Source organism: Pteropus medius, unplaced genomic scaffold (assembly GCF_902729225.1).
Source record: "Pteropus medius unplaced genomic scaffold, Ma_sr-lr_union100, whole genome shotgun sequence".
Classification (NCBI taxonomy): Eukaryota; Metazoa; Chordata; class Mammalia; order Chiroptera; family Pteropodidae; genus Pteropus; species Pteropus medius.
The window spans coordinates 2,061,163-2,133,251 of NW_024349222.1; the positions used below are offsets into that span (position 1 = coordinate 2,061,163).

General features: G+C 32.4%; 1 pseudogene; it reads right to left on the reverse strand.

Moving 5' to 3' along the window:
- Positions 1-16,876: 16,876 nt before the first annotated feature.
- LOC120617131 (AP-3 complex subunit sigma-1-like) lies at positions 16,877-32,549 on the reverse strand (annotated as a pseudogene).
- Between the last annotated feature and the right edge of the window lie 39,540 nt (positions 32,550-72,089).

Sequence of the window (72,089 nt, forward strand, 5' to 3'; positions counted from 1 at the left end):
CTTTAATTTATTTTCTGTTTAAACTAGCCACAGTGGTTTCTATTAGCAACTAAGATCAATGACTGACAGTGTCCCTCAGTCTAACCATGATCTGTACTTTTTCTTCCATATTCCAGCTCTCAGTAAAACCTTTTCACAACTTCAGCTAAAATCTAGAAGTTAATAATCACCCAATATTTATTTCTGTTTTTGACCTCAGACATTTGAGCTTCACACTATATTACCACTTGTTTATTGGAAATTTCCACATAGATGTGTACCCAAAAGTACTTAAACTAATTACATTCAAAACTATCCTCACTATATCACACCCAAAGACATAGGTATTTTATTAGTCAAGTGAAACTAGTTTTTATTCTATTGATTCTTTCTTGCTATTTGTAGATGTGATTGAGCTTGGTCTGAATCTCGGTTTATCTTCTGTAACTATCTGTCCAGTAGATATTTTTGCAATAATGGAAATATCCTCAGTCTGCATTGTTCCAAATTGTGGCCAGTAGCCACCTGTGGCTCTTGAGCATTTGAAATGTGGTGATGCACCTGAGGAACTGAATTTTTAATTTTGTTATAATTGTGTTACATTCAAGTGTAAATAGCTGCATGTAGCTCATCTCTGCCATACTAAATGAACAATGTGGTTCTCACCTTTGGTTTAATTTGCAGATGTAGCAAATTATATTTTTATCCAGATTCCACTTATATAAACTTTTACAATAGACTTGGTGCTTTTCCTTGATGCTTATTACATTCTCCTAGCCAATATTTTACATTGATAATTCTTTAGACAGTAACCATTAACCAGTAATACAGGCACCTTAGTGTAGTGTCTAGAATGGTTATCTTGACCTATCGATGTCTACCAAGTATAACAGAGTCAATAAGCTCTCTGAAAACAAGATCTATGAAATCTGTTTAACAGAGTTGATCACCTGGTCCTGCCAAGTACATAGGCTTTGTATCAAACGAGAGATCTAGTGTTTATCTTGCTTCTGGAGGAATTTGTGTAATCAGTCCCTGACTAAAATAAAGTCACTGGTACATCCCAAATTTGGTACAGATCTACTTGATATAACAGTTTAAGTAATAAAATTCCTTAGTGCAGACTTAAGTGCTTACTTAGAACACTTGGATCATATTTCTGTAATTATTTATACTGTTGGAAACAATTGGATATTTAGCTGAACAAGAGATTTGATGATTTTTTTCCTCTAAATTGACCCATTGCACACGCTTTATTATTCTATAGACCAGGGTGGAAAACTTTTACTCGAGCCAGAAACTATTTTAGATTTTGTGAGCTGAGAAGCAAAATCAAGGATATTATATAGGCACCTATATAGTCATTTACAAATGTAAAAATCTGATATGCAGCTAAGCAACATATGGTCACTGTTGATCTAAGTATCATAAACCTATGTCTGTGTATTTCTTATTCATAGATATTTGATTTTGATGTCTTATTTTGTTCTTAAAACCATTACTCCCTCAATTTCTTAGTTTGCAGAGTTTAATTAATTTTAAAGTTATTTAGAATTTCTTCTGTAAGTCTCATATATCACAATTGCTCTTAATAATGCCTTTCTTAGTTTTCCTCAGGCAATTTCGGAATTTAATTGATTGGATCTAATTCTGTGATATTCTTGTGAAAGATTTTCTTGTGAAATATTCCTCTCAATCTTTGCAGTTAATCTTGTCACCTTTATAGGTTTTGAGGACACTGCCAGTGAACTCCCAGTCCAGACTCAGATATTCTATCAGTGGCTAAAAGCTTCTGTCTCACAGTAATAATGTTGATATTCCAGTTCTAGATATTTAACCAGGGGAGGACTTGACCCAAGCTTCATCTGCAATGATATTTCCTGCAACCACAAGTACACGAATTTGTATCCTCCATAGCCTCAGGCAGCATTCTCAACTTATTTTCAGCCTCCTTGGTTCAAGTAGTCAGTCTTGATGCAGACCTCTGCCACTCATAGGTTTTTCAAAACCTGCTACCCAAGTGCTGTGTCATCCCATTACCAACTTACTTCTGTGCATTTATAGTCCATTGGAAACTTTATTATTATTGAGGCTGTGTTGTTTTTCTTATAGTATTATAATTTATTTGAATATTTTTATTGAGATTATCATTATTTAGTGAGCTTAACACTGGGAGAATTCTTCCAGTGATAAGCTCACATCCTTACTAAAACCTTTAGTGAGTTTTCAGAACTGATCATAAATACCCATAAATATAGCAATGTTTCTCTTTGAACTGATGAACAGAAATTCTTCTGACTAACTTTCCTGTAAATCTTTTCACCAGTTAGAGGCTTCTTCTCTACATGGTAGATATAGTGGCTTGATCTGCTCTTGTGTAAATATCTATCATAAATACTGCGAACTTGGCATAAAATGTCAGTGAGTTCTCTCCCCTTCAAGTCATATAGTGTTTGAAGAAAATGTTGATTTATCCTACCTTCTCCATTCCAAAACTACTTTTCATTTTAAAATAACGATAGAGGTACAAAGAGTTGTATAGATATGTACAGAGCGGTTTGCCTTTTTTGTAAATGCAATGCAGTGCTAGATTTTCTTGCAATTTTTGTTTGTTTGTTTGTTTCTATCTTCCTCATTCTCTTTTAAATATTTAATATGCATTTGTACATAAAGCTATCTGGGTTCCCAACATATTTGCTTTTAAATTCCAACTTATTTATTTAACATTTTCTTTAAATGACCAAAGTTGTTTTTTCAGTGATATAAACTAAAATTAGCAAAAGTTCTGAAATATTTACTATAATAGGATGTTATTTTTATACTTTCATATGCAAAGTTAAACTTTATTTTCACACACACACGCACACATATATACACAAGATGTCTTTTGAATTTACGTGGGTCAAAACTCTATTATAGCATAGTGCTTTTTACAAATGGGAATTATTACCTTATAGAAGATCTGTAAACCACCACCTTCCTATAGACTTTTGAGCAGAAACAGCAAGGTCTTCTGCCTTTTTTTTTTTTATCCTGACCATGACTCATTTTCTTAATATTGTTTGTCCTTAATCTTAACATATTTTATCTTTTTTCTCTACCATTGCTTCCTCTAACTTCTTTCCCAGTATTCACTAAATTAATTACTCTTCTCTCTTCGTAGTTTAATTCTCTTCTTTCATCTCTATCCAAATTAGCAGGCCACATACCTAAAACATTATTCATTTATTTATTCATTAGAGAACACTGCATCAGTTCTGTCAATTAATAGGTATTGTGAGTGTCACTAAGTCCCATATTGAACTAAAAACAAATAATTGGCAACCTGTCCTGAATATCATCATCTCTAGTGGAAACATTAACATAGGGTCAAAAAAGGAACAAAAGATTAAAAAAGAAAAGCTTCCTATTAAAGAATTTCAGTTAAGAATTTCAGTTTCAGAAATAATGAAATCTATCTCCTCTCTAAATGTATATGACTTCAAAATTCCTTTTGAGTTTTTGAGAGCTTTTGCTTAATTATCAGCTTTAGCCAATTATAAAAAGTGTGTTTCTTTTAGTAGTTGTTATTACTAATTTTGTTTCTAAATGGTCTATCTCTTTCTTCACTGAATTTTCTGCCAATAATACATAAGAAAAAAAATGGAAAAGAAGCAAAAAAGAGAAGATATACTGGAGAGAAAGGTAGAATGATATTTGATTATTTTTAAAATGAACAAAACAGAATAATTTATGTTGTTCACATTTCTACTCCTAGGTATAAAAATCTAATTGTATGCTTTGTTTCTGAAATGTAGCTAATAATAGACACTGTTATACATTGTTGTTAGACTTACAAATATTTAGAGTGTTTTAGAATTGTGGCAAATAAAACTTGAAAGTGACATACAATAACCCAAAAGCATATTTGATAATGTGCTTTAAAAGTTGTTTTTATTAAATTCTCTTAAGGATAAATGTAAAGCCTCTTTTAAATTTTAAGGTTAAATGAAATATTTTTCTTTTCTCTGTCTTTATTTTTTCTTTTTGGTTCCTGCAGTTTTTATCACATTAACAAAGAAAGTGCAAAAAGACATTACTCATCAAAGAAAGAAATTGGAAATATTTATTAGAAATAATAAATGCTACTTTTCTTGTATGTGCTATTTAAATTATTAGATGATTTGTTAATGCATAGATAAAATTCCATTGTGGTTGTATTTATTTTTTAAATTGTTTACTTACCGATTTATTTTGTGACCAACTTTTGTTTCTTCTGAACTTATCTGAAATTTCTGGTCTCAAAACTTTTACAAAGAAAATATTTCTGCCATTAATTTAGTTTTTTTTTTTTTTAAGGCATTATTTTTGTTTTAAAAATAATACTGCCTTGAAAAACTACATAGGTATATTTATAGATTTTTGCGATGGCCTTGGAATTTATATAACACATACACACATGAAAAAAAAAAGCCACATAAGATCGACCCAGTTCCTTGGGAAAATAAAAAGATTTGTAAGACAGGCTGAATGTGTTTACGTAGGACATAGCTGTTACAATCTTGCCTGTGTCAGCAACAGCCTCTTTGTTGAGGTAGAAAATACCAGAGGCCAGTGTACTTCATATCAATACCTACTGATAATATTTTGCACTTTAAAGAAACCAGAAAGAACACAATGGGGAAGAAAACAGACCCTCAAGTCAATGTTCTTATAATTTTACTTTTATCTACATAACAAACTAATACTCTGCAGTGCTTGAACATTCCATCCAATTTCTATTACCTATTCATCTAGGTTGATATACTATATAAAAATGGGTAACTGAATAATGAAGTATCCATTTTTTCTGTGTATATAGACTATTCTAATCTTTCCTATCTAAAGCCACTACCTCTAAGCTACCTTCTTCCCATCAATCATGGTGGGTGACCCCTAGTAAAAGAGTATATCTGATGACCGCAGGAAACAAATGCAAAGGGGTGGGAAATTCAGCTGAGAAAAGATAAGAGAAATATCTTTCCTATCCCAGTCCCATAATTTACCCTGCTATGAGCTAATGAATTATTTCTTTTTAATTCCTTGACAACGATATTCCTTATACCCACCCTGCTATGAGCTAATAAATTATAATTTTTTAATTCCTTGACTACAATATTCCTTATACCCTCCACAATTGTAGTAACTCAGAGTGTCACAGGTTTTTAAATGTTCTTTTTTTTTTTTTTAATTACTAGTCATTGTTCTGGGAAAGCAGTTTAGAATTCCAAGTTTGATAAACTTTAATGGAATTTGAATTACTTTATACAATACCCACGTCATGGAAAAAAATAACAACAACAATCACCTTAGATATGCATATTCAAATTTGTCTACAAAGATATGCATGAATCTTTCTACAGGCATATAAGAATATGCGTCTCACTTCATACTTTCAAAATGGGATAAAAGGAATCAATAGAAGAAAAATATCAAAACATAGAAGAGAGACTAGTTCATATAATTTTGGGAAATATCAATAAAGCATGATTTCTACTTATGGTAAATTAATCCAGCAGTAGGGAAAGCTTGAGATCTGGTATTATCCAGGTATGCATTTGAGTCTCACTGAGCAGTGACTCAACTGGACACAAGTGACCATCTTCTCCCATGACGGGTTAAACGATGGTCATTTGGAGATCTCCAAAGTTCCATTAAGAAACAGTCAAACTTTAGAGCCATTCATGGATTGACGAACCACATCTAATAGAGATTCAGGGCCAATGTCCAATGTTCTGTCTGCAGGAGGAAAAAACTGTCAGGTAAGAAGGAGGAGTAGCAGTAGATAGGTCACTCAAACAGTAGCTTGGACAGGGATCATCAATGAAGCTTAGTCCTGACTACAGTTGGGACACAGCATGGGACTTGGATTGCAAGAGTTCACAGAACGTTAGCTCCCAACCTTTTCAGAGAATCTGCATTACTAAGGGCTAGTTAGTAAAAGAGAAATTAGATTGCTAAATATTACACATGTGGATGCAGCCAAGTTTAAGGAATGAAAAAGGGAAATTTGCATAAGAACCAGCAGCTACCCTGCACCAATGTGCCACACCTGTGCCATGTTGGAATAATTTAACATTACTCCCGATATGGCGGGGAAAGCAGAAATTATCTTTGTTTCTGTTTCCATGGGTCCTATGTGGCCTGGGAAACAGAATGATGTCGAGTCTACAGGAAAGGAGTTTGGTAGCACTGAGTGTGAAGAACTGAGGATGGCAAAGTCAAGAGCTAAGAATCTGGCAAGAGCTTATTCAATGCAGAAATGATTTCAGGAATTCGAAGGCCTGTGTGATACTATTTTTTTTTATAACCCACATAAATATAGCTCATGTGTTTGTGTGTGTGTGTGTGTGTGTGTGTGTGTATACACATATATAAAAAAATATATATATAATGAGTTCAGTTAAATTGCAATGAATTCACATGACATAATATTTTATAAGTATTTTATTTGTGTGTTTTTTAAACTTTGCACATCATTTTCTTTATTTTGCATTTCATAGTTAATATTTTCTTCTGTTTTCAATTAGTTCTCAATTATTTTGTAGACTCTTTAAATCTTAAAGGATAAAACAGTATGCTGACAATGTCTAGTGAGCAAAATGGCCCAGACCGAATAATTAAGAATCTGAAGCATCTTATCCATGTGAATATTGTTTCCCTTTCCTCCTTTTAGTAAATAAATCCTGTGATATGAAGACCATGTATGCTCAGCTCCATTTTGTATAGGTGATAGAATTTCTCACAGATCATAGCAATAAATGGCCTACAAATCTAATTTTTAATTTGCTGATGTTGTCACACTTTTTTGTGCCTGCGCAGACATTTTAATAGGAAGTTGATAGAGACTTATCATGAATTGCTAGCCCAGTGCTTTTAAAAAAATGAATCTCATTTACTCATTCATCATTGCTACAAAGATAGTCAATGGGACAAGCTAGTAGCACTTAAGTCGCTCCCAGTTTTTAGGTTTCTTATTCCTTCTTACTTTGGCTGCAGAATCCTTAGGCAAGGATTTGAGAGAGCTAGAATGATAGTAGCTTATAACACCTGAAAAATTGCTGTTGCCACTAAATCGTCGTTTGTGTCCATGAGTCTCTGTTTGTCATGCTCGTTTGTTGCTTTCAGTTTTACATCTCACATATGAGTGAAATCATATGGTTCTCAACTTTTTCTGTCTGACTTATTTTGCTTAGAATGATAATCTCACAATCCATCCATGTTGTTTCAAATGGCAGTATTTTATCTTTTTCTTGTGGCCAAGTAATATTCCATTGTATATATGCATCACATATTTATACATTCATCTTTCGAAAGACACTTTGATTGTTTCCATGTCTTAGCCACCATGGATAATTCTGCTATAAACATCAGGGCACATATATCTTTACAGATAAATGTTTTCAATTTGGGGTATAAATACTCAGAAGAGGGATTGCTGGATTATATAATAATTCTATTCTTAATATTTTGAGGACCCTCCATACAGTTTTCCATAGTGTCTGCGCCAATATACATTCTCACCAGCATAAGGGTTCCTTTTTCCCTACAACCTCTCCAACACTTCTTATTAATTGTCCTGTGGATGATAGCCATTCTAACAGGTGTAGGTGGTATCTCATTGTGGTTTTGATTTGCATTTCTCCAATAGCTAATGAAGTTGAGCATCCTTTCATGTGTTTGTTGGCCACTTGTATGTCTTCTTGAGAGAAGTGTCTCTTCAGGTCCTCTGCCCATTTTTAATTGGATTTTATTATTATTATTATTATTGTTGTTGTTGATTTGTATGAGTTCTTTCTATATGTCAGATATTAAGTCCTTATCAGAGTTGTTGTTTGCAAATATCTTCTCCCATTCAGTTGGTTGCCTCTTAATTTTGTTGATGGTATCTCTTGATTGCAGAAGTTTTTTAGTTTGATATAATCTCATTCATTTATTTTTGGTTTTACTTCCCTTGCCTTTGAGGTCAGATTCAAAAAATACTCTCTAAATCCAAGGTTCATGAGTTTTGTACCTATGTTTTCTTCTATGAAATTAATTTTTTCAGGTCTGTCATCTAGGTCTTTGATCCATTTTGAATTGATTTTGGTGTATGGTGACAGATAGCAGTCTAGTTTCATTCTTTTGCGTGTGACTTTCCAATATTCCCAGCACAATTTATTGAAGAGGATTTCCTTTCCTTTCTCCATTATATGTTTGGGCTCCTTTGTCAAAAATTATTTGCCCATATATATGGGGGCTTATTTTTGGACTTTCAATTCTATTCCATTGCTACGTTTATCTATTTTTCTGCATATGCCATGCTGTTTTGATTATTGTAGCTTTGTAGTATAATTTGAGGTCAGTCAGAGTAATACCTCTGGCCTTGTTCTTTTTTTCTCAGGATTTCCTTGGTCATTCATGGTCTTTTGTGATTTCATACAAATCTTATGATTTTTGTTCTATTTCTTTAAAAAATGTAGTTGGGATTCTGATGGGGGTTGCATTAAAGCTGTACATTGGTTTGGATAATAAGGTCATTTAGTGGTTACCAAAAGGAAAAGAAGATAGGGAAGAGGTAGATTAAGGTAAAGGGGGTCAAATATATGGTGATTTAACTTTGGGTGGTGAACACACAATGCAATATACATATGATATATTATTGAATTATACATTTGAAGTCAATATGATTTTATTCACCATTATCACTGCAATACATTTAAAAAAAAATTATGTTGGAGCCACACTGCTTGGATTCAAGTCCCAGGCTTGGGTTTCTACTAGATGTGCAATGCTGGGGGTCTTGGATATATTTTTTATATTCTCTGGGCCTTGGTTTCTTCATCTGTAAAATGGCATCATTGAGAGCTATACAAAGGAAGCATTTAGAACAGCATACTATCGGGCTATTATTATTATCGTCTTTGAAGACCAAAGGTATAACCTATATAATTGCTTTTAAATGTACATTCAGCATTTTTATTACACCTTGATCATGCTTGCAGCAATAGAAGCCAATATTATGCCTCTCAGTATATTTTCAAATGATACTGATAATTATACAAGTGAATAAGTGCTAAAGACAGTGTTTTTTAAACTTCTTTATCATTGGGTGATGAAACAATTATGAGTCTAGTGACTCGATATGGTTGTTTAAATCAAAAGCATGTTCATGATCAATCAAGACATCATGTGTTTTAGTTTTAAAATGTTGATAGAAGCTAAGTGTATAATTGTAGAGCTTTCATTGTCAGTTTAACAAAGCTCAACTCCCAATAGGATCAAACTTAGATTTTCAGTTGTTACAACAAACAGTGCTAAGTAGTCTGAAGGCAAAACAAGTGGCTTTGTTTAAATAAATTTTTTCTGTGATTTTTTTTTTCTACTTTTTATTTAGTTGGCATGATTTATCTTCAAAAAAAAAAAAAAGATCATATTTAACACTTTTCTTTTGGTGCCGGAACTTTGCTGCTCTTGATGGCACTAAGCCATAAAGATAAAAAATACAGAATGAGATCTCTAAAACACTGAAACTATAAGCTTGTATGTATTGTTTTTTAGGTCTAGCAGAAGCTGGGAGAAAAGAATATAGAATCCTTGCCATCTCACTATTGATAGAAAACTGAAAACAGTGGCACAGAGAACAAAACCTCAAAGTCTATAGACTTCTACACATTCTTATTTATAACACTATATCTACATTAGTCAAAGCCTATCCGATTTTTATGACTTAATTGCTTCTTTCTTTGCATTTATAACACCAATCTACTTTCTATCTTTCAAAACACATCCCAAAGAAAGAAAATAGAAAATAAAGCACATTATTCAGTAGGATTTCATTGTGCACTGAGGGCAAAATCAGGCATGTATAAATGGAAACACATTTGAAAGCCTTCCCCACTGAAATCTGGCAGGAGGTAAAGCACTTCATTAGGATTTGTAACATTGATGGTGAACTGCTTCGCACAAAGTGCTACATTTGCGAATATGGCACAAAATTGACTGTCAGAGAGATATAAGGCCAGAGCAGATTACAATCCATTTTGCACAAAGTACACTATGAGAACACTGTACCTCAGCAACTCCAAGATTTAGATTTCATAAACTGTAAATAGAGATTCACCACTGAATCTTCATTTGGTTCTAAAATAAAGCCCCTTTGTAATGACACCATATGAAGGGCACAGCTACATCCCAGAAGTCAATGGGCATTGTATTGATATACTCAGAAAATTACTAGCAAAGAAGTAATCCATATTTCCTAAATTTTAAATGGAGACATTGGCATGGCCTAATGTTATAATGATTATAATTATATGTCACTTGGCAAAGATAAATGTCAAAGTTAACGATAATGTTAAAGTTGCCTTTTAGAATTCAGGGTCAGACACATGAAAAGTAAATCCTCTGATCTTCTGCTCATATCGACTTCCACAATTGACAAGCTTATTAGTATGTAATAAGTATGTTTGCTTGCTGAGTTACAGACACATGACTTGCAAGCATGTTTTAAAGCAGATCCCACTATTCAGTATTTAACTGTGTCTTTACCATCCCCTTCCTCTAAGCCACTATTATTCCTTCCCACTGACATTTTTTTTTCTTGGTGACAGTCAAAGCCATCAGGAATGACCCTGTTTTTCCTGTGTTTATAAATACCACTATGTCATTTAATATTCTCATATAAAAAAACCTATAAATTTAATTCCTTGCAATATCCAGGATGAAATAAATATAGGAAATTAGTTTCCCCTCTCATCTCATAAAGAGAAGTATATGATTTGTATTTCCTTTTAGCCTTGGATTTTAACAGTCCTAAATATAATACCATAATTACACATGGTTTGGATCTCACACCTTTTCTCAAGATTCTTGACACTTCTAATTCTCCTTTCCTGAAGGATTTTTTTTTTCTCTATTTTTACCTCAATTTCAACTGTGTTTTCAGAGTATGAGTTCCTCAAGGACAGGGAAGATCTCATTCTTCTGTATCCCAAAGTACCTCTAGCATAAATGTGTTGAAAGTCATTTATGTGACTTTTTAAAGAGAAGATATAGCTATACATATTTGTAACTGTGAAATTAAAGTGGTTCAAAATTTAAATGGCTTGGAATAAATTTATTGAGAGAACTATATAGTATCATTGTTATTTTAGGTAGTATTTTAGCATGAGTCTAGTTTTAAGTTGTCTTCCTGTGAATTTGAAACTTCTCTGCAGATAAGAATCACCCTGGATTCTTGTCAAACATACAGATTCTACAGAATCAGAATATGTAACTGAGAATGTTGGAAAACTTAGATTTAACACATAGAAGTGACTGTTGAACAGTGCTTACAGAGAAATATTGAAATGTGCAATGGAATAAGAAACTGATGTGAAAGCATCCAGGTATTGAGAAAGAAATAAAAGTCATCAGGAGAAGCAGCTGAGAGGTGCTGCCTTAAGCAACACCAGTGGTTGTGTTCCTGGGAGTTTTCATTAGAAGAAGTTGAAATTCTTGAAATTCTCTGCTGACCAGGGTTCCCTTAGAAGCAGAAGGAGTGTCAACCTGGGAAAACCATACTGATTGAAGGTCCCTTTTTATTTCTGTACCATTGTGAATCATTCCTGAAATCTATAATGAGAATGATTGAAAAGACAGAGAAGAAGAGAGCAGGTGATTGGGAAGGTAGAACTGTAGGACTTTGAACATCTACTTCCTTGAGTAGAGAATAGCCATAGCCTCATCAGGACACCTTCAACAGAAGAAATCAGATGCTTAGCAAGTATGTCATAACTCAAGTCTGAGAGTGCTGACAAAAGTAGTGGTCTTAAAAAAATATGTAAGAATGCTAATTATTAATGACTCATCTAATTCAACATTGAGATTCAATAAACTATATGCTCTCTTTTTCCTTTTTTTTAAACATCTCTTTACTCAATTTTTCTGTCTCTCACATGTGATAATATTCTCTTTAACTTTTTCCTCTTTCCTGTGTCTTTAAAATAGGTAACAGAATAGTCTTTCTTTCTCTTTACATATTGTCCCTTCTCTGAATCAATAAATTACTGTATTATAGCTGACACACATTAGAAGACTTCATCCTTTTTTATATTTACTTAGTAAGTCATACTGTGCAAGGCACTGAGAGGAGGATGAGAGAATAGGGCACAGTGCTGATTGTGGGAAGGGCAGTGACGAGCAAAGGGGCAGTTTCTATTCGGTTTAGTGTCTAGTAGGTTAGGCAGAGAAATATACAATTAGTTATTATAGCATCTGAAGAGGAACATTATGGGATAACTTAGGGAGTTATAGAACCATAAAAGAGACAAAAATCTCAGCTATGGAAAGCGCTTCATTGACTATCTACTATTGCTATATAACAAAATACCCCCAAACATAGTGGATTAAAACACAAAGATTCTGGTGGTTCATAGATCTACAAACTGAGTAGCTGGGTCTCCTCAGTTAGAATTTTTCCCAAGGCTTCAATTAAGTGCTTTAATCATACCAAAGCTTGACTGAGGGAAGATTCACATCCAAGTTCTTTGGGAGCTAGTGTTGGTCTGAGAGCCTCATACCCTTGCTGGCCGATGGTTAGAGGCCTGCCTCAGTCCCTTCCTTTGTGGGTCTCTTCATAGGTCAAATTAGGACATGTCAGCTGGCTTCCATGAGAGTCAACAAGCAGGAAGGCAAGAGAGGGCCACCGGGACAGAAGCCAGAGTCTTTCTGTAACCTAGTCTTAGAAGTGACTTCCATTCTCTTTGCCTTGTTCTAGTTTTAGAAGTGAATCACTGGTGCATCACACACTCAAGGGGAGGGATTATACAAGGTTGTGAATACCAGGAGGCAAAAAACTTTGGGAGTCATTTTAGAGGCAACCTACCACAGGTGCTAATAACAGATTTCTAAGAACAATAGAACAATAAAAAACTCTACAGTTTTGATGTAGAATCAGGCATAAAAATGAACTGTTGTGTATTAGTAGTGATCATAGCAGTTGTGGTGGTAATCATGGTAATAGTAACAGCAGCAATAACAATAACAACAGGTCCAATCATACTAGTGACCTAAGAGAAAGAAAAAAATATTATTTCAATAATATAATATTTACTGCTTCCGTATTCTAGAGACAGGGCCTAGATTCATTTCAGAGGGAGAAGCAGTTGGCTTTGGTGTTTTGGAAGTCAACTTGATTGGTATTTTTATTGTGATAGGTGAAGGCTTTGGGGAATGATTTGGAAAAACCTTTTTATACACCGTAAGCCAAAATTCATTATTATCTTATTATATCAGTTAAGTGAATTGAGACTAGGATGCAGAAGACAGAGACTGAAAAAGTAAATTGTTAAGCATAAAATTACATATATATATATGTAATTTATATATATATATACATATATATGTATATATATATATATACACACACATATATATATGTATATATATATATATATGTATATATAATGTGTGTGTAATTTTAGGGATATAAAGTCACCTAGAAAAGAAAAATCATACAGGAAAAACCTTGCAGGGAAAATTGCCCTAAGTCAAAGGAGGAAGCTTAGAATTTGGTTTTAATATTTTTTTCACTGTTTACAATTTCTCCCAAGTCTCCATATATTTATTCAGAATTTTTCTGTACACAGCAACTTGTGAAGTGGAACATGAAGAAAATGAAGGAAAAGTGCATGGGGTGAGTTGTACAAAGAAAAGTCAGCATCATAGCAGCCAAGAACAGGGAATGGGATCTAGGAAAGGAAGCAAGCTGCTGATGGAACGTCTCAGATTCAGACCTGAGACCCAGTCAGGTTGCCTTCAGTATCCTATGGATGAGATAAGAATCCACACCCAGTGGTATCTTAGCTCAGACCAGTGCTTCACTTGGTGTCACGCTGCCTGGGAGGGGAGAAGAAGACTAATTCCAAGTGTTGTGATTGAAAATGCGGCTTAAGACCCGAGATCAAAGTAAAAGTGAATGTAATTAGATAGAATTCTAGTACTTTTAGGTAAGAGTGAAATGGCTCCCATTTGACTGGCTTAGGAAAGCAGGGCTGCCATTACTGGTGGAGTTCACCACTCTCTTCCTTGGATGTGAGAAAAATTCTGTACTTTAATAAATAATATCTCCTTATATAGCTTTACCACATCAATCTCTCAAACGCATTTCAGAAAATGTTTTGAACTCTTTGAGTTCTATTCACTTTCCATAGCACCTTAAAAAAATCTCCAGATTTTGCCCACATGGATTATTACCATTCTGGACTCTGTCCCTTCTACTTTCATGGAGGTGTTTTCAATTTTAAATTTTTTCAATCACTTTTTTTTCTTTTACTGTAACTACTTCAATATAAATTATCAATTTTTAAGAAAATTTAAAATACACGTTCTCTTGAAAAGCATGTTCAATTTTTTAAATATCCTTTAAATACTTAAATTATTCTATGGATATTTTTGGAATAGCGTTATTTAAATTTTCAGAAAAGAAAACATAACTATAGTATAGTTTATTCCACTTTACATTTTCATTTTTTGTGATTTATTTCTTACTAAGTATTCTATTACATATTTGAATTGCAAGGTGTTTTGGTATAAAAATTAATTCCTAAAAAAATGAGAACTTGGGAATATTAGCTCTTGCCTTTTAGCTAAAGCAATAATTGGTTAAATAAACTCATGCACAGTTTATGTGATTTGAAGATACTGAAGGAAACTAATAGAGGACAAGTGTATAATGAAATCAGAATTGGCTATGTTTCTGGATCTTTTTCCTGCTGAGAGAATGTAGTTAGTTGCTCTATGAAACAGAGACATAAAATAGTCTCATATGCAAATGAAAGTTCTAATAATGGTTTTTTGGATTAGCAGTTAAGCAAGCACAAACATTTATCAAATTGTAAAGAAAAAAGACTAAAAAAACAAATGAAAAATAATACTAATTTCAGTGCAAGGACAAAAACAATGTTCAGACAAGGAATATAGAAACACTTGAGCTTTTCTATAAAGAGAATAAGAGAAACAACATACTTAATTTACTAGTAAGGTAATTATGCAAATGTGCACTAAATTCTCTTTGGAAGATTTACAATTAGATGCAGACTATAAAATACAGTGAACAATCACATCAGGCTAGCATCTTGAAACTGAGACCAAAAATCATAACACAGTTGTATTAGTTTTCTATTTTTGTGTAACAAATTATCATAAACTTAAGTGTTTAATACAACATCCATTTATTATTTCACACTTTCTGTAGGTCAGCAGTTCAAATACTAGTTAGTTGAGTCTTCTGCTCAGATATCACCAGGCTGAAATCAAGGTGGTAGCAGGAATTCCATTGCATTTTGGTGATGAGGTTTCTCTTATAAGCTCATGTGGTTATTGGTAGAATTCAGTTCTTTCTGTTATAGGTCTGATGTTCACTTTTTCTTTCTAATTGTCTTATAGCCTCAATCTAAATCTCATCATGTGTTCAATCCAAAGTCCAAAATAAAATCTAAATATCATAAGTTCAAAGTCTAAAATCTCATCATCCTTTAAATCATTCTGAATCTGATGCGGTTGTAATCCTTTACTGTAGCTTTTGAGGGCACAATTTATCTCTATTTATTTATTTTCTTACACCTGGTTCCATCCATAAGCCTTTACAAAATGGAAAATTGTTTCATCGTCTATCTTTTTTTCTTCAGCTTTGTTGAGGTAAAATTGACAAATCGAATTGTATATATTTAAGATATACACTATGTATTTAAATTTTTTCACATACGTATTGTGAAACAATTACTATGGTCAAGTTAACACATTTATCACCTCACATAGTTACTTTTTGTGTGTATCTAAGAACACAAGATCTATTCTCTTAGCAAATTTCAAGTATACAATATAGTATTATTAACTATGATAACTATGTTTTACATTATATCCCCAGAACTTATTCTTCTTATAACTTATAGTTTGTATAGTTGAGCACCATCTTTCTATTTCCCTGACCCATCCTGTGGTTCCTGGTAACCACCATTCTACTCTGTTTGCATGAGTTTGACTTTTTAAAAAATTTCACATATATGTGAGATCATACAATATTTTTCTTTCTTTGTCTGGCTTATTTTACTTAGCACAACATCCTTTAGTTTTATTCATGCTTTTGCATATGGCAGAATTTCCCTCTCTTATATAGCTGAATAATATTCCATTGTATGTGAGTATTTATTTTATCTATGTATTACTTTAAGGCTAGCAAAAGAGCATCTCTCTGAGGCCTACTCAAGATAATATCACTTATTATTAAATCAGTCACCTAATTAGGGATCTTAACTACATCTGCAAAAAAATTTTAACAGTGATAAAATATACTTTTATTTACTTTGTTGAGTCAGAAGTTTGTAAAAATAAGTATTGCTAAAGTAGATATCAGGCACACAGAGAGGTGCTTTAGAAATCCAGTTACCTTGAAGTATATTTGAACTAAGAGAAAAAGGTCATAATATTTTGATGTAATGCATACTTAATTATTTAAATAACAATTGTGACAAATAACAGAAAGAATTAAGGAATGCTGCACTTGTGATTCATACAAAACACCAACATAATTTGTTGTACATAATTTAAAGAAATGTCTCAAACACTTTTCAAAATACTTTGTAGCCAATACATAGAGGCATGCCTTAGATGGGCATAGGAATGCAGTTTAGGAAAAAAAAAAAATCACACTGGAACTACTCAATTTATTCAAATCACTGAGCAAGAAAAGCAACATTGAACTGCCATACTGATTTTACACAACTTCTACACAGTACCTTGACTGAAATCCAAGAGCAAACGTTAAGACTCTCTTCCTCTATTTTTGGTAGACAACTGCATGGCAAACTTATAAGATTTTCCCCTCAGATTTTACCTGGCAGTGACATTTTAATTTTTTTTATGTAAAAGAAGATAGGTTTGGTAGTTTTACACTGATGTCACCAAAGTTAATATTTCTTGGGATCTCAAGAAGATTCATACTCTACAGCTGATACAGCTTGGGCTGGAGCTCCCACTAAGCCAGCCTCAGATTTCCCCAGTTTATTTTATGCATCAATTTGTATAACAATCTCCTCATGTTGATCTCTAATACCATTTTCTCCATCACCATTTCTTCAAAAATATTGTGAACTTTGTCTACATGGAAAATTAAATCCAGTTCACGAACATTTTCAAACCACTTGTCTTACGTTTTCACAAATACTTAGGTCTAAAATACAAAGTTCCCTTTTTGAAAATTCCATATAGAAGATAACATATAACATGGCATAATGTCTATAAATCTATTTGTTGTCAGATCCTCCAATTAATAATCCTCCTTCTAAGAAATTACAAACATTTTCATCTCTCTTAGGTACCAGATGGAATGTCTTCCTGATGATTTGCTGTTGCGTATCTTCACTGTAAGGCTGATAGAACTTGGAGAGCCATGGCTTCCTGTGGTTGTTGAAGATGAAGATTGCCCTGATAGTGTCTGAGCTGGGCCAACCAGGTGGATACTGGGTGCAAAATAATTTTTTATGTAACATAATCATGAGGATGATAGCTCATCATATTCTCAGGTTAAGCTCATACTTAAAGGGATGGGGTAATGTAGGGACGTTTGTATCAATAGGAAATCTTGGAGGCCATTTTAGAATTAAACTTACTACAATAGGTTATAAAAAATCAGGTCATTTTAAAAGTTATTTTAAACTTGAAGATATAGGCAGCGGAAAAATGACATATTTCTTACTTTTGGGTAATTTAAATATAAATCCAAATATAAATTAAATATAAACCATTGTCAATAATGGTTTATGATATATGTAACCTAGATTAAGAGAGAAGGGAGAGGGTGCGTAGATGGCAAAATATGGGGAAAGTTAGAGCATCTTGTATTTAATCAAAATACATATGAATGTGAAAAAAAAAGGGAAACAAATAATAAAAGGGTAAACTCATAGTTCTACTTGAATATTTAAAAGAAAAGTTGGGTAGATGTGATAACTCTACAATAAGGATTAACAGTATATTTTAAAAGCACAGAGGAGGAGGCAAACAGTTAACTCTGTGTAGGTTAATGAATGCCAAACAGGAGTTCTTAGGGAAAGGAAGGAGAAAAACAATGCATTTTAAATGGAACTTGCTACGTGACAGGAAACTGTATATAGTGTGTTTAGAGAGAAGCAGAGCAGGGACATGGCATATTGGGCTGGTGGTAGAGTATTATTAGTGTATGTTGAGGACAGATTATGAAATATTTCTATGCCATTCTTCACAAGTTAGATATTTGCATGTAGGCAGAAACTTTTAAACCTCTTAAAGCATTTGAAACTTTTTCTTTAAGCTTCTGAAACTTCAAGTACGATCTCATAGAATTTGGAATGGGTCACAGAGAGGCTGCACTAATGTTTGGAGGCTGTTACTGTGCCAGCTGGGGGACTGTTCTCATCTCAAAGACAAGAAAAGATAGAGATAAAATAAAGCTTAAGAGTGGATGCACTGATTAACAAAGTTCAATCTATTAAATATGCACATTTACTTAACAGTCCGAAGACAAATAAAAAGAAATGTTATTGTAGTAGGTTTTTTGTTGAAGAGGCTGCTTAGCTCCTAACATTCTTCTGTCCTATCTTTTCTAATAATTATGCCTGATCCCAGGATAAGCTTGCAGAGAGCATATTTGCCTTGTGTGGCCCTTCTCATCTGCAGAGAACATTTTATCTAAGAGTAGAAAACCAACTCAAAATAAGACAATAGGATTATCTTTCTCAGAATTTTAAACTTTGAACATTAAGATATTGAAAGTCTTGGAGGTTTCTTGGCATCCTTCTACAGCACAAGTGCCAATTTTTGTGTGATCAGCAGGCAAAGGTGGTTTTTCCATTTTTTTTTAAATGGTTGGAGAAAAAAGTCAGAAAAATAACATTTCATGGCATATGAAATTTCTATGATATTCATATTCCTGTCTCTATAAATATGGTTTTTGTTGTTGTTGTTGTTTGTTTTGTTTTGAAATACATCCACATTCATTCATTTATGCATTCTGTATGGCTGCTTTCACACTGCAGTGGTACCTGAGTAGTGCAACAGAGACCGTATGGCCCACAAAGCCTAAAATGTTTTCTATCTGGCTCTTTGTGGGAAAAAGTTTGCTACTTTGGCTCTAGTCTAGAGGAGAGGACTATGCATATTTACAGCTATCCTGTTCAATTCCTTCTTGTATCGTTTGCTCAACTCTTCCTTTGATGACAGAAACTGTTTCAATGTCCTGCCATTACAATTCCTATTTTATTTTCACTAACAGATGAAGTCAGCCTCCTTTGCTTGCAACCAAAAGAACATTAACTAATATAATTATCTAATGACCTAGTCCAAGAAATCCATTAGCTTTGCATAATTATAGAGCTGGATTGACCATTTCAAGTAAATTCACCAGTGAATTAGTAAAAACAAACAAGCGAAATATTCATTTAAAAAAATATCCAACACAGTGAAAACATTGCTTTAATATTTCTTAAATGAACAGCTAAAATTGTAAATGGAATTTATATTGTGTGAACAGGATACTGTGAGGTCTGAAATTATTATTGCCATTTTCAGAAAATCAATATTTCTGGGGATTTTGGTTTAAATGAAAAGCCTATGTGATGCCTGTGTGAATTCTGTCAGGACCACATGGGGAAATAGGTGACTAAGATATGTGATGCTACTTTTTAAGCTGTGCTAGAGGGGAAAGCTTTTTAAGCTTTCCTGATTTGAGCATGAACCTAAGTGACTCTTCAGATCATCCTATTTCAATACTTTTTTGTTGTTTTTTTCTCTGATTTCATTTTTGTACAACTAATTGATGGCTAAAGGACTATACTTGGCCTGTACATACCTACTCTCATGGGCATACAGGTGCCAGATCCCAGCCCTTTTCTCTTCTTTCCTGTTTTACATTCTCATAGGGAAACTACTATGTTTCTTGCTTTATTTATACAAGTGCGATTCAGGGTACAAATTATGACTTAATCTTTTCATTCATTACTCTTTCTCAATTCGAACATCCTGAACCATGTAAAAAGTCACACCAGTGGTACATTTGCTAGCACAGAAATTGCCTCCCTCATTCTAACACAACTGCTTTTCCATTTCCCAGCCTGGGTCAGACATGTCTTCTACTTCTTAGCTTTTGTTTCCTCTAAAGGCAAAGTGAGGGACACACAAAACATTCAGTTCCCAAAGGTACCAGATGATAATGTGTGCAAAAGTATCACTTGACACTTCATGGGATCCTAAAATGTTTTTAGATTAAAAAAAGAAGAGGAAGAATTACTGTAAATCTCAGCGATAGTCATATATGTATTTGGATGGACTTCTGTCATAATCTTTTTATTATAGGCCCAATACCCAAAAATATAAACTACACTGTTTCCATGGAGAGTGCAATTGTTTAATGTAAGGTGTTATTTTCATTTCTTCCCATTATAAGTGGACCCAGACTTCTCAGGCTATGATAAAACAATGAAAATGATTTCAAAATAAACTGTCAGGACTGTTTTTATCTAAGAATCTTTCATCCAAGACCAGGTATGTCAGTGTGAGACTTTTTCTTGTTTATGAGGCTGAGTTTCCTACTAAGCAGTGATGCTAAACAAATTAATATAGCAATGTTGCCATGTGAACACAAAACTACATAACTTGTTACCAGGAAAAGTAATAGATTATAACATACAAGAATTCTAAGACATAATGATTTGGATTTACAGATACAGAGGTAATTTTAAATACTTTTAAAATGTTTTTTTTTTTTTCCTTATCCATTCTAAGTTCACACCTAGAATCTTTCTTGGGGTGGTCTGAGTTAATTTAACTTGGAATTATATTGGATCCATTCTTCCTTTTTTATTTTTCTTAAATCTTATTAATTTAAAAACTAGATCTTTTTTCCCCATTGTATCTTTCTAGTGGCAGTTGGAATTAAGATTTTTGGGGGGTGGGGGGGTGGGGGATGGATAGAAGCATAATTTGATTAGATTAATTTTATACATGTTCGTTCAGGGCCCTTCTTTAACTGAATAGGATGTGAAACATTGGACCAGAGGGAATTGTCTGGGTCATGAATGGAGAGCCTGAGGAGCTTTGTTCTCAACTTCTTCCTACACGGGACTGAACCTCTCTTCTAGGTAATTCTCACAAAATACTGTTTTAGAATTCTCAGCATTTACTCACTAGGAGAACCAAATTACCAACCAGCCCTTCCAAGCTTTGTGTCTAGAGCTGGCCTAGTCCTCAGTTTATGACCTTGACTCTCGCTTCACTAACATGATAAATGACAAAGATTTATGGGTTTTATTTCTTAACCATCCTTGCCCCTCCCCTCCAGCGTCAGCTTCCTCGTTTCCCCAACCTCCATTCCATATATGAGGAAGATGTGCTCCTACTTTTACCTAAAGGTAAAATTTCTACTTTGTCATTGACTCTATCTAATCTCATTTTGTGGAAGTGTATCCCACCTGTTAAAACAATCCACTATTGACCTCAAACCCAGTCTCCCAACACCATAGCATTAGTCCATTTAGTGCAGTATATCTCTACGCCTGATCCTAGAACTTATTTTTATTCAAACCTTCTACTATATATTTAATTTTTGAATCAAAAGCATCATTGATACATATACCAATATGTATGTTCCACTAAGAAGTAAAAAAAAAAAAAGGAACTATGACATGCCATTGATTATAAAACACATTTCAATTTTAGAGATGTTAAATTATTTAAAATGTGCATTTTAAAATTAATAAAATATGCATATGCTCAGCACTGAGGTGTTCTGGGGACACAGAAATGAATGAGATGATGTCATAGCCTTTGAAAAGCTTTCAGAACTACACTCTTATAGGCACTGAGTGCTTTCTCACCAAATGAAAAAAAAAATTGAAAATTGAGAAATAATATTTTATTACACAAAGAATTCCTGACCACGTGTGCACTATATATGAGTTTTACTGAGGAGTTTTTGTGCAATTGCTTCAAACTATTCAGAAAAATTTTGATCTGTGTTTGTTAATTACAACAATCATAAGGCATATCGTATACCACTTACTCTTTACAAAGAATGATCTGACTTCATATGTAAGCAAATCGTGATAGTCACTTAACCAAATATAATTAGGAAAATAAATTACATTTTAAAAGCATTCTAGTTGATGCATAAATATCAGTCAGGACTTTGGCTCATTTTTATTCCTCAAGGATAATAGAGGGGCAAACGTGTTAGAGTTAGCTGATTATAAGTTCCATGGCTATAGAACTAGTGATGTTGATTTTGGTTTAGAGAAGATGGAAATTATTACACACACTGGAAGAAATCTTCAGTGTAGATTGTGCCCTTTGCTGACAATAACTGTAGCTTTGGTTGGAAAGAAAATGTTAATGTAGATGTAATGATTAATCTCACTTCAATTCATGAGTGAAAAACAAATTAGAAATTCTTATTTCTTCTACCTTTCTTTCCACCATCACAGACACATATACAGATAATAAACCATGTCTTTATATTGTGCAATTCAGTTGAAATTGGATTGGTCACAGACTGTTTGTGCTTATATTAATCCTTTTCCTGATACTGATAAGTACATGAATCCTTTTTGATTACTGCTATTTGTGACAGTACTGGGCTAAAGTAGAAAATTTACTGAGCAGTGAGAAATGGATACCCATGAGTAGAATCATGAAATCAAAGGCAGAGATTAAGCAGTTGCTGAGATATCCTCTGTAGAGGTTTCTTTATTTCTTTGGGCAAACGATAAACGTAAGAGATCTGAAACTGGTTTAGAGTAGGAAATTATTATGGAATAAGCTAAATATTATATGTTTTTTGTTATATTTGAGCAAGTCATAACCAAGAAGAGTATTAGTTAATTTAAAATTTAAATTGAATTAGAGTATCTCACATTAAATCTAACATTTCTTCTATACTTACTCTTTATAGTGAGTATATGTTTCTCACAGATATCTATGGCAGATAAGCATATTTAAGAGGGAGATATGTTTGCTTTTTTGTATCTATGTGTGTGTACATATATATATATATATATACACATATATGCAAATATAGAATGTATGTGTATGTATGTATATATACACATAGTTGAGCAAATTGCAGTTTTTAGTTCCATTAATGATAATTCATCAGACATTTGCAAAAGTGACTGTATATGATGAAACTACTGCTAAAATTGATTAGCTTGAAGACCGGTTACTAATAAAATTCACAAAGTCAGAATAATGTATTAAATTATGACATAGCATGTGGATTTTTATTCCAATATATGTTGTTATGTTTGATTTAACTTTTAAATTATGGAATAGTTTTTAAATATTATTATTAAAATACAAATCTATTTTAACCTTGTGGCATTAGACAAAGTATTGATGTTGTTTCTGATCTTTTATGGTAAATTCTATTTAATGCTTTTACTTTTTCTTGCTGCCAATATATTTAGGGCAATCTCTATAAGCCTCTTTCTGAGTCTGCATTAACTCAGAGAAAACACATAATTGGCTGTCATCTAGAAACCTATTCTCAAGGCGGACTTACAGAGCATCAGCCAACAGTCCATAAGGAAATGTGATATATATTTTTTTAATCACTCAGCTTAGTTTTCTTTGTAAAGGGGTAGCAAGTATATATAAGTAACCTGAGGACTCATTTTCACTTAATTGTCTTTTATTAAAGATGATCATATTTAATTACCCTAAAAGAAGTTTCATAAATAGAAAAATTATCTTTGTTCAAGAAAACTACCCAACTTGCTATTGGATGAGAGTGCTTGGAGGGTATTTCTAAGACCCAGACTGCATGTCAACCCTTAAAAAGACCTTCTCTGTTTCAGATAATCATGTCTAGAAGGAAATATATTGCTTATACTCTGAGACTTTTGTTGACTCTACTGAAATAATATTTTTAAATTCCTAATTCTGTATTTATAGTCAAATTGTGAAGTATTTTTATGATAAACCACCTCAGTATCTTTTTAAACAGCTAAATATCAAATAATAAAATGAAATATACTCCCTTAACCTGACACTTTTACAATGTTCTTATTGAACTACCTCTATAAGTAAAATAATTCCCTGCTCTAACGGTATAGTTTAAAGCTTCTGCTACAAGTAAAGAATGTCTTTTAACACATGTTTCATTTTAGAAAATGCAGATGAATTTTGCATTTTATTCTATGCTATATTAGATATCATTTAGCATAAAATTGATGTTTTATTTGTTTTATCTTCTCAAGGAGTGTACATAGTACTTTTTTTGGTGTCGGATCCTCCTAGCATGACACTGAGAAACCATAACAGGACCACAGTCTGAGACTCACTGTTTTAGGCACTGGGTAATGTGGTTAGAGAGAAAATAATTAGTGTTGAAAATGGCTGTAGCCAAAATATGCTTAAAGCCTGATGATTTTGTTAACTATTTGCAAGTGATACTGTAATAGATAGAAATAAATTGTCATACTTAGTATGTATTTCACTAATAGTATTATATTCAAAAATAGGAGAAACATCTGGAGTCACACTGAATTCCAGCCTACATTACATGAATTAAGACAGAAAGATGATCTAAAGCAGTATTTGCAATCTTTATAACAATTTGTTTGGCATATCACCAAACTTAATCTTACTGGAAAAACATTTCAAACAGATTTCTCTTGATAATGAGTCATAAATATCAATATTGTACATGAGAAATATGCCATGAGAAATACTACATAGTTTATGTCCTTATTTTACCATAGGCAAAAAATATTGAGATAACGATATCTTTCACTTTTTCCCAAAGAGATTTGATTCATCGAGAATTTACTTTATCTCTTGTTGACATATTCGGAAAGTTCACTAATTCTTTTGTGTCTTTATCTAAACTATCCTTTTTTAAAGGATAGAAATAAAAGTATAGAAAATATTGAAAAAAATTAACATAAGTTAAAAAAATAATGTATTGAACTTCTACTTGTGGCAGAATAGTAGATTAGACCTTTTGATTAACTTTCTAGGGCAAAACACCTAGAGGTTGAATAAATTGAAACAAACATTCGAATGCATTGCTGAAATGTTTTCTTAAGAAAAATTCTTGAGAATTTTTCACTTACATGTTGGAATCAAATTATACATGTTTGACTTGATATTATGCCATAAATCACTGACACTTTTCAGATTTTTAACCTCCTTATTCTCTGCTCTTCAGACTGGGGACTCGATATTAATATGTCTTCAAATTCAGTAAATATTTATTTTGCTGTTATCACTGCTGTTAAGCCCAATCAATTAAATTTTCAATTCAAAAGCTGAACATCTCAAGTCTAGATTTTTGTCTTCTTTTAGTTTATATGTCTCCATTTAAATTCCACACTGTACTTTCCTTATAGTGATATTTTTCCCTATCTTATTGAACAAATTATAATAGTTTATTCAAATTCACTGTCTTCCAATCTGAAAATCTGGGGAAACTCTTGGTCTTTTCTATTAACTGCTTTTATCCTTGTTCATGAGTCACATTTTTATGCTTCACCACATATCTAATAAATTTGTATTTTATGAGAGTTATTTGAGTGATTGTAAGGTGTCTAGATTGTGTCCTCTTGCTATGAAGAGTGTTGAGATGTGTTTTTGCTGGTGGTTAAATTACCAGGAGATTCTTTTGCTCTTCTCAGATGGACTTAATTCTTTGTTAGAGTAAGTATATAATGGTTTGAGGCTCTGTCCTAGGGAATGATCATTACTCTAGAATGTCACTCCATGCTGTTAGGCACAACTTTATTTGGTGGTTTAATCTGAATGTACTGGGCCACAACTCCAGTTTCCTCCAATGGTGCATAACCTCTGGTATCATCAATAAGTTCTCAGCCCCGAAGTAAATGATATCTGTAGATCTCATGGAGTCGTTGCCTGAAATGGAGAAACGGGGCCTTCGGTGGAGTAATTGTGGTAAATCCCATGTAAATTCTCTACACCATTGTGCATTGCTCCATTTCCCTGGAATCCTATCATTTTAGTGGGAAGGAATTCTAATTTCTGCCTTCTTAGCACTGCTAAGGTTCTCCTTAACTAATCTCAGAAAAGGCAACCCCATTCAGCGGATTAATTTAAGATGATTCACATGGGACTTACATTTTGTGCTTTTTATCTTTGCAAGAATCAGTCCTATGCTGCCTTTTGTTCCTTGCCTGAAAGCAGTTACTTCAAATATTTTGTCCAGTATTATAGTTTTTGTTGTTGTTGTTGTTGTTTTGTTTCATTTTTCCTGGAAAAGCAAGTCTACTTCCAGTCACTCTTGTCATGGCTGGAAGCAGACGATGTTTGGCTGTTTGTTTTTTAATCTAAAATTATATGTTTGTTATGTAGAATGATATTTTGTATACTTTTGCTCAATAAAACTCTCTTGGCATCATCAGATTCTTCAACAAGTAACCTTGGTCCATAATAGCTTATGTTTTTTGACTAAACTAGCTAAACATAATTTCTCATTACTACCGTTTTCAAAATTTTGTCAACAGAATACTTTTAACCTAACTGCTTATAAAAAATAAAAACTAAAGGACAGAATTATAGTTTAATTGTTTACATTTGGAGACCTAATGGTCCTCCTCTACATTTGGTTCATTACAAATAAAATAAAATTTCTTCTCTAAGAATAAGGAAATGTTTTTTGTTGCTTTGTTTTAGTCGCAGTCCATCACAATGTCTTTACTGCCTCAGGCAGTGAGAAATGTTAATAGTTGGAAATGGTTATTTAATTTTTTTCATTAAGATTATGAAATCAAATCGAATCTAAATGGTTCATTTGAAAATATTCAATCTAAGGTGATCTTTAAAAGATCATTTTAAAAGGCTTCTAGAGCATTTACATTCAGGAATTACATTGATTTTTTTGTGTGTGACTATATCAGTTTAATTAAAATAAATACATGTAAGACACAAATATAGATACTTTGCAAGATTCAAAGACATTTATAGGGTTGTTAATGATTATTTTTCATGATAAAACAAAACTCTTCGGACGTTGGTTATGACACTTTATATTTAATATTAACTCTGAATTGGCAACTTTTATAAGTAGGCATTTCATGTCTTCAAAGCTGCAGTGTTGCAAATCAAATTCAGGTAAGATGCTGGTTATTAGAAACAGATATCATTTATTTAAACTTACTTATGCTAGTTTATGAAAACAAATATATTCTAATCTAGGTGACTCAGTCAAGGTTCAATCAGAGATAGAGTCAGTAGCAGACATATATTTAAAAAGTTAATGCGAGGAATTGACTTGTACAATTGTGAGAACTGGCTAGAGAGAAACCTGAAATCCATAGAGAAGGCTGCTTGGAAGAGCACACTTGATCTTTCAGATGTGTGCTTAAACTGCATCTTATGGGCAGAATTTCCTTCTTTTTCAGGGAAGTCTTAGCGATTCTCTTAAGGCCTTTCAGCTGATTGAAAAAACACCAAGATTAACTAGGATAATCTTTTTTATTTCTGTCAGCTGATTACTTTAATTACGTCAATAAAATAACTTTACAACAATACCTAGCAAAGTGCTTAGTTAAATTGCAGGAGATGGTAGCTGCTGTTGTCTGAATTTGTTCCCCCAAAATTCATATGTTGGAAGTTAACCCCCAAGGTGATGGTATTAGGAGGTGGGGCCTCTGGGAGGTGATTAGGTCATGAGGGTAGAACCCTCATGAAGGACATTAGTGTCCATATAAAAGAGGACTGAGAACCCTCACTCATGCCCATCATTGTGAGAATACAATGAGGAGTCTACATCCCAGAAGACAGCCTTCACCTTACCATGCTGGCACCCTTATCTCAGACTTCAAACCTCCAGAACTGTGAGAAATAAATTTTTGTTTTTTATAAACTATCCATTCTGTGGTATTTCATTACAGCAGCCCAGACAGACTAAGAGAGTAACTTACATTATGCCTGAGAGTTCCATCCTGCCCTTCATGATAGTCTGCCTTATCAGTTTCAGACTTTCTTTGGCAGTTCCACAATCTTGTACACAAATTTTTTAAAGTAAAATTTTTAACATATCACCCTTGGTTCTGTTTTTCTAATTGAACCTTGAGTGATGCAGACTTTAGTTCCTAGAAGTAAAGTGCTGCTCTAACAAACACCTGAAAATATTTAAGTGGTTTTAGAATTGGGCAATTGGCAGAGCATGATAAAGAAATGCTAGATTTCCTTGAACAAACAGAAGAAATATGGATGTTAAAGATTCTGCTGGTAAGGGCTCAGAAGGAAATGAGAAACATGTTATTAAAACCAGAGGAGAGACTATCCTTATTGCGTTGATAGAAGGCTTAGTTCATTTGTTTCTTGAGATTATATGGAAATCAAAATTTATAAGTAATAACCTTGGATATTTACCTGAGGAGATTTCTAAGTAAAATATTGAAAGTGTGGTCTAGGGTGATCTTGCTGCTTATAGTAAAATGCAGGGGGGAAAAAAAAAAAAGGAAAGAGAAAAATTAAGGGAAAAAATGTTAAGCTAAAAGGAACCAGGGCTTAATAATTAGGGAAACTCTCAGCCTATCTGAGATTAACTGGAAGAAAAGTGTGCCCTTATGAGAAGATTAACTGGAAGAAAAGTGTGCCCTTATGAGAAAGTCAAAGCTGTAGCTGGACAACCTTTTATTAGTTCTTTGGAATGATCAAATATTCAATCACAGAGAGCTCTTCCAAGATTTTATAAGTAAGTCTTGGACCTCTCAATCACCTCAAAAGAATTTAGGAATAGGTATGGGATTATCCATAAAATGTGAGGAGCCTTTTGTCAAATAAAGTGAATCCTGTGACATACACCAGAGACAATGTTCTTGAGAATGTAATATCAGAAGAAACAGTCATTTGGGACTAAAAGAGATAGAGAGATGGCGTTGTGGCAATGCAAGCAGAGGAAGAGAATAGGATGTGATGACAGAGGCAAAAGTCAGAGCAATGTAGGATCACCAGACAAAGAATGTGGGAAGAATCTGAAAAAGGCAAGGAAACAAATTTTCCTCTATAGCTTCTGAAAGAAACCAAGTGACATCTTGATTTTAGTCCTTCAGTCATTCTGGATTCATAACCCCCAGAACTGTAACATAATACATATGTACTATTGTAGGTTACTAAGTTTGTGGTAAATTGTTATAGCAGCAATAGGAAATTAATATATCAGAAGTCTTTTATTAGTCATTTTCTTTTAGGTTTTTTTCTCTCCTGTGCCTATTGAGACGATCACGTAATTTTTGTTTTTATTCTATTGATATTATGTATTATACTAATTTATTTTTCAGATGTTAAACCCACTTGCATTCCCAGAATACCACTTGTATAATGATATTTTTATGTATGATTTGATTCACTTTGCTAGTATTTTGTTAAAGATTTGTTTTCAGACTTATAAGTGATATGGGTCTATAGTTTTAATTTCTTGTTATGTCTTTGTCTGGTTTTGGTATTGAGTTGGGAAGTGTTATCTTCATTTCTGTCTTTTGGAAAAACTTATGAATCACTGGTATAATTTATTCTTTAAGTATCTGGTAGATTATAGCAGTGAACTCTTCCAATATGGGTTTTTATTTGTGGATAATGTATTATTGTTATTACTAATTCATTCCCTTCACATGTTATAAGCCTATTGAGATTATTACTTTTTAAGTCAGTTTTGGTAGTTAGTATCTTTATTAAAAACAGGATCCATTGCATGTAAATTATCTAATTTATTGGCATGTAATTATTTATAGTATTTTCTCTTAATTATTTCTGTATTGTCAATAGTAATGTTCTCTCTTTCATTTCTGATTACAGTCATTTGAATCTTCTTTCTTTCTTTGATCAATCTACTTAGACGTTTATCAGTTTTGGTGTTTTTTTTTTTTTTAATAAGTTTTGGTTCTGATTTTTTTCCACTGATCTAATCTTATGCCCATCTTTATTATTTCTTTCTTTATGCTTGCTTTAGGTTTAGTCTGCTCTTTTTACCATCATCTTCACATGGAAAGTTAGGTTATTTACTGAGAATTTTTCAACTCAATAACAAAAAGAAAAACAATCTGATAAAAAAAAAATGGGCAGAGGATCTGAATAGACATTTTTTTTCAGGAAAGATAGTCAAATGGCCAAAAGTACATGAAAAGGTATTTAACATCACTAATCATCTGGGAATTGCAAATCAAAATGACAATGGGCTATTATCTCATACCACTTAGAAAGGCTATCACCAAAAAGACAAGAAATAATAAGTGTTAGTGAGGATATGGAGAAAAGAGAACACTTGTGCACTGTTGGTAGGAATGTAAATGGATGCAGCCACTATGAAAAACAGTGTGAAGTTCCTCAAAAAGTTAAAAATAAAACTACCTTAATATCTGGCAATTTTACTTCTGGGTAGTTATTAGTAGGAAACCAAAAACACTAATTTGAAAAAATATCTGTGCTCTCATCTTCATTGTAGCATTATTCACAATAGCCAAGACATGGAAGCAACCTAAGTGTCCATCAATGAATGAATGAAGATGTGGCATATGTATATACAGTGGAATATTATTTAGCCATAAAAAAAAAGAGAAAACCTATATTTTTGACAGCATGAATGGTATGTGAGGGCATTGCTAGGAAAACTTTTTTTTCTTAATATATCTATTTCCTGCTATGAATTTCCCTGTATTTCTTATACTATGTCCCTTTAAATTTTATGTTGTCTTCACTTTTATTCATCTCAGATTTTTCTGATTTCTCTTCTGATTTCTTATTTTTTACTAGTTATTTAAATAACATTCCTAAGAGTGTGCTGTTTAATATCCACATATTTGTGAGTTTCTCAAATCTTTCTTACTGATTTCTAATTTTATCCATTGTGATAACAGAACATACTTTGTGTTATTTCTGTACTTTTAAATTAATTGGCATTTGCTTTATGGCCAAGGATATGGTCAATCCTAGAGAATGTTCTTTGTACACTTGAGGAGAATGTACATTCATTCTCTTGTTCACTGGAGTATTCTATAGTTGTCTGTCAAATCTAGTTGGTTTATAGCGATGTTTAAATCTTATCTTTCTTTTGCAGATATTTTGCCTAGATGTTCTACTAATTATTGAAAGTGGAGCATTTGAAGTGTGCAACCATTATTTTGGAATTGATTTCTCCCTTCATTTCTGTCAGTTTTCTTTATGTAAGTTGATTTGTTATAAGATGTATATATACCTATAATTGTTATTTCCTTTCGATAGGGTTATTTTATTATAAAATGTCTCTTTTTATATCTAATAGCATTTTATTTTAATATCTATTAGTCTGATATCTGTATAGCCATTTCAAGTTTCTTGTGGTTGCTGTTTGCATAATATATTTTTTCCATCCTTTTACTTTGTTTATTTGTATTTTTTAATTTAAATGCTGTAGACAGCATAATAGCATTTAGTTGGATTTTTAAATCTAATCTTACAATCTGCCTTTTGATTAGATTTTACTCTATATTTAATAATATTGATATTATTGGACTTATGTCTGCTATTTTACTTTCTGTTTTCTATGTGTCACGTTTCTTTCTGTTCTCTTTTACGGCTTTCTTTTGCACTAAGTGATTATTTTCCCAGGAAACATTTTATTTCACTTTTTTACTTCATTTTATGGAGTCATTTACTTAGTGGTTGCCCTAAAGTTTGCCATAGGGTTTATGTACCAGAATTAGCATCAGATTTATACTAGCTTAATTTCGGTGAGATATTAAATGTTACTTCTATATATCTCTATCGCTTTATCCTTTTTATTATATATGTATATATGTATTAGATCTATTAACATTACAAACTTCTCCCAATTTCCTTTGACCTCAGCCTCCATTGTTTAGTGAATGTTCTTAGACTTGAACTTCTCTGAGTCCTGTTAAAAATTAAATCAGATCCTTTTGTTAGGGATTATCAGCTATCTATTCACAGTTTGTTTCTCACCCCAGGCAAAAGCTCAGGGCCAAGGCCAGAAATCTGGAATTGAAAATAATGCCAGACTTTTTTACAGAGTGACAGCCCCTCTTCAAATGTTAAACATCAGTAGAGAGATGGAAATTAACCTGAGATATTCTTGGCTTGCATTTCCTGCCAGGGAACCACTACCTTATTAGTCAGGGCAAATGTGCTTAGGGACCAAGTATTCTTACTGTGCCATAGGTAATGTAGAATCTCTATTCCATAAGTGGAGGCTGGGCAGAAGGAGAGAGTTTCATCTCTCAACCATCCTTACCTAGAATTTATACTCAGCAATAGGTAACAGAGGGCATGTTTAGAAAAGTTGATATCTTACCTTTTCTAGGAGTAAAATTCTCTGGCTGGGAGCTGGTGGGAAAGGGATACAGTAGTTTGGAGTTTCCATTTTGCTGAGCTGGGAGGTGGTGGGAGGGACACTACAAAGTCTCATTTACTGAATTTTCATAAACTTTCTCAGATAGATGTTTCTTCATTTGCTATATTCATTTAGAACGACTACCAAAGACTAGATTTTCTTTGTAAATTTTTCTTACCATTTCACTGGGGAGCTGGTCTTCAGAGTGCCTCATGTTGTTACACTATATGTTGATCTAGGTATAAAGTTTTAAACTTAACTTTTGAAACAATCATACCATTCTAAAAACAGGTGCCAAGCTTGCTTACATGAGAATGAGTCAACTGTTTATGGGAAGGCTTGAAACTATATATTCTTATTTTTTAAAAGTTACTTTCGGTAACACACACCTCTAGGTCCTTTTCACTGCCAAAGAAATGAAATACAATTCAGTGAATATGAGAAATATTTGTTTATTAAAAGCACATTATGAGGTAGCAGATAGATCAAGCCTAAAACTGGCTAGCCATGTGGAAATGAGGTTATGTACCCCTAAGCGGGGCTGAGGGTGGGTGGGGGGTATTATGGATTACAGCCAGGGAAGATGGAGAGCTATAATCCCCAGGTGAAGGAGGTCTGTGTTATATTTGGGGGCTATGATGGGGTGGTCCCAAAGACATTCCTAAGTGATTGCAAGTGAGGTCACCTTGATTGACACCTGATTGCTATATAACTTTGCTTAGTGTGCATATGCTTACCCAGAGTTCAGTCTGTTATAATTAGATTCATGAACTTCCAAGTATAGTCCTAATACTATAATGATGGTTTAATGAGGCCAAAATTATAGGCAGTACTTTCTGTACATGTGTATGTAGCTGGTTTATGCCAGCTAAGACTATAATCCTCATTTTCATTGTCTCTGGGGATACAGGAGGGATTCTCCAACTATCATAGGATGTTCTTTGGGTGGTCTCTAGGCTAGGCCCCTATTCCTTTATTCTCCTGTCACTCATGTCTGACTAGCTACCTAACACTAAAACCACAGGCCAAGCTTGCTTACATGAGAATCTGAATCAGCTGTTTATGGGAAGGCTTGAAACTACATATTCTTATTTTTAAAAAGTTACTTTTTTTGACCAAGGACTCATTGCCCAATCTGGAGACACATTTCTCCATTATCTATTTGGCTAAGATTTCATTTCTTTATTGATGTTTATATTTTATTAAGTACTTTAATATGACAAATATTCATATTTAAAGAAAATTAAAAAGATATGACTCTATTAAATTTAGTAAGATTTTTCTTTTTCAATCATATAAACCAATGAGCTTTGTACCATTTTTTAAATGAAGTGGAAAATGTCACTCCATTTGTCCTCTTTTATTCTTCAAGAAATAATTTTATAATGAAACAGATTACATATGTTTTATTAAGTCAGGAATGAGTCAAGTCTATTTTTTAAACAGGCAAAAAATGTCTGTATTGTAGACAGGCTGAAAATGCCAGTGTTCTCATTATATACTTTTTTTTTTTCCTTCTCAGAGCTCCAGCTCCAATGCACCCACTCATAGAATCATAATCTTCAGAATAAAGTTTTATGATGACAGTTAGTTTTTGGCTTGAATGCTAAATGCCAGACAAAAGATTGTCTCACCTTCCAGAACTTTCTAATGCCAAATATTTTAAAATAATAAATACAAAGTAAGCACCATAAGAGTTTGGGCTTGTTTTTGTTGTTGTCTGTTACTTTTTAAAAACTAAGAAGGTACGCAATTCCAAATATTTGCCCTGCCCCCTCCCCCGGCAAAAAAAATACAACAAATATTAAAGCTTCTTAAAACTTTAATCTGAGTCTTTGGTTGAAAACAAGTTTACACAGTCTCCTTGAGAAAATTGTAAAAGCATTTCTTTCTATTTACAAGATTTGTTCTTAAAGCTGTCAGTCAATAGATTTAAAATGGTCAAAATGTTATGCCAGATCAGAGTAAAATAAACAGTCCCAAAAGAAAGACAAATGAGGTATGCATTTTCTATTTTATCTAATTGTGGATACTGCCATTTTCATAACTGTGTTTTCATTACTGATGTAATTCTAGATTTAGAGAAATTTTGCCAGAATAATAAAGAATTCCTAGATACCCTTTATCAAGAAAATTTATCAGTTTTTAACATTTTGCCACATCCCTCTCTCTCAGTCCCTTCTCCTAGTCCACACTCCCTCCTTTTGCGTTTGAATGTACATTGCACAAGTCACCTTTTGATACAAGAGTCATGCATTCAGATGGTATTTCCCAAGAATCAGGATAGTGTCTTATCCAACCTCATTACAATGATCAATTTAGAAAATTAATTTAACATTGATACATTTCTTTCAACTAAATCATTATCCATAGCACAATTTGATCAATTGTCCCAATAATGTCTTTTATTCTTTCTCCAAAGAATAATGTAACCTCTCTTTTCCTCTCATGACATTGACATTTTGTTACATTATTTTTTTCAAGGTTTGGTGATCAGAAGGCCAATCTAAATTTGAAGATTTGGTAATTACCAAGTCTGAACAAATAGTTTTAATTAGAATCTAATTACTTAGCATAATGTATGCCAAACATAAGGTGACTAAACTAGCCTTGGTTATTGCCTTGCTTTAACTGAATGTAGTTCTTTTCTAGTAAGGCTTCAGGATATACAGGGAAATTTATCCAACAAAAATAAAAGCCTCTACCAAAATTAGGTTTATCCCGATTATGTAAATTTTAGGTATATCTCTGTTATGTAAATTTTAGTTCCTTTAAAACTGTAATAAGTGGCTTATTAAAGTTACTGAAGCTATAATCACAGAGCATACAAAAAGATAGTAAAGAAACTTTCCTACAAATGAAATTACTATAAACATGCTAATTTTACCCCAAATATTCTTTTGTATCATCAGATAGCAGAATTATAATTTCTATGTAGAAGACTTCCAATCTTGGTATATAAAACTTGCCTTCATACTGCATTGCAAAGCTAGTAAATAGCTTTAACTTGGGTTTTATTTTATATGTAAAAAGTAAAAAATTGTTTTTATAAGCAACTTACATGAAATTTAAAAAACATTGTCTATAAAAGTATTATTGTTTAGTATTTAGTTCTGAATAGCATTTCATCTCTTTAGTATGTTATTCACTGTTTTATGTTCTGTGTTATTCCTAATAAGTTTAATTTAATTATCCTAAATTGCTATTAATTTTTATTTCTTCATCGTTTCCCTTATGACTGTTCCTATTTTGTTCCTTGAACATACCCTGCTTAATCTAAAATCTAAAATTTATTACAAGATTTTTGTTTGTTTGTTTGTTTGTTTGTTTTTATCTATCACACCCTCCACTCAGCTTAGGAAGTGGAAAAATTTTTATAAGGTTAAATTTAGCTATTCCTTCTAGAAAGATGATCCCAATATATCCCATTGAAATTAATCTTTTTTCCAATCCCTTTACCTTAACTATACTTCTAAGATAGCTTTGATCTGCTTTGCAGTAAATCTGCCATTAACATAGTTCTAAAATTACACATATTTAGGAATAAATGAATGAATTGTATGTTTGTCTTCCTCATTTGGTTGTATGTTTCTTGAGAGAAGGGATTTTGTGTTCTTTATGGTGTCGTTCAAAGTTTTTTAGATAGTTGACACTAAATAAATATATATTTATTGACTTTCATTTCATGGGATCTTACATATCCAAGGATAGTCTACTGTCTCCCTGAAGAGATTTTACTGTAACTTAAAGACATACTGGGCAGTGAACTTTATGATGTGTATTTAGGAATATTGAAATAGGAATTTTTTATTATTTTGACAGGACTGCCATAATAAAGTACCAAAGATGGGGCAACTTAAACAATAGAGATATATCATCGCAGTTCTGCAGGCCAGAAGTCCAATATCAAGGTGTCAGAAGGGTTGGCTTCTGAGAGTCGTGGGGAAGGATCTCTTCCTGGCACCTGTCCTTACCTTGTAGGTGGCTGTCTCCTTGTGTCTTAACAACATCTTCCTATTCTCACAAGACCTGTTATATTAGATTCGGGCCAATCCCAATAGGCTCATGTAAAGACCCCATCTCCAAATACAATCACACACAGGTACTGGGGGTTAAGACTTTAACACATAAATTTAAAGGTTGGGGGGACACAATTTTAGCCCACAACAGCACCAGCCTCCACAACTCTGTTACATGCACACTTATAACTGTAAATATTTTAATGAAGATTAACATTTTATGTTACAATTAGACAATGTTAAAAACCACTGGAAGACTTAATACATTGCTTTGAATATAGATGACTGATAAGAGATGCTACGGGGAGGTCAGGATTTGATAATAGATACAGGGGAAGGGAAAACATGGCAGAATTAAAACACAAGGATTATAAATCCCTGGAAGGAGAGAAAATGGGTTCATACAATGTGTAAAATGATGGAGAGAACATAGAAATGAGAGCTAGCAGCACAAAATAGATCTTAATGCCCAAATTTCCCTAGAGATGATCCAGGTTCAAGTGTAAAACAACTTAATATTGATTATATATTCCAATTTTAATATAACAAAGATAATAGCCCAAACCTATGTGAGACATTTTGGGATATGTTCATAGCAAGAATTGTGATGATTTCTCTCCTTGAAAACTCCCTAGGTGAAACAATAGCAATATTTTTGCTTCTTTTCCTCTCTCTCTCTCATCTTAGTGATGAACAACCTCTAAAACATTCTGAAAAATATGACCCTAGCCACCTACATATATGTAATTCCACGTGGAGCAAAAAAATTTTGACTTGGAATAAGCAGCATCTTTTATTTAGGGACAGATTACACTGGTGATAAATTTTCCAAGCCTATCTGATGAGTGCTTCCTCCCTCCTGAGGCTTGTCTTTAGCACCAATTTGTTGCTCATTAGCACCCCTGTCAAAGGGTAAATACAGGAAATAAAAGATAAAACAGTCTAATTCCTTATTATAGACTCATAAAAATGTTTAATTAAAGAGGATGTTGAATTTTGTAGGATAGATAAAACTGAATTGTTCATCAAAAATGGTTTCTTTAAAATTGTAATTAATGGCTCATTTTTTTTAATATTGCAAGAAAAAATTATGAGAAAAAATGGTATGTTGAAGTCCACTATGTTTGTCACAAAAGAATTACTATTAATTATAGCTTCTGAAGATACACAAAGTCATTTATTATTGATATGAATACTTATAAAATGCAAAGGATAAAAAATAGATTAATGAGACCTTTTCTAAAGTGATACAAATAGTATAAATCTACCTATTAGGTGTTGTCTTTAGTTTACTTAAAGTGACCACTTTTAATATTTTAAGAACTTTTGGGTAAGTCAAGACCCTCAGAAGTAACTACCTATAAATTAAGCTCACCAATACTAGTATTATGTTGGTCATAGACTTTTCTTTGGGCAATCACATGCCTCTGTGGCCAATTACTGTTTACTGAATTTTTGTGATAACAAATACTATTTTTCCAAGGTTGGCTCCTGTGAAAATGTTATTAGCACTAGTTTTTTTGTTTTTTTTTTTTTTAAGATGGCAAACTTGCTTCCTTTCATGTTGTAGACTCATGGAAACACCTATCCAAAGTGAATTAAATAGAGATCAAATTCTGTTGTTAAGTTCTCTTGAAATAAAAAGTAAACTTTACAACATCAGTTTGGAGGTTGAAAGGAAGTACTGTTCAGCATATTTTGACAAATATTTTGAAACCTAAGGCAGACTACTTTTTGGGAGAAAAAAAGCTTATTATAAATTGATAAAGGCTACTTTAAGATACAATGTTTTCCATAGTACTGAGATAATGATCCAGCTTTTAACGGTTTTTATTCACTCTACTTGCAGCCATAGGCAATTTTTTAACCCTCAGCTATCCTCTATTGCTAAAAATAATTTTGTTTCAACAGTAATAATAACTGTTTTATGTTCCATGGTTTCAGTTACCCATAGTCAACTACTGTCTGAAAATATTTAATGAAAAATTCTAGAAATAAACAATTCATAAGTTTTAAATTGTGTGCTGTTCTGAGTGGTGTGATGAAATCTCACACTGACCATTCAGTCCTGCTGGATAAAATCCTCCCTTTGTCCTGCATATCTGCTCTGCAGACACTCCCTGTCCATTAGCTACTTAGTAGTTATCTGTCACAGCATCATAGTGCTTGTGTACATATAACCCTTATTTTACTTAATTTTTGCCTGAAAGTGCAAGAGTAGTGATGCTGGCAATCCAGATATGCCAAAGAGAAGCCATAAAGTACTTCCTTTAAGTGAAAAAGTAACACTTCTAGACTTAATAAGAAAGAAAAAAATTATTCTGAGGTTGTTAAAATCAATGATAATTACGAACAAATCTATCCTTGAAATAGTGAAAAAGGAAAAAGGAATTTATGCTAGTTTTGCTGTTGCACCTCAAACTGTAAAAGTCACACCACAGTGTGTGGTAAGTGCTTAGTTAAGACTGAAAAGGCATTAAGTATGTAGGTGGAAGATATGAATAAAAAAGATGTTTTGATTAACAGCAGCGTGTTGCACCAGAAATCTTAGGGCCTATACAAAGACTTCATCCTCTGAAATGAGTGACCATATTTACATAACTTTTATTACAGTATATTGTTTTAGTTTATTATTAGTTATTGTTTTTATTCACTTGTTTTATATAATTTATAATATAATTATTTTAGATATGTATGTATAGGAAAACACACAGTATATATAGGGTTTTGTACTATCCATGATTTCAAGCATTCATTGGGCTTTTTAGGACACCTCTCCCATGGTTAAGAGAGCACCACTCACTGTCTTACCAATGTGTAGAAGATGATTTGAAGCTTATTCATGTTTCAGTGCTTCAACTCTGTGTGTTTATTTAACAACTCTGTATGTTCTGTGTGGGAATAAACTTTCGACCCTTTCAGATGTAGTAGCAAACAAAATCATAACGTACAGTTTTTAATGACTTACATGAAAACATTATCTATTATGAAAAACATGCATTAGAATTGTTTTGTTTTTAAGTCAACAATGAGGTAGTAATATTAACACAGTAATCATTTGTTAAAACTTCAGCTATATATCTTAAAATGCAATTATTTTAGGAAATAAAAATAAAAATTAAGTACTTCTAAATCGGTTCACCCTGAGAGGTGTCCTAAATAAAGTATGCCCAAGGTGAATGTATTAGAATTAACTCTCATATTTGTATTTTAATTAAAACTCATGGAGAGCATATGGATATATAATTTTATGTGCTAAAGGGCAATTAACTAAAAGACTTCCCAGAAGAAATGTTATTTTTCCTGTATTAGAGACTTTCAGTACAGCAGAAGAGAGTGGTTTGGTATTATGAAGAATTTATTACAGCTCACAGCATCAGTGACTTCATTCCAACCCTGCAGCAGAGAAATTTGTAGATCTTCATAAAGTTTAACTAAACCAATTGCACAAAAGAAAGATCACAAAAGAAATTTTGCTAAAATTCATAAACTCTTCACCTTTTGGCTAATATAACATCCTAATCAACAAGGAATAATTGAAATAACTCTAAATATTAGAATCTTAATATTTCATTAAAGCAGTTGTAGGTATCCTATGATAAACAAATAAACAAATGACCTGAATCAGAATAAACTGCCCTTTCTGTAGCTACTCTCTCTGTATATTTAACCTTGAATTGAGATCTAAGATGTGGTTCATTCATCTGAACTCTTTCCCTTCACAATAAAAGCCTCTCTTAAATATGAATTCTGATTATAACTGGTTTCAAAGACTATAAGAAATTCATTTAATTTATCTCTTTTTCTGCTTGAAAGTTTTATCTGAAGAAGAATCCCTTTCTTTGTAACTTTCTTTAGTTAAAAGTTAGGCTCATAAGTTAGTGACAGATGATTTTATGAAATTCTCCTCAGAAGATCTGGATTCCAGCCCCAGCCCTGCTGTACACTATCCATGCCACAATTAGTCTCTGAACTGCAGGTTCCTCAATCATTAAATGAGCTTGTCAATAACATATTTCTCATTTACCTTATATACAGCTATAGATTATTGAAAGTTAAATAGGTTCTGAGCATTTAGCACATATAAGAGTTACAATATTAGACTTACCTTAATTCTGAGAATAACTTGATAATATAGGTATTCCATTTTACAAATAAGTCAAAGAGGCTAACCAACGCAGCATGGTCATTCCATAAAATAGTGTGTGTTTGCAAACAGATCTCTGTATTTCCAAATTCCATTTTCATGGTGTTATGTCACCTTCCTATGATTCTAAGGGTCAAATGAGCCAATAGTTTTGTCAGCTTTTTGTAAAGCAATAAAGTTCTTGGTGAGCCAGATGGCCAACACCTTTATTTTTCTATACTTGTCTAAAATTAGAATAGAGGTAGCCCGCTTTAGTATAGTAAAAGAGCATTGGAAAAGAGATTTGAAAATACTATATATGTTCTCATCTTGAGTACAGTCACGTGCAGCATAATGATGTTTCAGCTAATGATGGACCACAAATCCCATAAGATGGTAATGTACAATGCATTACTCACATGTTTGTGGTGATGCTGGCGTAAACAAACCCACTGTGATGCCACTCATATGAAAGTATAGTACATACAATTGCAGTAGTATGCTATATCATCTAGGTTTGTGTATGTACATTCTACGATACACACAAAACTATGAAATCACCTAATGACTAGTTTCTCAGAACATATCCTACTGTTAAACACTACGTGACTGTGTTTCCTATGGCTGTCATATCAAGTTAGTATAAAATTGATAATACAGTATACATTTATTCTATTATAGTTTTGGAGGTCAAAAGTCCAAAATAAATTTCACTGGGTTGAAATCAAGGTGTCAGTAGTGTCTGGTTCCCTCTGGAGGCTCTAGGGAAGAATGCTGTATTCTTACATTCTCATGACCCCTTCCTCTAATATGGAAAGCAAGCAATATAGCTTCTTGCTTCAGTAATCACAATGTCTTCTATGTCAAATTTTTTTGTGTCTGCCTCTTGTTAAGACCCACATGATTACGTTGGATCTACCTAGATAATACAAAAATATCCTCTGATTTCAAGATCCTCAATCAAAACTGCAAAATCTCTTTTGCCATTTAATGTAACATTCCCAAATTCTGATGATTAGGATATGAATATCTTTGGGGGCCATTATTCAGCCTACCACATTCTTTCTCTGACACACTGCGCTATAATTATTTATCAATCTTCTACACTTAGTTTTTCATTAATATGTCCTCTGTGCTTGGCATAGTGCTAAGAACTTAAGAGCTTGGAGTGCTTTGATATTTTTAAGATACTATATGTATTCTTTCTATCATGAGGCATTTTATTGTATCCTTGGTACAGTCAAAATTGCTAAAGACAAATAGCAGTGGAAATACCTCTTTACAAATAACACTTCTGCTGTAAGTAGTAAAGTCTAGAATGACTTCTATAAACGTTTGTTTCATTTGCTTAGTTTTATTTTTTTTAAACAGTATTTATATTGCAAGTAAAACAAATATGTTGTGCTTAATAGTAAAACAAAGTCAACACAAAAAAGTTATTGTATCTTTCTGTGTCTTTGCTGGTTTCTCAAGAGCTCATTTTCTAATATTTTAATTGCCCAATCATAATAAACTCGAAAGATGTAAATCTGTCTCAAAAAGTTGAAGAAATTGAGATTATTTACTTGTTATGGAAGTCCTATAACCAGAGTTAAATTTTTAACTTACTGATGGCCAGTAAGATTATATCAGTTACAATATAATAAACATGATACATTTCCATTGGAATTAACTGTGTTGTCATATTCCATACTTCATTTTAAAAGAAGTGACAAGTCTCCCTTGAAGGTAGTTATTTCTTACATAATTTTTGCCCTATGATTTTAAGTTTGCAAAAAAATCATTTATGCATTCTCTACAGCTAAAGTCAGAGACAGGAATATCCCAATAACAGTATCATAATAGTATAATATCACAATAATAATGGAAGCAACTAGCTTGGGAGGAGTTTTACTCTTTCAAACATCTATCTTTACCTTAACAGAAGTCTTATGAAGTAGGTACTATTATAATTCCTATTTGAGAATACAAGATGTTAATAAATTACTTATCTATTTAGAGTAAAGATAGATTTTAAACATGGGCAGTAATACAAAGCTGAATATTTAACTTCTATACGAAATTGCTTAAAATAATTTTTTCTGAGTTAGTGAAACATTTTATTTTCTATTGATCAGTCCATATTTTTATCTATATATTAAGGACAGTCTATATAGACAAAATGCCATTTTAATTCACAGACGTTTAGTGATGAATTTTATCTCCTGACAACTTCTTTTAGCCAATTGAGTACATAAAATTTGTTCATTCTACATGTGATATAAATAAATTCCACTGGGAATTTAATTTATAAGAAAATCTAATATCCTTTCAAATAGGTAATCCTTTTGATATTATGGTTCAAACTGGTTCTATGGTGCTGACATAAAAAAAAAAGTTATACCTTAACAGTTTTGTTTTAATTTATAAATGTTATATTCCTAAATCTAATTGATGAGCTGATATAAAGCAATTTTTAATAGTACTGATAATCCTCACAAACACTCTAGTTTTACAGAGTAAATTAGGCATACAGAGTAAACTTAAGAGAATTTTTTTTGGCTCCAGAGTCTAGTAAGTGTAAAATTCTATCCTTTTCATATAGAATATTCTCCAAAGAACATCATTTTCTTGGCCATAAAGTAAGTATTCAAAAATTTTAAAGTATTAAAAACTTAGAATATGTATTCTCTAATAAGATGAAGTTAAATTAGAAACATCAACAAAAGAAAATTTGGTAAATGCACAAATATTTTAATGTTAAAAAGTTAAATTTTAAATTTTAGCATTTAGAAATTTAAATGACAAAAATCATGAGAAACATTTACAAGGGAAATTAGAAAATAAGTTTTGGATGAAAATAAAGACATACCAAATTTTATGGGATGTATGTAGCTAAATTGGTGCTCAGAGGAAATTTAAAAATTAAAAAACCTACATTAGAAAAGAAGAAAATTTACAAATTTAAGAATTCACTTTTTTAAAAATTCATCTTTAAAATCTAAAAGAATATGGGCGATCTTTTTTGCAGGCAGGCAAAAAGAAGAGAATAATAAATTTTAGAGTAGAATTTTTTTTCTGTCTTTATTGAAATATAATAGATACTTAGTTGCTTGTATTTACATTATACAACTCAATGTTTTTTTTTTCAATTATAGTTGGCATACAATAATATACTAATTTCAGTTGTATAGCATAGTGATCAGAGATCCACATAACTCACAAAGTTATTACTCCACTAAATCTAGTACCCCTCTTCCATATTACATATTTATTGCAACATTATTAACCATCTTCCCCATGCTACATTCTACATCTCCATATCTATTCTGGAACTATCTCTTTATATCTCTTAATCTCTTTGCCCTTTTTTGGTCCCCCCCAAACCCCTTCCCATCTACTATCTCTCAAAATATTCTCTGTATCTATGAGTTTATTTCTGCTTTTGTTGTTGTTGATTTTGTTCCTTAGATTCCACATGTAAATGAAATCATGCTATATTTGTCTTTCTCTATCCAACCCATTTCATTCAGCGCAATACCCTCTAGGTCCATCAAGGCAATATCTTTTTCATCTTCCTTTTAGTGTCTTGTAGGCAGCATATGTAGGGGGCTTGTTTTCTTATTCATTCAGCCACTCTGTCTTTTGGTTGGAGCACGTAGTTCTTTTCTATTTGAGGTACTTGTTGATAGGAATGTAGTTATAACCATTCTTTATTACTGTTTTTGATACATGTCTTTTCTTCTTAAAGAAGTCCCTCTGATATTTCCTGTAATACTGACTTCGTGTTGATAAATTCCTTTAGCTCATTTTTGTCTGAGAAGCTCTTTATCTGTCTTTCAATTCTAAATGATAGCTTTTCTGGATAAAGTATTCTCGGTTGTAGATCCTGGGTTTTCATCACGTCGAATATTTTGTGCCAAATCCTTCTGTCCTGTATAGTTTCTTTTGAGAAATCAACTGTCAGTCTTATGGGTGCTCTCTTGTAGGTAACTAACTGCTTTTTTCTTGCTGCTTTTAAGATTCTCTCTTTGTACTTAACCTTTGGCATTTTAATCATGATGTGTCTTGATGTGGTCCTCTTTGGGTTCCTGGTTTTTAGTACTCTCAGCTTCCGGGGGTTTTATATCTTTTTCTTTCACCAAGTTAGGAAAGTTTTCCATCATTATTATTTCTTCAAATAGCTCTTCAACTTTTTTCCAGTACCCCTATGACATGAAAATTTTTACATTTAATGGTGTCCCATGGGCTCCTTAAATTATTATTACAGTTTTAGCTTCTTTTTTCTTGCCATTCTAATTGAGCATCCTTGGCTTTCCCATCCTCTGTATAAGTCATTTAAGCCTCTTCATTATTCACTTTGTTTATTTCATTTAATATACTTCTCAGATAATATGTTCTTTATTTCTGACTGGTTCCCTTTTATAATTTCCATTTAATTTTTATGTTTTTTATCTCTTTGTTAAAGTTCTCATTGAATTCACCTACACTTCCCATAAATTCATTGAGTATCTTTATAACTAGTGTTTTGAACTTTGCATCTGTTAGATTGTTTGACTCCATTATTTCTAGATCTCTGTTCTGTTTCATATTGTTTCTGCTTCTTTGTCTTCCTGCCTTGGCTGCCTTTCTATGTCTGTTTCTATGCACTAAGCAAAGCTCTTAAGTCTCCCAGTCTTATTAGTGCAGCTTTGTGTGGTAGGGGTCTGGTGGCACAGTCCTAAGAGGGGTTCAGCTGCAGGACAAATTTAGCCCCAGCCTGTGTCCCTCTTGGGCCACCTGTTAAGATTCAGCAAGCAATCCATAGGTGCTGTGCTTATAGTTGCCTCAAAAATCCACACCAGAAACTGAGACCAGCTACCACCAGTGTGAGTCTAGTCACTGCTCAGCAAGGGACACCTGACTAAGCAATGACACACCTGGAAGTGGCTTGGGTGGGACCACGAGTTGGGGAGGTAGAGTTTTATGGAATCTACTGGGTGGAGCGACTTCTATTATCCAATTTGATGATGTCTCAGCTATGGTGGTGCCTGTGTCCACACAGGGAAGGGGGAGGGCTCAACAGAGGAACAATGGATACCATAGGCACTTAGTAGAGAGTGAGTCTCTCCTTGGCCCTCACTCCAACAACTCAGTGTCCCGCTATAAGTCCTTGTTGCCCCCTGCATTAGCCGAATGGTCACTGGTGCTCAGAGTGAGCAGGTCCATCACCACAAAAGTCCACTGAAGGACATGGCCCTTTTAAGAGGCATCTGCAGGTGCTGACTGCCCCTGCTATGTCTTCTGTCCCACACAGCTTCTGGACAGACTCACATCCTCGCCCTGTCCCATTTTCTACCTTTGCAGGGTTATTTCTTAGATTTTTTCCTAGTTGTATGGCTTGTTCATCTAGATTCCAGGCTATTTTCCTCACTGTTTGCTCTTTGTTTCTGTCACAACTTTGTTTTGGTTGCCAGAGGGATAAACAGAGCCTCTATCATGTATGTCATTTTTTCTCCTCTAGAGCAGAATTTTTTTTATAGGAAATACAAAAACAGAAAAATGAATGGATCATTCATTGCTAAGTATTATAAGTAATACTTATATACATTATAAGAAAATGCTAAGCAAAACATTTTGCCAGTAAATTAAGTAACTTAGATGATATGGTCTAATTCTAGTATGTCTCATATTACCAAAACTGACTCAAGAAGAAATATGAAATCTAAATAGATATAACAAATGAAAAAATTGAATTTATAATAAAACCTTCCCATAGAAAAGCTCAGATCCAGATGGCTTCACTGGTAAATTTTATTAAATATTTAAAGGAGAAAAATACCTATACTCACCAAATCTTACACACAATGCAGGAGAAAGCTATGTCTCAAAGCATTCTATAAGACCAGTATTACCTTGTATCAAAGCCAACTACAGCTATCACAAGAAAGATAAACTATAGATCACTGTCCCTTATAAATATAGATACAAAGTCATCAACAAAATATTAGAAACCCAAATTTAACAACATATTTTAAAGTATTAGTATTTAGTATGAATAAATTCAGGTGAGATTTTGCTTAAACCAGAATCAGTGTAATACATTACAGAAATCATCAATTATATAAGTATGAATCATATACATCTATAGATGCGGTAAAAGATTTGACAATGTTCAAAACCCATCATGATAAAACCTCTTAAACATGAAATAGAATTTTTCTAAACCTTAAAAAAGGGTATCTATAACAAATCTACAGTGAATATTGTACTTAATAGTGAAAAATTGAGTGCTTTCCCCTTAATATCAGGAAAGAGACAAAGTCTGCTCTCACCTCTTTTATTCAACATAGTACTGGAAATTCTACCCCTAAAATTAAGCTATAAAACAAATATAACCAGATTGTGGAAAAAGAAGTCAAACTATCCACATGCTCGAGCAACAAAATATTCTATGTAGGAAATCCTAAGGAATATACACAATCACATAAACATTAGAACAAATAAGAGGGTAAGGTCACAGCATGTAACATCAATATATAAAAAATCAATATGTTTCTGTATATGAGCTATGACAACCCAAAACTGAAATCAAGAATACAATTCTATGAAATAACAAAAAATACATATATAGGAATCACAATAACTAAAAAACTAAGACTTGAACTCTAAAATTTATAAAACCTTGCTGAGAGAAAAAGAAGTCCTAAATAACTAATATCTCACTGAGGGTTTTTTGTTGGATTTTTTTAAAAAAATATTGACTTATAATTGATAAATCAAGGTATAAGACATTAAAACATACATTATGATTTGATATACATATACATTTGAAAGATCTAATTAATTAACCATCATCTCACATGTATTAATATATATTTTTGTTATTAATTTTGTTTGGCGAGAATATGTAAGTTCTACTCAGTGTATAGTATAGTATTATCAATTATAATTACCATGTTATACATTGGATCCTCAGACCTTATTCATCTTATAGCTGAAAATATGTTCCTTTTCAGCAACCTCTCCCTATTTCTCCCACCTGTCAGACCGTGGCAACTACTTTTCTCCTGTTTCTGTGATTTAGACTGGTTTTTTTTTGTTTTTAGGATTCCACATGTAAGTCATATCATTTAGTGTTTATCTTTCTCTGTCCAACTTATTTTATTTAACATAATGCCCAAGTAAATAAATTTCATCTATGTTGTTAGAAATGACAGGGTTTTGTTCTTTCTCATGGCTGAATAATATTTCTGTTTGTGTGTTTGTGTGTATATGGTTTATACCACATATTTATCCATTTGTCCATTGATGGACACGTAGCTTGTCTTTTTTGGCTGTGGTAAATAATGCTTCAATAAACATAGCAGTGCAGATATCTCTTCAAGAGAATGATTTCATTTTCTTTAGAAATAGAACCCACAAAAGGGATTGCTGGATCATACGGTACTTCCATTTTGAATTCTGTGGAACCATTGTACTATTTCTTCATTATAGAAATCCGTTTTTTTTTTTCTTTCCCAAAACTAAGTAAATACTTACTAAATGCCTATTCTATGAGATACTACCCAATACATATCATTTAATTCATGCACGTCTGGAAGAGTTACTTATTATCACTTTTTAATGCAAATGGAAAAACTGATTTTGGAGATTAAATAAGATGCCCAAAGACACATAGTTCACAGTTGGCAAGTGGTTAATAAGTAGACCAGTGATGACCCTACCATTTCTTAGTCCATGTAGAATCCAATGTGCAAAAGAGGGTGGGCTTCCATTGTGTTCTGCTGAAGAAGCTCTGTATCTTTTATGTGAGCTAACTGGGTCTTGTTTATAAAAGGAAAGGAACCAGAATCAAAAGTTTTATAAGCAATTTGGAAATGTGGATTTAGAATTTATTATACTGGTTTTAATCCTCTGAGAATGAAGAGGGTTATGCCATATAATCTGTGAATAATGTTATATATATTTTTTACAACAACTCTTGAGTTTTCTTCCACGATCCTGCTCAAACATTAATAGCCTACTTTAACCATTAGCAGAAAACTCGGAGGCCAACTCACACTTATTTACTGAGTATCTACTGTGAATTCAGGTCTAGGCTAATCATCAGTCTAGCTTTATTCATTCTATATAGCACTCTGCACAATTGAGTATGCTTAATTTATGTTAAAGAATAAAAATAATAAACACAGAAGAGTAATTCATGCTTTGTTGTATTTGCTCTGTGAAGTATATATTAATAAACCATTAAAAGCAAGGTACAGGATACAGTTCATTTTAATGCTCTTATAAATATGGATTTTTCTTTTAATTTTTTAAAACAAGCTTTTAACTTTCAAAAACCACTATCTTTCTAAAATGAAATACAACTGAAACAGAAGAGAAGCAGATGCCTTAAATAAATGTACTGTTTTTAAAATGTTAAGTTTGTTTATATAAGGCCTTCCACTCTTTCTAAACTCTAGTGAAAGGTTAAATTTTGTAGGTTTTAAAAATAATAATTATTATTATTTTTAAGAATAATAAATATTATTTAATAAAAATTATTATTAAATGATAAATTATTATCCTTTATTAATAATACTTTATAAATTATTTAAATTAATTAAATCTGGAGTCTTAAAAAAGGGGAGATTCATCTTTATCTAAAAAATTCCTTAGTGAAGGAAATTCAACACTGATACAGAAAATTCAAAACAATAAATAATAATTAAAAATGGAAAGCTGCTTCATTTGTAGGTCAGTGATTTCTATAAATATGCATGTAGTATTAAATATAATGATGATCTCTTTGAATATTCTGGCAAGTACCTGTCATGAAATGGCTTGTCATGGCCCACATAAGCAAGGTGTAACATGAAGAAGCTATTAGGAATGTAGTGCACCCCTCTAATTACAGTTAGATATCCTAGAACTTTTGGACATATTTGATTGAATAAACCCAAGTCAGACAAAATAGACAGTTTTTGATGTTAGGTAAATGCTATAGTGCACTGAAATGAATCACAATAGTGTAATTCAAGTTATGGTTTTGTCACTCAGTAGCTGTTTGGGTAGCTACTTGAACATCTCAGAAACTGTTCTTTTAGCATATAAAAAAGGAGTAATATGAAACCAACTACAAGCTGTTTAAAGAATGAAATAAAGTGACATTTTGAAATAGCTGTGAAAGCATTAAAATTCTACAAAGTAAATATATTTAGTGTCCCAGACAATGTTTCTGTCATTCATTTAGTATTTATCTCTATGAACTTTTGCTGTAAGAGGACTGGTTTTTCTATGCATAAAAATTGTTTCATTTATATGTCTTTACATGTTCTATTCACTATCCTTTGAATACCTTCTCTTTTTCTTCAACATGTTCAAATCTCAACTCATATAGGTATGTATATACTCCTGAAAGAACCATCAAATCCCATGGAAACTCATGGTGATACCTTTGTACTCTAAATTTACAATACTGATTTGAGTTCTTTTATTTAACTCTTATAAGGTAACTCATATAAGAAAAGTGCCTTCCTCTACATCAGTTGTTGGCACTTAGAGATGTTAATAATAGGTGTACAATAGTAGATGTACAATAATAACTTAGATTGATTTATCATAGAAAACATGTCAAAGGGACAATACTAGCATATCATCCTCTCATATAATATTTTCCATAATCACAAGTTAATGGGTAGTGGAGCACATAGTACTAGCCGCTGACATAAATGACAAGAACTAGGATAGAAAATTGATTCAAGTGAGCCAATCAGTAATCTGTGCATTCAAGTAGAGTACATATAGGTGACCTTCAGAGAGAGAAAGAATAAATATGACATACAAAAAGAACAAAACAAAGCAAAAAACCATTGCCAAAAAAGAGGGAAGGAAAGAGAGAGAGGCTATTTTCTTGGAGGTGGGGGGTGGTGTGTTTTATGAAATCCTTAAACATACATTTAGTATACCTTCCGAATACTTTCAACATATTCTCCTTTATAGTCCATTTTGACTTAATTATCTTGAGCCAAATAATAGTAGCTAAGAAATTTATGAAATGCATTCTTTAAGCAAACTGAAGCACATAAAGTCATATCTCAGATAACATTAATTATCCCATTGAAGAGCAGCAAGGAAGGAAAGTAATGTCAAAGAGATGACAAACAACATCTATTCTCTCATTCTTTAATAATAATTTTTAAAAATAGATACATGCTTACTCAGCTACAATGTAGTACCTAACCTCCCTTGTCCATGAGGTTTGGCAATAAGATTAGGTGACAGTTTCTAGAAATGAAATATAAATATAAGTGATGGGTACCAATTCTACATCAACACTTTAAAACAATAAATATGCTCCTCCACGCTCTTTTTTTTTCCCCCCAGAAGCAAATATATGGAAGTGCCTAAGACAGAGCTTTGGTTATGCAGACAAATGCAACGTCTCAGGGGATGACAGAGAATATAGAAGGAACCCGAGGGCCTAAATGTCCTAAAGGACCAGACATGTCCACTGACTTGGAATGCTCATTTTGGACTGTTTTTGTATGTGTGTGTGTGGGGGGGAGGGGAGTGTGTATTTATTTCTCTCTTTATATATGATATATCTATGTCTATATATGTATATCAATATCTGTATCTATATATCTATATCTATAGATAGATATATTCTTTAGGACTTACTGTCTCTTATACAGCAGCTCAATTGTTCTCTACTAATACAAAACTCATGATATTATTATCATGGAAATATGATGTTCAGGAAGAAATTCATAGCAGTCCTCATAAAGTCTATCACATCAGGAGACAAAATGAAGATTGCAGAGAGATTGATATTGGAGGCATACACTATGATTAAAAAGAGGCCCAATAATTGAGGGCCTGCCATGAGTTAGTATTTCTCTTTACCTGATTTCCTTCATGTACTACAAATTCTATTATACCAGCCTCACCCATACAAATGTTTTTTCTCTCCTCAGCTAAAGAGTTTATGGATAAATTTGCATACATTAACCCATATATTCCTCATGCCAATCTCTTAAATTGCTACAAATACAGGATATGTTGATTATTCTCTATTCTCCCCTTCTCAGCTAAAGAGTTTACATTCTAAACTTCTTTTAGTGGTTTGTTCAGCCAAAGGGAGGCAATGATGTTGAGCTTGGTAGGAGGAAAGGGAAAACATTCAGGATTTTTTTTCAACCCTGTTCCTACTAAGCCACTGTATTTCTTAGATTGATGCATCCTTCCTTGAATTCAGCTTTTGCTATGTGGCCCAAATTTACAGTTTCATTCTTACTGGTTTTCAACTATACTGTTTGTCTCTCTTATCCCTTCAATAATAGCGATGGTAACAACTTAGCTATGTGGTTAGTTATTTTTGTGCCTCATCATTCCTTGTTTATTTTTTGAACCCTAATTAAATCTGTATACATAGTCCCTTTGTTAATGCCTCTTTAACTGAACTACCTGTTTTTTGCTAGTATAATATGTTGTCCCTATTATATGAATGAGGAAACATAAGTACAGAAAGGTCAACACCCAAGTTCACTTAATAAATGATGTAGTAAGGGTTTTAATCCAGGCAAACTGATATAGCGTTTGTGTATCTAAATACTAGGCAATAGTGCCCAATATATCAGTACATGGAACTGCACAGAACTCCTCAGAAAGACCTTAGAAAGAAAATAAATATATGGTATTATGAAAATTAAACTTTAAATCACAATTAGTGTTAGAAAATAGTTGAAAATTTTAAATGAGTAGATACAATGTTCCAATTTTAAATGAAAAATAATATGAACAATCTAAAGAATATAAAAATCAAAAAGTGAAATGAGTGGTCTACCTAGCAGAAAATTTAAAAAAAGGGTTCAATAAAGGAAATTGTGACAGTATCCAATGCTGGTTATTTAGAGTATTTTGAAATTTAGCCCCATTGTTAATGTTATTCCAAATGTGTAAGATAAATAAAGATACTTTATTCCGGTGCCAGTAAACATTTAATACATCTCACTAAAGCTTACATTCTTGTCCAGCAGCTTTATAATTTTGATTTCTTTTGTTATTCTGTCTATAGAAGAAGAATGTAACAGTTGGTTCATACTAAGGGTATGTTATTCCTGTAAGTATTGTGTTCACATTTTAAAATAGTGGATATAATAATATTCTGAATGTATATATCAGTCCGTGAGTTTGGTTAATGGCTATCTGGCTTTATAGGGTAGCACTGCTTTCAAGAATCTGAGGAAATTGTGTTTTTAAACCTATAAGACTGAATGACAATCATTTTATTATAGAGAACCAATATCTTTTTCATTTTAAGTATTGGAAGGAAAAGGGTAGTAGAAAGGCAATATTCTTTATAATTAGCTGAGACGCATATGAAAACACTAAGAAATATTTCTTAGGAGATATCAATTATCATCATCATCCAGAAAAAGCACTTATGAAACCACTATCTTGTATTCCAGTTTCGCCTAGTCACTCAAGTTAACAGTTACAGTTCTCAGAGGATTCAGACTTTATAGCTTAACATAGAATTTGTCATAAAAAATATACAAACAGCCAAACATGAGTATTGGAGCTAGCTTGATAGTAGTATTACTCAGAGTAAAATAAGAAATTGTCATTTTGGTCTATAAACAAGTCTCTCGTAAGTTTTATTTTATCAAGTCATCCCTGAGGAAGCAGACTTGATAGACATTTCTTCCTAGTTCTAAGAAGCTGAAACCCACGTCCTGGACCCAGTATGGGATAGATTCTCTGAGAGACTCAGTCTAATAATCTTAGTCTGTGTAATTCTGACTCCCGTGAACTTACAGTAGTTTTAAGACACTGAATTTTGTAACCAGACAAACCTGGGTTTAACTTTTAGTCCTGCCACTTTGCAGCTGTGTGACATTGGAGGCAGCTTAGTTTGCAAAAGGGGGATGGATAGTAATGCTTGTATCTCAGGGTTCTGATGAAGATGGATGAAATGGCATATGTATCTGGTGTATGAGCAACATATAGCCTGTATTATTATTGTTGCCATTTAAACTGACAAGCACAATTTAAACCTGTCTTTAGTTGCTAGAAGTTATGCAAAATCTTGTAGAGTCTTGAATTAGCATTATGAATATTAATTATTATTTTATTACAGGTGAGTACAACAACATCATTAAGATCTACCGGTAATAAATACTAGGTTGACATGCCTTTATGAAACTTACACTGGTGAGAAAAAAAATTGTTGTTAATATATTTTTAACCACCAGATAAGAGGCAAAATATTAAAAATAAATACACATTTCAAAACTATTTCAATGTAAAAGTAGTTTTAAGATTTAGGTCAGGAAAACTTAAAACTATAGCAGACATATTTGAACTATTTTAATTGCAAATGCTTAGATTTTAGTAGGAGATTTATAAAAGACATTTCTTTATTGAACAAGATTGTATTGTTAGTATTACATAATGAATAATGTCTAGAACCTCTGTATATAGTAATAAGAGACAAAAGTGTCTACTCTTAAGGAACATTGAAATATATTTAATCTGAAATTTTACCATATATTTTTATATTTATATATTTTTATGTTTATATTTTTATATTTACCATTTACCATTTATAATGGTTATTTTTTTACCATTGATAAATTATGCATAATAACTTATAAAAATATTAAATGGGGAAGACAGACTTTAAACAAGTAGAGATTTAATTACAAGGGAATTATGACATACATATCTATCTGCCTATCCATCTATAGTCTAACCTATTTTAAGATGCAAGAAAAGCATGGAACTCTGGTAAAATGATTTTACCAGAGATGGATATGAGTTAGCTAGACAATAATATGTATGTCATAAGGAGAAGAGGGGGAAAAGGTGCTAAGCAAAAGAAAACTCTTAGCCTAAAGGAATAACACGGTATGATGTATTTGAAGAACTGAAAGAAGTATAAGATACAAAATAAGAGGAGGTAGCATGCATTTGAGAAGATAGGTAGAGTCAGATCATATAGTGCTGTATGAAGATTAGGCTCAATGGGACACAATTTGCAATAGGAAGACAAGGTCATGGTTTAGGTAGGATTATGATGATAGCCTGATTTAGTGTGTTGATGGGCCTAAATGAATGGGTTTGAGAATTTAGAGAAGAAACAAGTTCTAGGAATAAAATATTTTTGGTTAGGAACCATGTTTATTATTGCCTCTGACTACAGATTAGATATTTAAACCCATTATCACTCAATTAAATTGTAAATAAAACCAAAGACATTTATTTATTGGTCTCTTAGAAAATACAAATAGTTGAGTTCTTATATTTTAAGATAATATAAAATAAAAGAAGGAAAAGGGAATCCTGAAAGTGTAGGAAAGAGTGTAACTCTAAAAAGTCATCCACTGCAGAAACCAAAGGAAGAACACAGAGAACAGATTGGCATCTATAGCTGATTTCAAGAAGTCGAGGGATCTGTATAATAGGCTAGAAATCACTATCAGAGAGAAGTCATGAGGAAAACAGAAGGGTCAGTGAAGATATATCAGTTGTATGTCTTCCTAAGACGAAAGTTGAGAAGAAAATAAACCAAGAATTGACAGTATCAAAAATTGTATTGGAGATATGCCTCAGTGTCTTAAAGATCTGCTGAAAAATCCATATTTGCTTATCAAATTTTAAGTATGATTGAAAATGCATTGCCTCTGTGTTCCTGCAAATAGAGAAATCCCAGTATGATTTCCACAACCATCCTCTGACTAAAGTAGAACTTTATTCTAGTAGTCAGAGCTGTCTTACTTTTCTTATTGTAAGAAAGAAAAGTGTCCTTTCAATTAGTCAATATTTTAACAGCCAGTGTAAAAGACTATATGTCGTTATATATGCCAACATATCATGTCTTGAACTAGATTTAATACTCAGATCAGATGAAACATAGAATTTTGAATATTGTAAATATTAGTAAATGATATTCTATAGAATTTATCACATCTTATACATTTGCAATATAATGTTTTAATATGAGTGAGGAAAAAAGATCCAAAGTAGCTCTCTCAAAATGATTATCCAAGTTCGCTTATTCACAAAAAAAATCCCTAAATGATCAAAGTCCAATTATCATCTGAGAAAAGTTAAGTCTGCCTGGCATAGTAATGACAAAGCTATATTCAATTATATGAATCTATCTTCTGAGGGACTGACTACTAAGGAGGCCAATGAATTTAGTCAACAACTAAATGTTTATAACACATATCCAATAATATAATATATATTGATTTGGGTATACATAAGTGGTATTTTAATGTGATTAGATAAAAGTCTCAGAGCTGATCACAAGATTATCAAAATTGAAAATATTCCATAATACCTTGAATTATTAAAATCACAAGAAAAGCCTTTTAAGGTATTTTTAAATAATTCATGATGTCTTTGAAATGGTCTGACATTTAAATTCAGATAAATAATTGTCCATGCCTTGGCTTTCATGGTGTTCTGTAGGGTGTCATGATAGCCATAAAATCTTCAAATCTATACATGAGACCAGCCTATTTTATTTCAGGACCAGAATGCTTAAAATCACTTGTGACATAGATGATCCAAAAAAGAGAGAGGAATAGATAGCAGTACATGCACAGTCTGACATAAGCAATAAAAAAATAGCTTATGAAGAAAATTAAAACCCTTATTCCACCATTTTTCCTCCACCATGTCTGCTTCACACAAGCAACTAATTTTTATCAGTTTAGATTTTAGCTCTTCTGATGCTTACCTCCAGGTTGCTAAATTAAAGAATGAATTAAATTTTACTACCTTGTCTCTCAGCCATTTCTCTTCCTTCAAGAGTTAATAGTTATTTTTTGGCTCATTCTTTTGACTATAATTTTTATTTAAACACTATTCTTAGCATTTCAATTTTCTACAGGACCCTTGAGCAGATCCTCTACTTCTTCATCTAAAAGCAATAGATAACAACAATAAGAATGAAAACAGCTCCCACAATTTGCACCATAAGTGAGACAGGAAGGGAATTCCAGAAAATTCCCAGTAAGATTTAAATGAACAGGGAGGAGGGGCATCTCCAAGTCTAGCAGAATTACTGCAAATAGCTGTTGTAGTATGGCAAGTACTGTGGGGAAATCAAGGAACTCTAGCAGCCTGGGAGAAAGCAGAATACAATAACTAAGACTAAAATCCCCTCTCTCCCAAATGAGAGCAACCTACTCCTGCTCCCAGGAGAACTGATTTAATCAATTCCGAGAAGAGGATAGCAAAGGAATGCTGAAACTGGCTAAGGGAAAAAGGCATGGTACGGCAGAAGAAAAATTTTCCTGAGAGGAACAGGAAAAATGATGGGAGAAGTCTTATGTTAAAACGCATATCATGGGAGCAATGAAAAAGGTTTTTGAACTGCTTAAACTTCTCCCCTTCTCCAAGGGATCTGGGAAAATCTAAAACATTAAATATAAATTATGTAAATATAAGTTCTGATTTTAAAACACTTATGACCATAGAAAGATAGTTTTTAAAGATTAAAAATAAATTTAGAGATTTTTAGCAAAACTAAAGGAAATAAACCACCAGAAAAAAGCTAAAATGAAGCAGAGGAAAATAGCACACACCATAACTTCAATTTAATTACATCCATTGAACTATAAAATAACATTAAGAAACTAAAAAAACTAAGAGAAGAAATGTCCACTCACTTAGAATACTCATGTTATAATACCCCCTTTGTTTGTGACAAAGGTATTTTCAGTTAATAATAATGAAATAAAATAAATACTAATGATTAAAAAAGAAATTTAGACTGTAAGAATTTTCTTTTGTTTTTGAATTTTAATATATAATCACGCTAGTAAAAAATAAAAACTAATATCAAAATGTGAAAGCTAAAAGGAATGAATTAATAGTTCTAAAAAACATTGACTTTGTCTTGATAAAAAGTAAAAAGCAAAAACCTACATATTGATCTGCCATAGTAGTGTGACATTATGGCTCCTGATCTCAGAATGTTTCAATTCTTCATACATTCATGTTTACTGGAAAATATAGTTTACATTTTATTCTATACTCATAGTTGATCAAAAAATATTTTGAAATAACTTCTAATATTGATTTATTTATTTTTAACATAAAAAAGTAGATATGCAAATGATAGGAAAATCTTATTATAAAAATGAGTTTGGCAGAGATTCCTTAAATTCCCATTTCATAGTAAATTCTAGAAATTGCTAGTAGAGCAATGTCTTCATCTCTGCCAATGTCTTTGCTCCTTCTGGATTGATTCCCTTGGCTTTTTTATATCTCCACAGACTAACATATTCTATTGTAATAACTTGTGATTCAAAAAATAAAAACTTTTGAAATTGTTCTTATTCTGCAAAAAAAAAAAAGGCAGGATATTTCACTGTAAAAGGCTCATTTGGCTGCTTGCAAATGTTATAAACTTTATCCCAGGAAAAAAAATTACTCAGCAAAGCAAAATCACATAAAGCAGATAACAAAAGTTGAGCAGATTCTTTTGTATCTACATTTACTTTGGATAACACATTACTTCAAAGGTTAAGATTAACTTTCCAAAATTTCTGTTTTCTGTGCTTACAACTTGACAATGAGCAACACTCCAGGTTTTGAGGGAAGGTCTTTTTACTTTTACACCAATATGGTCACATTGCAGAACAGATCTGGCATAATTTAAGTTCTGCATCTTCGGTTTTACGATCGCTGCACTCACTGTCTGAATTTGCTGTTTACAGACAAGGATATGTGATACCACCATAATTAGAGACACAAACTGAATCAGGCAAAAGCTATAAAGATTTTGAACCATTACAGATTTACTCTTGAAAGGGTCATGTGTAGCTGATACTGCCTATTACCAGGCTAGTTATATAGCAGAGTTATCCAAAGTAACTTTCAAGTATAGGAATATTTATTAAACATAAGTAACATATATGTGATAATATGAAGCATATTTGTGTGTCATTAAAGCTCAACAATACAGTAATTGTTTACAAGTTAGACAAAAGATTTGCAGATAATTTCTTGCTGTCAATGTTAACATTTTGGTACCTAATAATAATAAAATGTAGACCAAGTGTTAATAAATGTTGTAATTGATTTAAAATATTCTATAGAAAAAGCATCCCCTTATTGCCTATATCCAAATTAGACCACTCCCACCATACAACTCTCGGTATTCAACTAAGTTAAATGAATTCTAGGAATTAAAAGAATACAAATAAATTTTATACTTCACTCAGTAGTTTCATTGTCTGTAGTAATGTCAGCATTTTATTTTTGAAATTGTTTTTATAGGGGAGAAAAAAGCAATTATGTTATGAATAAGTAGATTCAGTATAAAAGAAGAGAGACAATTATAAAATCAAGTGGATTAAGTGAAAATACCACAATGTTAAAATTAAACTGAAAATATTATGAAATATTATCTATAAACTAAAAACATACTCTTAAAGCACATCTCAGTAAAAATAAACACTGTATCATATTTAACGCTAAGACAGTTACCCACTAAACAGAACCTGGAATTCACAGAAATGCCTGATTCCAAATCTTGAGTAGAGGAAGTGAAAAGGGATCTAATCTAAGTCAAAATAGCAGAAAGAGGAAAGCACTAAAAAATAATAGGATCATGAAAAAGTCAGAGAAATCATACTGAATTCATGTCTATTGACTAAAACTGTGACAATGTGAACATCAGAAAAGAAATAATAATTGTAATAAAAATTGAAACACAGATAATCAATAAAAATAAAGGGGTACATGATAGGTTTATTTAAGAAAGCCGGAAAAAAAAGAATTATTTGTAAGTATTTGGGAAACCAAATGAACCATTAGATTTTAAAATTTAAAAGAGAAACATGTTTGAGTTTTTTTGGTGGAAAAAGATGGACCAAGTTTGCTATAAAATAATTGATTCAAATAGAAAATTATCACTCTACAACACCAATTGAATATAATGATTCAGGCAAAAATTATCAAGTGGTATCAAGAGCTAGGTATATAATTAAATGGAAAAAAAGACTTTCATGTGATACCAAAATAATATTAAACATATAACAGAAACTGTTTTTCAGTTACAAATCATAAAGTAAAATTAATAGAAGGATAAGAATGTCATAACCGTGATACAATGACCAATTTCAGCATCATTAATGAATGGTCAGTCATATATTTTTGTCTCATCCCGTGATACAATTTTAACTATAAAACAGCCCTAATTACACATCAGCACTTATGAGATATTTTAGACACATTTAACATATAAACATATTATTATTTTAGAACTATTTCCAGTTTAAACGGAAAGGGAATGTGTATAAAGCTATACCATCATAAAACCTAGAATATTGTCTGTGATACCATTAATCACACTTTTATTTACCTGTTTTTCTCTCCGGTTTCTTCAATAAGTAACCCATTTTATAAACAAAGAGAATGTGATTGTCTTGTTCAATTTCTTAACCTAAAACCCGGCACAACTTCTGACCTATAGTAAATCCTCAATACAGGGCTGTCCAATGAAATGAAATGGAATCTTTAAACTATATACATGTGTTTTAGGTTTGAGAAGAATTTTCATAGCAAGTATTCTCACAAAGGAAATTGTCTTTATGGGAGAAATTCTTCACAAGTAATAGATGGCATCAAGTGCAAGTGCAAAAAGCACAAATTTGAATATTGGAACTCTGCTTATTAATTTTGCCTGAGTGTAAAATCACTCATCATACTATTGGTGAACAGAGGATAATGATTTCTTCACAGGATTTTGAGAAGATCACATGGCAAACACAATATCTGGTTTATAACAGGCACATTCTAACTCTTAAATCGTTCGACCATACCTATATAGATCTTAAGAGTTTTTCAAATAAGTTCTCTCCTATAAAGGTTACAAACATTCTAAATAAAAATGTGGATTACCCAGGGACTATCTTGACCTATAGATAGTATCAGTTTAATCCAGTATTAGAACTAGTGATATATATAACCTTTGGCCAACATTCTGGTTATGATCATTATTAAGGTGTTAACTATGAATTCTCTATTCTCTAAAGCAATAGAGCAGATAAAAAATTTAAAGAACAATATAAATGTTTCATTTTTAAACTCATGTTGATATTATTTCAGAGCCCATGAGATATGCGTCTTTAAATAGGAGACAGACATGGCCCATATTTCTCAGAATCAGAAATATGCCATCATAGAATAGACTTCTTGCTTTTATTTATCTTTTGTCATTCTTGCCTTGCTTGAGAAAAAAGTTCACTGAAACTTCGCTTTTTCATCTGATCTATAATGTGTTAGTTTATAACAGAGCAGAGTCTAAAGAGCTTTTGATCTATAGAGTTCTGTTTAATTGTGGAAAGCCCAAACTCCTGTCAAGAATATGGATTAAGAGAGGGGTAAAGAAATCTATGAAACAATAGTTAACTATTGAAATAGTGCTGTCTGTTTACAGTTATGAATAATCTTTCGTAGGAAAATTAAGAAATCATAATTTAAGAACTAATTTAACATATTTTATAATGGGCCGTTTTTCCAAAGATATAGAATTTCAAAATATAATCTTAAATAAATTTAGAGGCCATAGCATTTGATCCTGATCAACAAAAAGTATATATATTTATATAAAACTTTAAGTTATTGAAATTTTCTCAGTTTCCTGTAACATAAAATGATGATTATAATAGTAACTATTTCAAAGGCTATTGTAAAGATTAGATGCGATTATATGAATAAATCACTTGGAAAAGTACCAGTAGTAGTAATAGTAGTAGTAGTAATAGTAGTAATAATAGTAGTAGCATGTTCTACCACTCTGTGCTATGCACTCCTTGTTCTAATCATGTCAAACGACAAGAGTTAAATTTTTGTGTGCTATAATTTCTAATGGTTCCAGGCCTTTGAACTTGCTACTACTTTGTATTGAATATCCTCCTTGCTTTGGCTAATGGGGCAAACATTGCTGTATATTCAGGAATTAGTTAATCCTTCTAAGAGCCTAGAAAGCACACCTGGCTCACTTAGGCAGAGTTTTATATAATACCTTTAGGATCATCAAGATTTTTTATTAATCATGGCATCAGATGACTTGTTTGCCCACACTTAAAAAAAAAAAAAATCACTCACCAGTCTACAAATATATATGCATCCTTCTCAATTCAAAGCAGTAACAACTTAGAAATAGCAGGAGATGATATAATTAACATGAAGGACAAAATTTATGGGTATGATACAAGTAAAACCATGACAAATTCACATATTTGAGTTTGAGAGGTGTGTTATCATTTATTCTAATTTATTATTGATATTAATAAATGATATGGGATGTGAATTTTACTAAAGACAGGTGAACAACAGGAATAAGAAAAATTTAAACAAAATTTAACAAAACAGGAAGAAATCATAGAGAAAATTAAAAATCATAAACACAAATACATGAACAAATGAGTGTTATAGTAAAAGTAAATTGGGAAAATAACACATTAGAAGAGATAATATTCTAGCAATGGTCAAAGTTGTGGTAGGCAGGTGAAAAAATCTGTGAGGTAAGCAATATTATAAGACAATATAGAATTGAAAACAAGAAGCATTGTATGATGTAAACAAAGTTATTTTATATTAATAAAAGCTATAATTTATAAATCATGTACATGATTTAGATCCTCAAATTTTTAGTGTAAAAGTATGTAATTAAAATTTTAAATGAAAATAGACCAACACATTTCTCTTCAATTTTTACAGCAGATTAGATAAGTACATATGCAAAATTTGATTAATATCAACATCCATGATTACAAATACATACACGCACATTTATATAAATAATGGTGTACTCTACAGAGACTATGAATCATTTGTTGTCCTTGAACTTCACTGTCAAGAGTGATCATACAGGATATCACAAGAAACTTTCAGTACAGTAATAAACAAATATTATAGCTCATACACACTATACTGGGAAAAAAAGGAAATGTCACATTTTGAATATAGCCTAACTATAAACAGAAAAATATTCACACAAATTTAAATATTAATAGATTTCAATTTAAAAAATTGGAAGAGATTGACAGATACAATTAAAAATATTAAAAACATACAAAGTAAGCAATCATCTCAGGAAAATATAAAAATTAACAAAAAGAAAAATAATGGAAAGAATAAAGATATAAACGGATAAGGAAAAATGCTAAAAGTGATAAAACAAAGAACTAATTTTTGGAGACAAAACAAAAAATACTCTAGAAAATATGATCAGCAGAACACAAATAGAACACATCATTTTTAGTCACTACTAAGGAAGACTAAAGCTAGCAATATTTGGAAATCATGTAATGTATCTGAATAGGAAATCAAATGGGATCGACAAAAACATTTCATAACTAATAAAATTTACTGAGCTAGCAAAATATAAAATATATGTCAAAAAATCACTAGGCATTTTTAATATCAGTATAAATAGCTAGAAATTTGAGTTTAAAAGAACCAACCGAATGTTATCTTTCGTATGGTAGATCGGGATGTTGCCAGACCTCATACCTCGACAAAAACAATGAACTGGCAGCCATCTACAGGCAAATGTCTAGGGTCCATTATAAATGAAAGAGTGATAAAGACTTAACCAGACATATAAAAAATGAGGAAGTTTATGACCAAAAGACCTGGATTAACTACTGAAGGAAAATCTTCAAATTAAAACAAAAAGATGGTAAACACTAACACAAGAGCATATGAAAGTATAAATCTCACTGATACAGGTAAATATAAAGACAAACAGAATATTATAATCTGTAGTGGTGGCACAAAAATCACTTAGTCCTTACGTAAAAATTACTTTAAATGTTCATAGACTTTAGAAGGGAGAAATAAATAGAAATACAATAATAGTGCCTGGAGGGTTTTTTTTTTTTAATCATTAATTGGCATTGAATTTCATCAAATGCTTTTTCTATATTGCTTCATGCAAGTATGTTGAGTATTTTTCTTTTTTTTTAGCATGTTAAAATGGTGGATTACATTGTTTGATTCTCAAGTATTGAATAAAACTCGTATCCTTGAAATTAATCCTCACTTAGTCATGGTGTATAAATATTTTTGTATATTGCTGGATGCTATTTGATAATATTTAATTAAGAAAATTTGCATCGACATTCATTAGGGGTATTGGCCCATAGTTTTATTTTTTGTAAGTTCTTTGTTTTAATTTGGTTATCAGGGAAATACCAACTTCATAAAAATTCATTGGGAATTATTTTCGTTACCTATATTTTTCAGAAGAGACTAGAATTGGTGTTAATTCTTCTTTATGTTTGGTAGACTACTCCAGTGAAACTATGTGGGCCTTCAGATTTCTTTATTGGGCATTTTAAAATTAATTCAGTGTCTTTATAGTTATAATATAATTCAAATTATCTGTTTCATAGTTCATGAGTTGTGATAATTGGTGTTTTTTGAGGAATTAGTCCATTTTATGTAAGTCATGAAATTGATGCATTGAGTTTGTAGTATTCTTTATTCAAATGTCTGCAAAATGTGTAGTGATATCCTTGTTTTGTTCCTAATTTGGTGATTTGTGTCATTTTTTTCTTTTTTAAATTGATTTTCTCAATTATATTTTTGTTTTCATTGTTTCTGACTTCTTCTCTTCATTGTTTCCTTTCCTCTATTTCTTTTGAGGATATTTTTATCTTAATTTTCTAAGTTCTTTAGATAGAAGCTTAGATTATTTATTTAAGACTTTTTCTCCTTTCTAATGTTACATCTATTACTATAAATTTCCCTCACAACATTATTTTAACTCTGTCACACAAATTTTGATATATTGCATTTTAACTGCCATTTATTTCAATATTTTTAAATTTCCCTTAGACTTTCTCTTTGACTCATGGGTTACTTAGAAGTGTGATATATAGTTTCCAAGTATTTGGAATTTTTCCTTTTATTTTTCTGTTACTAATTTCTAGTTTGATTTCATTGTGGATAGAGAAAGCATTCCATATGATTTCAATTATTTTAAATTTGTTTAGATTTTTTATAATCAAAGTTATGTCTATTTTGGTATATATTCTATAGATACTCAAAGAGAATATACATTTTGCTGTTATTGGATGAGACATTGTAAAAATATTGATTCAACCCCATTTCCTGATAAGTTGATAGTTATGAGGTTTTTTACATTCTTATTAATTCTCTGTCTATTTGGTCTACCAGGTACTGAGCGAGAGGTTTTAATGTCTCTAGCTATAATTGTGAATCGGTTTGTTTCTCAGTTATCTATTTATCTGTTGGCATTTCCAAGTTTTAAGCTTCCTCAAGTCCAATTCAAGGTTATATGCAGCAAAAACAAAACAAAAAGGCCTCATCATCATTTTATTTCTTGGATGTTGGGGCCCTTACCCTGTCTTCTTTCTTTTCTTAACCTTTCAGAGTTATCTTACATTTGTTTTATATATTATGTCCAGTTTTCTTCATTGTACTTAGTAATAAAAATAGGAAAAATTTTCATGCTGCCTTCCAACAAGAGGAAGTCTTTGACATTTTTTTTTTTTTTTAACTTTCCAGTTCTGGTATGCAACAATCCAATATACATATTTTCCTGTCATTTTAAGGTAGCACTTCTCAGCTTAAATGCAAGTAGGATTATGTGGAAATTTTAAAACATTTCTAATATCTTAAAAACATTGCTAAATATTCAGGTTTATAGTTTTCAGTTATTTTCTGGATATTGGGACATATAAAAGCTCTTCCTTTAACTCAAATGGAAAGGAAGAGTGGAAGATCACTATTTTAAGTAATTAATGCAGGATAGGAATGTCAGTATCCTGACATGATCTACCCTCTTGATCCAACAAGTTGAATCTCTTCTTCTGTGAGATTCTAGGTCAGAATCTTAAATTACCAGAATATCGTCACTTAGCTTAAGCCACTGAGTGGTATGTGTTGCTATTATTGTATCATTGTTTTTCTTCCTGAGTGAAAAATACTTATGTAAAAATTCATATATAGAAACATCAGCAAGATGATAGAATAGGAGGCTACTGACTTTCCCTCCTTAGCTGGTCACACAAATTGTATACCTACACATGGAATGATACCCTCTGAGAGATATCCAGAAATTAGTTGAGAGAATCCTATACATTGGGCAGCTAAGAAAATATCCATATCAAAATGAGTAGGAAAAAGCTTAGACATACTCATGCCACATATCCTACCCCCAACACAGTGCCTGACAATCAGGAGGGAATCCATAAGTCCCAGCTTCCCCCCGAGAAGTAAAGGGTTTGGACCACATATCTAGTACTCCAGCTTTTACAACTGTCACCTGAAGAACTGGTTCCTAAATCATCAAGGTGGAACAGCCAATAGGACTTGGCACCTGAGAGTCTCCAGAGACTACAGAGAATAAGTAGGTTGTTCTGAAACAGTGATTTTTTTCAAGGAAGATATAAAATTGCCAACAACTATATGAAAAGATGTTAAACATCGCTAAACATTAGGGAAATAAAAAACAAAATCACAATGAGATATCACCTCACACCTGTTAAGATAGCTATTATCAAAAAGATAGGGGACAATAAGGACATGAAGAAAAGGGAACACTTATATGTTATCGATAAAAATGTAAATTAGCACAACCATTATGAAACACAGTATGGAGTTTCCTCTAAAAGTCAAAAATAGAATTACCATATGATTCAGTAATTTCACTGCTGGATTTTTATCAAAAAGAAACAAAAATACTAATCCCCATCACAACACTATTCACAATAGCTAGAATATGGAAACAACCTAGTGTCCACTGACAAATTAATAAAGAAATTGTATATATAAATATATAAATACATATAATGGAATATTATTTAGCCTAAATAGAAAGAAATCCTGACATTTGGGACAAAGATGAAACTGGAGGACATTACACTAAGAAATAAGCTGGATTAAAAAAAAAAAGGAAAAAAAAAGACAAATATTACATGATTAAACTTAATGTCGAATATTTTTTTAAATGAAGTAACATAAAGCCAAACTCATAAGAGGCAGAATAATGTTTACCAGAGGCTAGGATGTAGGGGACAAGGAAAGATTAAAGAAAAAAATAAAGTAGAATGGTGTTTGACAAGACCTGGGGGAAGGAGGTCATAGAAATTTATTGAATGTTGGATACAGAGTTTCAGTTTTGCAAGATGAAATTGTTCTGGAGAAGGACAGTGGTGGTAGTTGCAAAACAATGTGAATGTCCACTGAACTCTACATTGAAAATGGTTAAGACAGTTTTATATTCTGTATATATTTTACCACAATAAAAAATCATACATTTCCCTTGTTATAATTTTATACTTGGTTTGGTAACTATTAATTTCCTAACAAAATTTCTCATAATTGCATTTAATTTGGGGAGCTAAATGAATAAATTTATTTTTGGCATTTCGGACTATTGAAAAATGCAAGATCTCAGCTAAATGAAAATTCTAAATTTTAGTCATCTCTATTTTTGACATCTGCTCAGTGGCCAAATATTCATTGCTCTTTACACTTCGATGTTTTGGGTACCCAAAGGTCTTTTGAAGTTAAAATGTTAACAGCAAGACTTTGATCCTATAATCGGGGAAAATGTCATATAAATGTAATGCTCCTGGGCTCTGAGCTTTGGCATGTGTATTATAAATCAGTGGGTAATCTTTTCTACTGGATTATGTTTTAGTGATGTTTGTGCAAAAAAAAAAGAGCCAATACAATGAATCACTTCCTATTTATAGAAAATGCCTTGTCTATACCTTTGTATAAGCCATCTGTATATCTAAAACACATTTCTTCTCTTCCTTTCCAATTGGAGAATAATCAGTAGCATGTATAATTCAGATCTTGTGTAAGTTAGGGTAATGCTAATAATATAACACATAAACTTTGAAATCTCAGTAGTTTAAAAAGAAATTGAAGTTTATTTCTCTCCCAATAAAGTCCCAATGTTTAGCTCTGCATAAAGGAGTCATTCAAGCATCCAACCTGACAGATTTACCATTTCCAACAAGGTTTTGCTCCACCAGGAGGAGGAAGAAGAAGGAGGAGAGAATTATGCTGGAAATTTTATTTAAAGAACTAAGACTGGAAGGGTGTACCTCGCCCTCATCCACATTCCATTGCTCAGAAATCCTACTTGCTCACACTTAAATAAATAAATTTAGTTATCAGCTAGTCAGCCTCTACCTTTCCTTGTCCTGTTACAATATTGTCTAATTTTATATTCACAATAATCCAATAAAATTACATTTTATAGATGAGTAAATTGAGACATTGAGAGATTAATTACATCGAACTAGTAAATGAAAGTTGGAAATGAGAGCCCAGGATTTTCTAAATCTAATACTCATACTATATTAGATAAAAACTAAAATTTCATTTACAAAGCACTTTAGCCAAATAAAAATAAAGTTAGCTAAAAATAAGAGTTGTTTGATAATTTCTAATTCACTAAAAATTAGACACCTATTTTTTGTTTGCTGTTATATAATATTAAGTTTTATATAATGTGTCCAATAACATTTATTTTTTAATATAATAAGAATAAGTCACTCTTAGGGAGAAAGAAAAAATGGCGTAGAAGATAGAGGCTCTGTTCATCCCTCTGGCAACCAAATCTAAGTTGTGACAAAAATAAGGAACAGCAACAAGGAAAAATCATCTGGGAGCTAGATGAACAAGCCATACAACTACGGAGAAATCCAAGAAAGCACCCAGCAATGGCAGAAGGTAGGACAGGCCGAGGATGGGGGGCTGCCCAGTTCCGAGCAACGGCAGAAGCCTCTTAAGGGGCTGCGTCTATGAACAAATTTTCACGGTGACGGACCTGCTCGTTCTGAGCAGTAGTGCCAATTAGGCTGCATGCAGGGGTCAACAGGGACTTATAGGGAGACATTTTCGGAGTGAGGGCCTAGGGGAGATTCGCTCGGTATAGAAGTTCCAACAGTATCCATTGTCTCCTGTTGAGCTCTCCCCACTCCCAGGGCACCAGACACAGTGCTGCCATAGCCATGACAGCATCAAACTGGATAAGAGAGGTTGCTATGCCCAGAGGATTTCCTGAAACCCCACATACCCCAACTCATGGCCTACCCAAGCCACATCCAGATGTATCCTCACCGACTCAGATGCTCCTTGCTGAGACACTGATAGAGGCAGCTGGCCTTGGTTTCTGGCATGGCCTTTTGAGCCAACTATAAGTACAGAATCTGAGGATTGCTTGCTGAATCTTAATAGGTGGCCCCGGAGGGGTAGAGGCTTGGGCTAAGTTTGACCTGCAGCTGAACCCCTCTCAAGACTGGGCCACTGGACACCTACTTCACAAATCCATACTAATAAGACCAGGAGACTTAGGAGCTTTGCTTAGTACATAGAAACAGACATGGAAAGGCAGCCAAAATAGGAAGACAAAGAACCAGAAATCATATGACAGAACAGAACAGAGATTCAGATATAATGGAGTCAAGTAATCTAATAGATGCAGAGTTCAAAACACTAGTTATGAAGATGTGCAATGAACTTTTGGGAAATTTAGAGAACTCCAACAAAGAGATAAAAATGGAAATGGAAATTATAAAAGGGAACCAGTCTGAAATGGAGAACACATTATCTGAGATGAGAAGTATATTATGGAATAAACAAAGGAATAAACAAAATGAATAATGAAAAGGATCATATGCCTTATCTAAAGGACAGGAAAGCCAATCAGAACACTCAAACAGAACGGCAATAAAAATGATGCCAACTATAAAAATAATTTAAGGAGGATATGAGACACTATTAAGGCTCCAAATATTTGTCTGATCAGTGTAAGTGAAGAAAATCAAGATGTTGAACAGCTGTTTGAAGAAATAATGATGGAAAACTTCCCTAACCTGTTGAAGGAAATGGATATAAAACTCTGGGAAGCTCAGAGGATTTCAAAAATCAGAGATCCAAAGGGGTCCACACCAAGACGCATCATAATTAAAATGCCAAAGATTAAATACAAAGAAAGAATATTAAAAGCAGCAAGAGAAAAACAAATAATTACATACAAGGGAACACCCATATGACTGGCAGCTGATTTCTCAAAAGAAATTATTCAGGACAGAAGGGCTTGGCAAAAAATATTCGACAGGATGAAGACAAAGGATCTACAACCAAGAATAATTTTTCTAGCAAAGCTATCATTTAGAGTTGAAGGACAGATAAAGAGCTTCCTAGACAAAAGTAAGCTAAAGGAATTTATCACCACCAAGCCAGAATTACAGGCAATGTTGGAGGGACTTCTTTAAGAAGAAAAAAACATGTATGAAAAGCAGGAATAAAGAATGGTAACAACTACATTCCTATCTTTAAATACCTTAAATGGAAAAGAATTAAGTGCTCCAACCAAAAGATAGAGTGGCTGAATGGATAAGATAACAAGACCCCTACATATGAAAAGGAAGGGAATGGGAAAAGATATTGCTTCGATGAACCTAGTAGGTATTTATGTCAGACAGAGAAAGATAAACACTATATGATTTTGCTTATATGTGGAATTTAAGGAATAAAAGGAACAACTAATCAAAAACGAACTCACAAATATAGGGGACAATTTGGTGACAGACAGAGGTGAAGAGAATTTGGGGGGCTTGGAGAATGGGGCGAAGGGTTAAAGAAGTACAAATTAGTAGTTGATGGATGGTCATGAGGATGGGGAGCATGGAATAGGGAATGTAATTAGCATTTATACATTGGTTAGGTGGAGGGTCAAGGGAGGGAGGGAGCAATTGGGGGGATCATTTTACAAACTATGTAGATGTCTAACCAATGTACTGTATACTTGATACTAATTAAAATTAAAACAAACGAACAAACAAACAAAGAATAAGTCACTCTTATCTACTTGGGAAATAAAACTATAGTCCAAATACAAACTTGTTTTTTTGAGGAGATGTCAAAATTTTTTGGCTATTAAAATTTTTGGTTGCTTTTACTTAATCAAGGAAAAAACACAAGTGAAGGAGACTCAACAAGGTATTGAAATTTGCCAACTCATTTTCATTCATAAGATAAAAAAGGATAGTGCACTGAGAATGAAATAACATGGATTCCTTTGATTAGCATAAAGTGAGATTTGGACGTAACCATCTTAAGTGTCATAAATTATGATCCGAATTTGAATAATTAGAAAAAAGAATGAGTTTAATAAGAGTTTAATAAGACGATCCATTTTGTTATTGTCAATAAACAATAACTAAGTTATTGATGCTAATTAAAGAGAGATAATAATATAATTATTTGACTATTCTCTATGCTCGGAATTAATAAGAAAAATTTTTCTGTCAATCCATTAATAGATATTTAGGTTGTATTCACCTTTTGACTATCGTAAATAATGCTCCAACAATATGAGGGGGGAGATATCTTTTTAAGATAGTGATTTTATTTCTTTCAGGTGAGTACCAGAATAGAAATTGCTGAAATATATGATAGTTTTATTGTTAATTTTTTGAGGAAATTCTATATGATTTTCAATAGCTGAACCAAATTATGTTCTCCCCGTGCACAAGGGTTCCCTCTTTACCACATCCTCACCACACTTGTTATTCTTGACTTTTTGCTAATAGCATTTTGAACAGGTGTAAGGTAATAATATCTCATTGTGGTTTTAATTTGTATTCCTGATGATTAGTGATGATAAGCACTTTTTTTTTTACACGAAGGTTTTATTCCATCATTAGTCAAGGTTTGGGGCTTGTTTTTAATACTACACACACACACAATACTACACACACACACAGATTCTTTTTTTTTTTTCCATTCATAAATACATAATAACATTATAGTAGGTGTACAACATAGTGGTTAGACATTTATATAACCTACAAAGTTACCACCCCGGTAAATCTAGTACCCATTTGATACCATACATAGTTATTACAATATTATTGCTATATTCTTTGTATTATACTTTATATTCCATGACTATTTTGTAACTACCAATTTGTACTTCTTAATCCCTTCTCTGTTTTCACCCACCCTCCCAATTCTGGTCCCATTTGACAATCATCAAAATGTTCTCTGTATCTATGAGTTTGTTTCTGTTTTGTTTATTTTGTTTTTTACATTCCACATGTAAGTTAAATTGTATGGTATTAGTCTTTCTCTGTCTAACTTACTTCATTCAGGACAATACCCTCTAGGTCCATCCACATTGTTGCAGATGGCAAGATCTTATTTTTTTTTTTATGGCTGACATTTCCATTGTGTGTGTATACACACACACACACACACACACACACACACACACACACACACATATATATAATCTTTTTTATACATTTGTCCATTAGAGACACCCAAGTTGCCTTCATATTTTGACTACAGTAAATAATGTTGCAATGAATATATAGATACACAATCCATTCAAAGTAGTTTGTGTTTCTTCAGATAAATACCCAAAACTGGGATTAATGGGTCCTTCTTTGTCTCTTATTAAAGCCTTTGTTTTAAAGTCAATTTTGTCTGATGAAAATATTACTATCCCAGCCTTTTTGGTTTCCATTTTCATGAAATATCTTTTCCATCCCCTTACTTTTAGTCTGTGTGTGTCTTTCAGTCTGAAGTGAGTCTCTTGTAGGCAGCACGTGTAAAGGTCTTATTTTCTTAT